Here is a 72,089-nt window from a genome sequence, read left to right as displayed (position 1 = left end):
GTGTTATTTTTTGATCTCCCTCTAGATGATGAGGGACAAGGATGTTGGTGCCTGTTCCATTATTTTGACTTGTTGATTAATTATTTGGGATTTGTATCTGTTGGATAAAGGGGAATCCATTTGTTTGGTTTGGTTCCATGTGTAGCTCTTGGTATGTCGTTTTCTCAATGAGCCATCTCCCTATGCGATGTTAAATGGAATTGTAAATCAAAATTTTTTTCTACCAGATTGAAGCAGAATATATTCAATCACAACAGAAAATGTTTGGTTGCTGTATTCATTCCCTTGTTATGAATACAACTGGCTAAACCCAAAATCCATAGCCTACTTACTGTGTTCAGTGGTGAGCTTAAACATTTCCATTTTGTTAAACTACTTCATCTTATCCTTAACAGCACTTACCTTTAATACAATTCAGACACTGTTACGTACCAATTCACTTATTTTATCTGACCTATGTTTGTGATAGTGTCCTTAGAGATTTATTGGCTTAACGCTAAATAGGATCCTAGAGCTAGGGCTTCATTCTATGATTAAGAATTGATGCTCCTTGGGTGTCTCCATGGCCTGCTTTTATCCTTTTTATGGATTTTTCCATGCCCTTGTACTGATGTATTGTGTTGGATCTTGGTCATTAGTTTGGGATTTGAACTCCAGCTATTTCGAATGGTTGTTAGTTAGCTATTGTGATGGTTGTAGCTTTTGAATATCTTTGATTTGAATTTGCAATTCTGTTTGCTTCAAGGAAGCTTCAAAACCCAAAGAAGCATTTATATAAATGACAACTGTTGAAGAATCCATACACATGCATTGTCATTTTCTTTACATCATCACTTATTTTCATGCATTTATATAAGTAGTTTTTCATCTGTTCAACTCTTTGGTATGTGGTGAATGGATGTGACTCCAGCTAGAGAAGTTTAAAATGATGCATTCTGCTGCAATCTCTTTGTAACATGTACAGCAAGACCCATTGCCCTTATAGCAAGAAGGTCAACCAGTTGCTGTCAGAGCTAAAAGCAACTTACAAGCTCATTGAACTTAATTTGGAAAGTGAGTATTCTATTTCCTGCAACTCTATTTTTATTTTTATACTTCCAGGCAGTTGAAGCTACAAAGAATGTCGATATGGGCAACAAGGAGCTGGCCCAAGCCCTTCAATGCAACAGCCATGTCGATTGAGTTTGGAAAAGGCTGGACCAGCTCATCCTTGTTGCAGCTGTACTTCTGGATTTAGGCTTGCTTGGACATGATCTAGTAGAACTAGGATTGAACCTGAAGTTTTTGTTCTGATTGCAGCTTTTGACTTACTTAATAATAATAAGTGGGTATTGTCAAATGGGTGCAGAAATTAGTATTATTTTACAATTATCTGTAGTTTAACAGAGCAAAACAGAGTAAATCCAAGAGGAAAGCAATAAAAGTGTTTAACAGAGCAACATGTTGAAAGCATTGAATTTATTGACCTAAAATGAAATGGGTTTGTCTTCTATTATTTACTTGATCTTTACTACAGTGATGGATGCAACATGTTGAAAGCATTGAATTTATTGAATAAAGCTTTGCATGAGGGTCTGTGTGTAATTTTAATCCTTAAATGCATATGAATTCTATATTTTCATCACAGATATCAGGTCATGATTGCCTCCCAATTTGGTTTTGATTGTAACAACTAAATAAATCTCTTCCTGATCAGTGGTAGTGGTAATCATCACCAGGTCATGGCTGTAGGTAGCACCATGCTTAGATGTGATTTCACCAGATGTTTTTTCTGTTGTTTTCCTTGAAAAGAATATGAACTGTAGTAAATTTAATTGACTGGACTGCTTCATATATTCTGAATGACCATGAGGCCTTCAAACCAACCCCATCTCTCCACCTTTTCACCCTCCTTTTTTCCCCCCTTCACTCTGGAGACTTGTTAAGTAAGAGGCTAAAGAAACTGAAATGTCAAAGAATAAAAAATGTGATGCCCAACCGCAATGTGAGCTTGGTTGTTGTTATTCAGACTTAATGGGAGTAGTACCACTGTAGTAATTAGTAAATGCTGGAGCTTCTATGGTGGTCCATCTTTTAGAATAGTAAAATGAAAACTAGTTATGATGATTATGTCAAAGGTTATAACTTCTATTTGCCTTGTTGGTGTATAGTTTATAGTTGATTAGCCAGATGGTTTTTAAGCATTGAATTTATTTTCATCAGGGAATCTGAATCCGATAAGGATTTTAGCTTCAATGAGGTATTTGTCTTTTCTTAATCAGCTATTTTTTCAAGATGAAATCTACCCAATCCCACTCTTAGTATTCTATCTTGTGTTTTGCATTAATTCAATTTGAAAATTTGCAGATTGTCTCATACCTGTTGGTATCTGCAGGATCTAAACCTCTTCAAATTACGATTAACTTGAACAATTAAGGATTTCTCTATAACTCATTCACTGATTCATCTTTTGCTTCACTGAGTATGGCTTTGCTGGCCTTCTTGGCAATGGCATTATCAGCGATATTGGGTCTGCATGCAAGCTTTCTTCTTAGACATGTATTCGAACTGTTTCTTGTAATTACGTTCATCACTACTGTATGGGTCTCTCTCTCTCTCTCTCTCACGCACACACACAACTGTTGTTCTTTAAATCTTTTGTATTGGTTCCTATACATGTAATGGTGTTGTGTAATGTATTGATGTATACATACCATCACGGGGTTTAAGGTAGGGAGACCATTGTCTTCCTATATATTCATATTATGTGCACAGGCTCTTCTAGTCTCATTGAAATCGTGGCAGCTGATTGAGTAGTTAGATTTTAAATACGTTAATATAAGAGAAAATTTCAATTGCTTCCCTATACTTAGCCTCTATTTAATAAATTTTTCCTATTCAAACTTTCATATCTCATACTTAGCCTTTTAGCAGCATTTACACACAATCAAAAAATTGTTAGTGCAACTTGGAAAGTTGATGGATTATGTTATTATTAAGTAAATAAGATTGATGCATTGGATTGAATTAGTTGCTTAAGTTTGTGGATTAAAATCCAACAAAAAAACCATTTTAATGCCAGAGGATCAAATACCTTACTAGTGACATCACTTTCACCAAAACTTACTAACAACCATGGGTTCAAAAACCTTTTAGGATGAACTTGTTAATAATGTATTGATTTAGAAGTTGGAACATATAACTAGGTTCTAATAATTTAATGTTTAATTATTGATATTTAATCTTGACAAAAATGTGTCTATGTTATAAATAATATTGATTGTGGATATCCATCACCCCCCAATAGACAATACTTCTAATTGAAGATCACAATCACCTCAGCATACAATCTTGGTGATTCACATTCCCATCTTAATTCAAGATTACAGTGATCTCAACACACAATGTTGGCAGTCAATATTTCCATTCTATGCACCTTCTATCTTAGGTGGCAATCTATCTTTCCATATCAAGAATATCTTATTGTGTGTAAGAATCATATATTGTATTCCATATCAGAGTAGATGTTCATTCTACTATAAATATGTAATGCACTCAATTGAATGGACTAGTTCTGATTGAACTCGTCTTGTCTTTCTTCTTTGTATTCAATATCTTATTTATTTTATAACAGTCTCAATAATTTCATGGTTGATGTATTGAATTTTGTAAATTAGTGTTAATGCTCTTTGGTTAATCAAATAAAATAAAAAAGCAGATTCAGTTTCAGAATCAGGGTAATCAAACAGGTTTTTAGATAGATTCATTTTCAAAATCAAGATAACCAAATGCTGATTCTGACAGATTCACTTTCAGAATCAGGATAACCAAGCACGATTTTTTTAAGAATATGATTTTACAGAACCTAATTCCACAGACTCATGATTCCTTAGAAATGTGATTCTGATTCCATAGAATTCCCCGCAACTTGTAAAGTCTTTTCCCTCACAATCTTTCTCCGTTACTATCTGTCATTTTCATTTTTCTTTGGGTCAAATCTGTCATTTTCATTGACTTATTATATCCCTCATTCCTTGTTGGAATTTGGAGCAAACACCTCTACGTATGTGTCACTTCACTCTTATATTCCACAAAAGCAGTCACGCTTACTCAAACTACTTGGGTTTTATCGCCTTCTTGGTCACACGACTCACACCTTCCCTGATCGACCGACCATTATATATATATATAAATGTGGTTGTAAAGCGTCTACCTCCCTCCCTATGACCAAATTGTCGGAAAGTGTCTAACATTCACAGCTGTCGGTTGGATATAAATTCAATTCGTACATAATGATTCTGACTGCTAAATATTTTGACTCCTTATTTCAATCATGGAACGCAATTTCGCCGAATATCGCCGAATTTCGGCAGTTAATGTGAACAGCGAAATGATAGCTCCGGCAAAAACGAGATTTGCGGGATATCGCCGAAAAATCGGCGATATCCCGCTTTTTCCGCAGTTTATCGCCGAAATCGGCGATATTTCGTTGCTGATGAGGCCGGCGGCGGTCTCCGGTGTGTGTCCCATGCTTGCAGAGTTGGTGTAAGCAATTTTTGAGTGTTCCTAGAGAGAGAAAGAGAAAAAGAGAAAATGAAAGAAAGAAAGCTTGGTGTTGAGATTTGCTCAAGTTCTTGAGAAGAAATAGTTGCAGAAAGAGGAAAAAATAGTTGCAAAGATAGTTGCAGAGAGAAGAGAAAATAGTTGCAGGAGAACTTGTTTGGGACGAAGAGTGGGAGAGAGAGAGTATTTTGTTTGCACTTTAACTTTGAATATCAATTTATTATTATTTTCAAATGACTGATTAATGACTGATTGATGTATTGCAACTTTTGCAAGGATATTTAATACTTTTTTATTAGCTTTTGAACTTTCACATTTATGGTGCATAGGGACTCGTACTCGATGTTTGACATATTTGCTTTTTAAATACTTTTATTAGGGAAGTGGAGCTGTACACTGCTGTAAAGGTTTTTTCATATATTTTTATTATTTTTTATTAAACGAAATTGCATTTAGAGGTAGCGAAATCTCGCCGAAATATCGGCGAGATTTCGCCATATTGCCCAGTTCGCTGGGTAGCGAACCCAGCGAACTGGGCGAACATTCGTTCCCTGATTTCAATAATTATATTATATTGAGAGATTGTTTAAATGCCTTGATTTTCAGGCAACCACCGACTGATTAGACTCCAATGATAACAATCTTCTTATGGAGTCTTATCCCAACAATTAGTGTGGAAAATCATTTTCATGCCTTGATCTCAGACTATAAGTGGTAGTTCATCAATCACAGTACAAAATGTTTATCACCCCGAAATCATTTGAATTTTTGAGAATTTACTTAGAGGGTGATTCCTGTCTTCTGGTTAGGATGTTGTGTCTAGATGTAACAGTGGTGATTCGATTTCTACTATTCTTGTGTATTCGATAATTAACAAGAATTTGATGCCAAAGGCTTCCACATAAGCAGAGTTTGGGGAGGGCAATCTTCTTATGCAATGTTATCCCAACAATTATTGTTGAGAGATTGTTTTGATGCCTTTTTTTTTGTCAACAAGTAGTAATTGCACCAAGATGGGTAATTTGTTTTGATTGTGACTTCTAAATCCTCCTCTGAATCTTCGAGAATTTACCTGAGGGTGATTTTTGACTTCTCATTAGGATTTTGTATCCGGACTGAGGGGTCATTTCAATAGCATTTCTATCTCTACTAATGTTCTTGTTGATTCAATAATTAACAAGAATTTGGTGTCGAAGGCTTTCACACAAGCAGAGGGGAGGACAACTTCTAACGTAGTCTTATCACAACAATTGTTGTTGAGAAATTGTCTCGATATCTTGATCTCAAGCTACAACTGGTGGTTCACTGATCATTGTGCCAAGATTGTACAAAATGATTGACTCTTTAATCCTTAGAGTTTTTGAGTATTTACTTGACGGTGATCTCTATCTTTATGTTAGTATGTTGTGTCTAGACGTAGGGATGTGGCATTTCTATCTCTACAGGTGATTTTTATTTATATTGGGATGGGGGTTTTACATAACATACCATCATCCAGAATCGAACCCTTGACAACCCTACGATGGTGATTTCCAACCTATTTCTTCAAGCTTAATCAATATAAAATCTGAGTCATAAATTCTTTCCCTATGTTATAATAAAAGTTTTCAAAAGGTCCCTTACGTTAAATCTGACTGGATGGCATGTATGGTTTGGTTGGATATTCTTTTTATGGAATTGATTGATGGGAGGGTGTTCCATGTATGAATATAGCATAGTTCCTCTTTTTTTCTTCTAAGTCTTTGATCTTTAACCGTTAAAGTAGTTGGTATTTCAACTACAAAAAAAAAAAAAAAAAGGAAAAAGAAAGTAGTTGGGTATGAATTTGATGCTCCCTCTAGGCATTACATATTGTAATGTTGATCAAATTGTCTTTACATTCAAAACTCCAACCTCATCAATCCTGTTGGGTTATGTCCAAAACATGTAGGGGCCATTTATTTTTCATATATTAGAATGATTTATTAATTATTTTCATAATTATGTGATTATGTAGTTAATTATGAATCAACTGCCTGACTAATTAGGTTTTGACTCTCATCTAATTTTCCTATGTCCTTAATGAACCACTCAGGTCCACTTATTGAAACTTAGTTTTTATGGCTTTGTTAGGTACATTTCTTTATGAACTCAAAATCATTATTACATTTCTCTTACTTAAATAACCCTACCCCATGCAAACTATATTATATATTTAAGTCATTAAAAAAGAAGTCTAAAATTATAATTTTATCATTCATAAATAACAATAATTACTTAATAATTATTATGAAGAAATTGGTCTTCATTAATTTGCATCCTTTCAATTTCGTTGTTTTTGAAATCAAAATGGAGATGGAAAGGTACACACCACCCAATGTAGGAGGCTACTATTATAAATATAACAATAGTATGACAATTAATAACATAACAATTATTATTAAGTGACATTTAAAATGATGTAGACAGAAGTTGTGGAGTCCGGATCAGCGACCCGTACGGGGAGCACAAAGTGCTCTCCCACGCTTCCTGACCACACACATCAGTGGGGCCCACGGTGAAAAACACTTTTTGAAAAAAATAAAAATTTTTTTTTTTTCACCAGTGTGACCCACTGATGTTTGTGGTCACAAAGCCATGAGTGCTCCCCCGATGGGGAGAAGATCCGGATTCGAAGTTGTGGGAATTGAAGAATGTTTGAATTGAGTTTTTAATGTTTGCCAAAAAAAAAAATTGAGTTTAAAAAAATGAGTAGTAGGCCAAAAAGGTTTTTTTTTTTTTTTTTTTTTTTCCCAACTTTTAATTGAGTTTTTTATTTTATTTATTTATTTATTTATTTATTTTTAAAATTTTTTTATTAATCTCAACCGGACATATTCTATATATCGCATTTTAGTGGTGCATTACCATGCATAACAGAAAGATATATAGAGCCTTGCAATGCAGGGCTGGTAGAGTGGTAAGATCCATACTTCTCAGTTGAGACATCATGTGTTCGACCCTTGTAGACGATAAGCATCCCCCTGAGGATGTAATCAAGGTGCGCGCAAGCTGACCCGGATGAACCTCAGATACCCAAAAAAAAAAAAAAAAAATATGCATATGGATCCATACAAATTTATCATACTATATGCAAGCTGGCCGAGGATTTTTATGCATTTTCATACTATATGGATCCATACAAAATTATCATAACTTTTGAATTCTTTGAATCCTTGGGATTTTTGCTTTTGACTTTTCATTAGGGTGCAGAGATTATTCTTCACATTCTTGTGCATGGATGTAGGGAACTACTTTATTGCTTTTCCCTATTTATCATCTTGATTTTAATGAATTCAAATTTGTAATTTTGTTATGATTGGAAGAACAGCAAAGATTCAAGTAGGGGAGTCCACTTTGTGCCACAATAAAATAATAATGAGTATGATTTTTTATATGAAAAGTCGCCATAAAGTATCCAACTGTTTGGGGATTCATCTTCAATTTGAAGGAAAATCAAGCATCCAATAGAGGATTGCACTATCTTCAGTCTTTCATTATATATATTTAAGAGCGGGATTGTAATATCCCAATAATTCTAACCCGAAAATTGAATTGTAAGTACGAGTATCCAAGCCTCTAGTCGGAAGAAGTTGTGGGCCCTTTGAATTTAACCCATGTTTCAGCCGCAGAACTCAGGGATGGTGATCAAGAATCTGTCTTATTGGGAACTGAAAGAAAATTCAGCTTGAACTCGATGGATTAGACAGGTGGATATCCAGTGTGAGATAGTCAAGTTTGGATGTAGTCTATAAGCAAGGTAAGTGCCTTCTACATGTTGGTTAAGGTTGTAGCAGAGTTAGAGATCAACTAGAGAGCAAAACGCCCAAGTATTGAAAAGTACTAGGGGGCGGTTGCTTAAGTGGTCGATTGGCCAAGCAACCGCCACTCTTGGCTGTTGATTATAAATTTTGGCAGAAAATACTTGATTTGCCCTCCAATACCCTATTTAAGGTCCCTAAAACTTAATTTCGCATTATGTCAATGCTCTAGACTACTAGAGATGGTTACAACATCAGAAAGCACATGGAGAAGAAGAAGACCTCGATTCGCAGAGATTTGGTTGACCATTGGACTTTTGAGAAGGTTAGTTAGAATACTCTCTTATTCTATTAGTTTCTTTACTTTTGAGAGTAGTTTTTCTTTCAAGTCTCTACTGAAAATTGATTGGAGATGAAGAATTATTATTTCTATCATTTCCAATCAAATTGTCGAGAGAATAGATCTTATATCTATCTTAATGGCGGTTACTCCTTGAAGGAAATTTCTATTTCTAGATCAGTGTTAAGTTTTATTTTTGTTTTCTCGTTTGATTGAAGAGGTTTTTGTAGTGCTTTAAGAACGTGGTTGAAGATGGACGATCAACAATTTGAATTATGGACTTGGAAACTGCTAGAAAGGTTGGCGGTCGCTTGAGTCGGTTGATTGATTTGACCAATTGCCTTAAGCGACCAGTTGGGGTTCATAGTCTTTTTTGAGGTTGTTTATGCTCAGTTTGAATCCTAAACTCTAATGTAACTTAATGAACATAATCTAGGGCTTTTCTAGGATTTACTGGAGTATTTGCTTGTAGGGACTTAGCACGTTTATCCGTATTTTTTGCTTAGTCAGATAAGGATACAATTATATATATAGTTGGTTTGTTTGATATACTAATTTGTTTATTGTTTTAAGCATGTCAACGACTCTATAGCTTGTTGTAATTATTGTCATGCTTGTCTACTTATTAATTATGAATTATAAATGATGTTCATTGTACTTTTATTCTTTTCATGTTGTGGACTGTTGTTGTTTGGTGCGACTCTAATTTAGGGAATACCTGGCTTGATATTCTTGGCTTGGGATATTAAGGGTTGTAGTATAAAACACTATCACTGATGCCCCCAACACTTTTCATAGTTGCTTTTCTTTATGACTATGATGTCTAGATGCATGGTTAGGCTATCTTTACATGCTACAACTCTTTTGGCAGGGGTATTGAAGTCGAATGACCCGTGATGGCAATGGTTGAGTCTTGTGGGTGTCCAAAAGACAGCTTGGGTGTCGTGAGGAAACATATGCCCACTGAGTAAGCAGTCATGTTCAATTATCAATCAAGAAAGAGAAGCAATGGAAGATATTCCTTACTTATCTGCAATTGGTAGTCTTATGTATGTTATGGTCGCACTAGAACTAGATATTGCACAGACAGTTAGAGTTATGAGCAGGTTTCTTGATAATTCAGGGAGAGATCATTGGGAAGCTATGAAATGGATCTTTAGATATTTGAGAAGAAGTTCCAAATTGCATTTATGTTTTGGAGGTTCAGATCCAACCTTGGAAGGGTATACTGATTCTGACATGGAGGGTGACCTTGATTGTAGAAAGTCTCCTTCTGGGTATTTGTTTCCCTTTGCAGGAGGAATTGTCTCTTGGCAGTCCAAACTACATAAATGTGCAACTAAGGCTGAATACGTCGCCGCTACAATAGCAAAGAAAGAAATGTTGTGGTTTGAAAAAATTTCCTCTAAGAATTGGGTTTGAAGCAAGACAAGTATGTGGTCTATTGTGACGGTCAGCATGCCATACACTTGAGCAGAGAACTCTACATATCACTCTCGCACAAAGCACATTGATGTAAGATATCATTGGTTGCGTCATGTGGTGAAAGATGAGTTGTTGAAGGTTGTGAAAATTCACACAGATATGAATGTCTCTAATATGTTAACAAAGATTTTTACTCGAGAAAAGTTTGAGTTGGACGTGCAAGGAGCTTGTATACATGGATTTCAAGTGAGGAGTCAAATTGTGGTTTCCTCCCCCGTAGGCATGGTGTGGGAGATTTGTTGAGTTCCGTGGCCCATCATCCATGTGGGGCTCGAGATCCTTTTTAAAAAAGGTAAACAACAAAAAGAGGGCTTCACCTTTAAGTTTTTTGTGATTTTGAAAACAGGTTGAACTCCTGTTGCATAATGGGAGAGAGAAAAAAAGAAGAGAAAGAGAGAGAAAAAGCAGAAATGTGAAGAGGAGAAGAAAATGAGGTTTTCTTGATATCCATTAGTGAATCCGATGGCAAAACATTGTTGGAATGAGGTGAAATTTGAAGGGAATGGTCGTGACACCTAGCTCTCTTCATATCCAATGATCATAATTTCATTTTACTATAGTTCACGGGAAGCTTCTCTGGTGACTTTTCTTAGTTCTCTTAGATTTCTATTTTTTTGATAATGTGGTTGTGACTTTGTGCTCCTCTAATATTATTTAGAAATGGAATATTAATTGTATACCCACTATTTTTATCATTTGGTGATAGTGGAAGTTTGAGTGGATTCCGATGACAGTCCTGTGGTTTTTTTCCTTGCGGGTTTTCCATAGTAAAAAAAAAAAAAATTATTACATGTCTATTGTGGTTTAGTTGTTGAATACTTGATACATTAGTGATGTATTTGTTGTTTTAATTTACACTAGTATATTGTTTGGCCCCTCAACATTACCAACCAAAGAGACCATAAAATGAAAGTTGCAAGACATTCAGATTCCTTACATTTTTTCTTGTCAATTGTATAGAAACTTTTCCATTGTTGAATCCAATGAGCTAAGGTTAAGTGAGAATTTCTATGCATCACCGCTGCAATAGGACTTCCAAACCATGTTGCTTGAGCAAAGAGACAATGTAATAAAATGTGATCAATGGATTACACTTGGTCACGTTCCGGCCGCATCAACCCTTTGATTGTTTAACATATGGTAAGTTGTCTTCAGAGTCAAGAGACTTTTTCTATCTTTCATCACCCTACACAAGAACATCCTCTGAAGGTACCATAGGAAGCTGGATTTTTAATACTGCTGCTGCCACCACTGGTTCAAAAATTCTTTCTACCAGCTCCCTTTTCCAAACTCTTCCAACCAATTCAATGAGCTCCTCCACTTTTCAGATCATGGCCCTCACTATTATAGGTTCAACTACCTTATATTTTGTTAGGTAAGGAATCCACTTTGATGCCCAAATGTCAAATCTATCTCCTTTGCCAATGAACCATCTTAGTCCTTGCTCAACATCCTTTCTCCCTTCAAGTATACTCCGCCACCCCCAAGAAGGATTGCTTCTCCACTCTAGCCTCCATGAAGGAAGTGTTACGGAAGCAAATGGCTTTTAAAATCCTCCCATAAAGGATTGAGGTTCTCCACTCTAACCTCCATGCAACTCTGGACAACATTGCTTGATTGTGAAGATGATGATCTCGCAATTCTAGACCACCATGTTCCTTTAAGTGAGTAACCTTCCTCCATGGAGACCCAAGACAACAATGCTTGAAGTGGGCTGCCTGTGGGATGAGATATTTATCTTTCATGGGATGTGCGAAATCTTCTCTTTTGGAGAGTGTATGCTCTTTATGCTCAAACACATAAGTGAAATGATCATCCTATCCCATGAAAGGCGATAATGAACCAGCCTCTTGGTACTTCCATTTACCCTCAAGCATATGACGCTTTTCGAACCCTATCAAAGTAAAAGGTCATAATGTATTCCGAAAAAGTTGTTTCCTAACTGTATCACAAATCAGTTGACGATGATGCTCATAAAAAACAATTCCCCAAAACATAATATTTCTATCATTGGGTAGCTTCATTTTGGATCAAAATTTGACAAGAGCCCGGAACACCATGGTGGCAGCTTTCTAAGTAGAGGCATTAAGACCAAGAAAGCCTTGGCGGACTCCACACCTTCCCTCCCCCGAGCCACTCCTTTCTGTCCCCTTGGCCTCTGAGAGCTCAGTGCTTATGACTGGTTCAATGATGCCAAAAAACAAGATACCTATGGTCTATTTGTTTAGAATTTGAATCCCATCTGATTTGATTATCATGTAACATTTATTTTGGATTGTTCAAAATAAACCTATGGAGATAAATTCCATAAAGAACATAGCAAAGATTTTATAACATCCGAATCAGTAGTACTAATTACCAGTAAAGTTGCCAGTAAAATCAGTGGAAAATGTGGTGGTTCCATTTTCAAATTCCAGGCTCCATTTTCACTGAAATTTTGATCAGCTGGTGGTGCTGCAACATTGCATTTAAGCCCTTTCTTGTCATCTTTGCACTCGCTGGAAAACAACCCAGGTGGGTAGCGTCCATAAAGATTGATGTAGCTGAACATTGTGGGTGCACAATCGTTGGTGAGATCATTCAATTCGGCTTCATAAGGGCATGCAAATTCCTTGAAGGCTTCACAACAGAGTCTGGGTGAGTATTCAGGTCCTTTGCATTGGCTTGTAAGTACTGTGTAGTTCATGTACTCAAAGTTTACGGGGCAATCTGTGGATAGAAAATGAGTAAATTAATCTTAGAAGTTGAAACAACTAATTTAATCAATGTTCATGTATTCCTATCAAACGTAATAGAGAAAAGAGTTGTCTGTCCAAATCTGTCTCCACTTTGGATGGTTTTTGTAACATTCTTGGAGAACAGTTTTGGCATTCTTTACTCTCTCATAACAGAAAATCGGGTGCTGGGTGTACATTAAATGGTTCATTCTTTTATTTATAAGAATGAACAAGTGAGAAAAGTGGGTTAAAGAACAGATTTTACAGGATGAGTAAACATTCTATCTTTTTTTTTTTTTTTTTTTTTTTAGAAGAAAGACATTCTATCAAGGGACAGAAACTTGATAAAATGGTCTGGATGACGAAAGTCTCTCAAGACCATCTCCATCCCTTCCTCTACTTACAAATACCTTTGCCTAACTCTTCCACTTAATTTCCTTTCTTGAAAACAAGAATTTTCATATTTAGGGTTAAATTGGGAATATTTATAGAATGGATTTATCAAATGTTCATTTCCAAACAAAGAATGGTCTCTCAGCATAGGACTATATAACAACGGTTTTACATAATAATTGGTCTATCAAAATTGATTTTTTTTTTTTATTTTTTTGGGTTGGATCTGAGATTCATCCGGGCCAGCTTACATGCACACCCGACGACATCCTCAAAGGAGCTTTATATAATTAATAATGGTAACCGGTTTCAAGCCGCCTTTCCGCCCACACCACCACCCCCCGCCCGCCCTATCCATCGCGGAAAAGGTGCAACTCGGACGCCGCGCGCGCCGGGCTCTAGTCTAAGCGTGGGAGTCGAGCAACCCGGGGTCTATTTGCCGGGTTGCCCACCTAAACCAGAGGCGGTTTTTGGTGCTATAACAAAATAAAAAAGGCAGGGTTTGGCCCCTAGCTCCAGGAGATTTGAACTCCTATGTGAAAGTGTTAATCTTCTGTCAACTAAGCCTCCCCTTGGAGTTAAAAATTATCAAATCATACTTGAAATCTATTTGTCATCCTTTTTTCTTTCTTTTGAAGGGTAAGAGAGTCATTTTGGAGGAACGGAAAAAACCATAGACACATAGGAAATTAGCATTAGCACGATGCTTAAATTTTAGCAACATTATCTTTCTAATTTGAAACAAATTAAATTACTCTTTTAAATAACTAATTCAAACTCAATGTTTCACAATCAAAAGATTCTTACTGGAACCATATAAAGAACTGGAAATCAAACAAAAAATGGGATAAAAATTGAAAAGAGAGAGAGAAAGATACGCTTTTTTGCTTGAAGAAGATTCCGGTGGGTTAATTTGTACGATTCAAGGCCAGTAATCTCTGCAAAAATCAAAAAAGAACAATGTTAATTTGTCAAGAGAGAGAAAGTGAAACCTACAGGTGAGATCCTTAATCACCTGAAATAAAGCTTCTTGAAGAGAAGAAGGATAGAAACACAAACAAGAAGCACTTTTTGAATGACATGGCTGTAGGAATTAATCAAGAACTTGCAATCCCTTTCCCTCCCAAGAAAAGTTTTCGATAAGAGTTTGCAGAAGAAAGGGGAAAGAAGTAAGGATCTTGGGTGATGAGGTCATGAGCTTAGTGGAAATGGCAAGAATATGAAGACATCTTTGTGGGTAATCAAGCACATTCCCTTTTGGTGGTTAACAAAAATTATTTTACTTTTGAAAAGCATGTAGTGTCCCTACCAAACACTGGGCATTTTATTCACTTTGAATGGCTCTAACATGCTTCTTCATTTTATTTTAATAGCCCATACAAGTTGAATGTGCTCAACATCAAAAGATGTTGGTGCCAAGTTTAGGTGTTGTCATTGAGTGATAGACTTCTGGTATGATACGAAGACTAGTAGTGACCTATTCATTGTATAATTCTCACTCATTGTAGAACTCCATCCCTTATAAAATTTCTTGTCATGTACAACAACATCTCCATATAAAGATAATGAAAATTCTCCCCAATAGGATGTTGATTAAGAAATTTCACCGTGGACGCAAATGTTCACTCTAAAGATCGAACCACATAAAATCTCGTCTCTATTTGATTTCGCTTCTTTGATTGTTTCATTAATTTAAACATAGCATCAGATCATATACAACCTAGGAATCGCATGAATTAATTTGATGGTGGTGAAGATTGGGCGGTGTTTATTTTCACCTCTACAACTTTACACCAGAGTTCGGATTTAGATGCCAACATGTGAGTGGATCTCAGTTCATTCAAATTCAGATTCATTCAACTGTTTTTTAATTGATTCATGTCATTTTTTGAGAAGTGGAGTAATAAATTATTCTCTATATTGAAGCTGCAACTTTTGAATTGTTGGCACTAATTGTAGCTTCAACATGTTTTTGCTAGATTCAAGATAAGTTATCATTACTCTGATCTTTCCTTTGATCATGAGTTATGAAACTAAACTATCCTATGAATCTAGCAATAAACTCACTTCAATTTTATTAAATGAAAGGAATTTTTTAGCATATGGTCATGGGCGATTATTGTTGCCCTTGGTGGGCAATCAAAGGCTGATCATGTTATTGGTCAAACGGTAGCCCCTGATCCTATTGATTCGAAGTATGTAGAATGGATCGCCAACGACAATCAAGTAATGTCTAGGCTTTTTAATTCAATGGAACCTCAACTTACAAAATTTTTGCCTATTCATAAACAACCAAAGCCTTTGGGATGCCTTGAAAGACATGTATGGTCATGTTGATAGCTTATCTAGAATTTATGAATTACAATAGCAACTCGCAGCAGGCCCAACTCAATCCTTTTCTGATCACCTTGAAAATCTTAAAAAATGGTGAGATGAACTACGTCAGTATCGTCCACCTGCTCAAACTGTTGATGTATATGTTAAAAGAGAGAAATATGATAGGGCATTATAATTACTTTCCAGTATTTGTCCTGAGTATGAAGATTTGATAAGATAGATTCTCATGAATCCTAAGCTTCCTTCCTTCACCAGTGTTTGTGCCATTATACAGAGGAGGAACCAGACGTCGTGTTATGTCATCAGCATCTAAAACATGGGAGAATCAACCTGAAAATTCAGCCCATAGTGCAACTAGCAATTTTGCTTCTCAATCAAATTCTGGGAATCGAATTGCTTCTAGTGGTGGCCGTGGGAAAGGCCGTGAGACTTGACCTGCTTACCATTGTGACCACTATAATCGGAATGGACATTCCAAAGAAAGATGCTGGCAATTGCATCCCCACTTACATCCTTTTAGAGATCAGACCACTACTAAGATTTTGGATACAAAAGTTGTTGCACAAGTAGGTTCTTTAGATTTTCAAGGTTATCTTCAACAACTTGCATCTCAGCTACAACAATTCATTCAATCAAATGATTCTACTCAACCTACATTTGAATTAAGCAACATAGTTGATAACATTGGTACTACTCTTGCACTTTCAACCTTATCTCAAAATTATTTTATAGTGGATTCAGGTGCAACTGACAATATGATTCCATCTTTTTATTATTCTCTTACTTGAGTACTGATTCCATCAAATGGTTCCTTTTCTTACTGAACTATTGTCTAAACTTTGAACATATGTTTTATTTGTGGATCAAGAACAAGTTGATTGATGCATTATTTCAGCAACAACAGACGATCCACCAAAACTTAAAGGTACTAGCAGACTGAAGAAGCAGAAAGCCATAGTGCTCCAAATCTTCCTACTGTGTCCCATGGAGGATCGGGGGGAAAGTGTAGAGCATCCCTATTTAAACTAAGCTTAGATATATCTACATTTTTCTAGTACCAAAGTATAGTCTTAGTCCAGCTATTTTTCCCCTAGAATCATCGACATATCAAAAGCACCAAACAACGAGATCTAGGACAACAAATCTAAATGTAATAGGTAATGTAAGCCACAAGTTCTTCAGAACATGACAGTAAAGATCAACCAAAAGTTGACTCCATCTATAATAAAGCACTTGAGTTGAAACATTGATCAAGTACCATAAATCTATGGAATTCAAAGAGGATTCTAACTTTGATGTGGGGAGAATCATGAATCATATAGGAAAAACATACAGAACAGTGTTCATAGACTAGAAAAATCTCTAACTCTGAGGAATAAGTTAAGAGTACCTACATGCCAAGAGGATAGCAAGGAAAATCACATGCTTAGGTTCAATCCGTATACTTAGAAATCCTGAATACTTCCTTAAAGTTTTCTTCCCTTTCCATGACTATCATATCTTGCAATCATTGTGTTCCATGTAACCAAGTCATGCTCTGGCATACAGTCAAAACATCATTGAGCATCAGCTATATCCCCACATTAGGCAATGAAAGTGATGCAACATTTGCCAAAACGAGAGTGGGGAAAAGGACAGAGTGGCATGCATAAAGGCAGTAAGATGGCTCTCCACTACTATTGAAATGATCAACAACAACCAGGCCTTTACCATATTATTCAATTCCTCCACAAAAAGTTTGACCACTTACATGTCAAATCCTTCTTATAAGGCGTTTACTAAAATCTATTTCCAATGATTTCAATGGACATATACTAATTCTATAAACATCAGAGAAAGAAAACTGAAAAAACAAGAATATATAAGCACTTCAGACAAAAATAGATTATAATCCCATTAGCCATTTTGCCTCAACAGCACCACTAGTGCAAGCCATGCTTGCGGTTCAATACATGAACAAATATCTCATCTTTTCCACCGTTTCGAGAGCCACTTAATGATAAAAGACTCTTTATATCTCGTACAAAAGCTCTGTGCCTTCATCAAGAAGATACAATACGGGTTACAAGTTATCAAAATAGAAACAGGAGTAAAAGAACATCTGTCATTTAACCTAGAAACATATAAAGCATAAATGATACAAGCATGATCGAGTTATTAGTTCATTAATCATGATATTGAATCAGACAAGAAACAAATTATGAACACATCAGATAATCTACCAAACAAATGTAATACATAGAATGGAATATATGACACTAGTTTAGTACATGACAAAACCAGTTCCAAAGTAAAAATAGGGAGCCCCAACTGATATTATGATTTAAAAACCACATTGCATAAAACCCAATTGATCAATCTTGGAGAATTTGTAAAATCAGGCACTGCACCTTTTGTCTTTCTCTCTTCAAGCTTCCATTTCTTTTCTGAGATTAATGGGTGCTAAGAGTAAAATAAAAAAATGCAGATAAGGAAATCCGTAGGCAGCACTCACTAGTGTTAGTTCTCAGATTAAAATAGAACCAAATCAGTGTGAGCGATCAATTAATAAGAACCCTTAAGTTGACGAAGGAACAAGAAGAATGTAAGTTGTTCATGGCAATGTGCCTTTGCAATATACCTCTCTGGGTCCTATTTGAAGAAACCACATATCTGTTCCTAATCATCAACATGACTGAAACAAATCATTAGAAAAATAGACACTAGTCATTACCACTCTCTAAGGTGCGACAATTCACTGACATCTCCAATATTATTCCCAACAGATACCTGTTTCGAAACTACTCACTGAAGCCACTGTAATTGCTACAGTCGTCAAAACAAAAGAGAAAAAGAATACTACATATGTTGCTCTTTCATATTTCAAACAGAACATAAACATAATATAACCATGAAGACATTTTGCCTTACAGTTGTGATATTTCAAACAAGATATACATCATCGTAAAACCAACACAAAGTTTCAATAAAAACACCTACTATTATTCTGATCTAATGACATGGAAACCATATTCGTTTAATTGGTCAATACAAGTCTATATCTTAAACGATATTTTAAATACCCTAAAACTGTTGGAAATATAATGATATAATGGGAAATCGTATAAGACAAATGAAGCATAATCATAAGAATGAAAACTTATCTTATTTCGAATACCATGAATGATCTCCTTGTTGAAAGCATCGTTGTATACATTTATCTAATGATGCACGAAAAGTGGTGGAGTTGAAAGGTGCCAATAATGGTCGGCACCTTCTTTAAGGTATTTAAACACCCCAAATAGTGCACACGGTCAAGAATGTGTTTTTATTCCCAAGACCAGTCAACCTCTCCATTGCAGACAGTGCACCCTGTAATTGATGGAGTAAGGGATCCGTAAAGCTACATTCACCTATCCATTTTCTATGACACAATTTAAAGAAAACTAATACTTCTCAAAAATGTTTGCGCACAAGAATAAAAAACCCTACTCAACTATATATAGGAGAGTAAGAGATACCACCAAATGTTGTCTCTAGTAGATATATCTTTTCCCTTAAGGCTTGTCTGTCAGCCATCAAAGTAGTCTTCCAAAAGAAATACCTATTGGCCATTTAGGCGTTTTTTAGGAAAAGACCCTACTTTTAGAAAAATACATTTTTTGAATTTTCAAATAGAACTATGAAAATTACGGAAGAAAATCGTCTGCAGTGCAAAGATCTTGCAGTGTAGTGCAGTGCATATTTTACAATATGCCATGTGGCACATTAAAATCGAATGGTGGAAAATGTTTGAATACTTTTTATTCTTTAATTCTCCCATCCGGGTTAAAATCCCACCTGCCCCATTTCTCTCATAAGTTTTCTTTCTGAAGATGAAGCAGACATGGGAGGTGAATAGAACAATCAGCAAATAAGAGAAAAGAAGAACACAATAATAACAACTAAGAGAAAAGAAAGACACAATAATATATGGGCAAGAGAGAAAACTCCACTATAAATAAAGAAATATCCAAGAGAGAAGATATTTGGGATGATTAAAGAAGAAGGAAGAGGCATTCTTTTATAGCCTCTTCCTGTCCGAATCTTCCAAATCAAGAACAATCAAGAACACAACCACTAATCTCGTGTTTTCCTTAATCCTCGCCTTACCTAAACATGGGATTTTTTAAGGGAGAGAAAAATCTTGCAGAGAAGAAGCATTTTTTTTTCCCGCTCTCTAGGAAGATAAACCATTTGAGATCGGATGGAGAAGATGAAGAGGGATTGAGTCAATTAGAACAAGCAAGAAAGGGATAAGTATACTAAATCATGAAATTAGAGTTGAGAGAGACGAATGCTCTAAGAAAAGGAGGAAACGCGTCGGTGAAAACCACTTTAAGTTTGAAAAACCATTACCTTCTTTTAAGCCCAAAGACAAAATTGCAAGTCTGAAATGGAATCCACAATTTTAATAAAAATAAATCCAGGGAAGCTCTATCCATCGACTTTTTCTGATGTTCACTTCAGACTCTCCATTTATTCATCTGAGACAAAATCACCAATCGTAGTGCCACCTAAATTGGAGAACCTAAACCCAGTGGGATGAAGCTCTTCCAACTGTGGAAATGAGAGGCATCGGTATCATCAGAAATGGGTCTGAGACTCCGGCATGGGTGAGAGTATAGCTGTAAAATGCAGAGATGGGTTGAGAAGAGAGAAGAGAAGAGAGGCGGGTGAGAACTCAACCCGAAAGTGGATGGGAGGATTAAAGAATACACAAAATATGAGAACCATTTTCAGCCATTTGATTTTAATATGCCACGTGGCATATTATAAAACATGCACTGCACTGCACTGCAAGATGGTTTGCACTGCAAGATCGTTGCACTGCAGACGATTTTCTTCCGAAAATTACAACACATCTTAACGCAAAAGTAATGAATTGACTGCTCTTTCTATTCTTTCAGGTTTGTTACCTTCTTTTAGTAAACAAAGGCATGTGCATTCCTCCCACAGTGAGCTCACTGTCTGGTATAAGAAAATCGTCCATAACAACAACAACCACCATAACCTTATCTCAACTAAATGGGGCCAGCTACATAGCTCCAAAGGTGGCTGAAAGGAAAAGAAAATGATATTGCAAAAACAAATGAGTACCAAGTTATAGAATGAGAAGACACGATTTGTAAACACAATACATTCTTTCCATGTATGATGCAACTACTTCCCCGTGCAAGGATTTTGGTTGCAAGGCTTTGTAAACTTATCTTCATGCAATTTTTGCTTGTCTCATGGTGCCATTTGCGGGAAGAACTTTATATCACAATTGTCAAATATAAAATGTTTAAGGTTCCCTACTTGGATAAAGATGAGAAGCAGGCAATCATGAACGGGAAGTTTGTTCTTGCTGTACATTTCAACATCTCCTCATTTCTGCAGGTCTTGATAATGTGAATCCTTGGCATGACAATTGGATACAAAATGAATTTGGAATGGATTCAGCTCGGCCACTAGATCCTTCATCATCTATATCTTCTAATAGTGTCTTTGTTGATCAAAAGAATATGCAATGCCAAGAGTCTCTACTTCATCAACATGTCCACCCAATGGATGTTGAGAGAATTTTAAGGATTAAACTTCAACCTTTCTAGGGGCATATCAGCAATTTGGTGTGTCTACAATTGCTTGCAGCGCTTGAAGACCATGTAACTTGAGCATAGCCTTCAACCTCATAAACGCCTTCCCACGAGGTGGTTCCTGCTTCTAGGGTCTAGCATGACATTTGGTTTCGTAAATCACTCTCAAAAAATACAGGATTTCATTTGGCCGGGTTGCTGGGTAGCGTTAGCTAAGGGCGATAGTCTTCTTAATTGCAGGGTTAATTTCGACTCCTCCTGTATTCGCTGTGGCGAGCTTGAGATAGTAGGCCACCCACTTTTGGGTTGTTCTTTTGCACGTGCCGTCTGGCATAGCTCAAGCTTGGGCTACTACCCACTGGGTGGTTCTTATCCCTCTGTATTTTGTTGTTTGCCCAGAAGTCCTTAGCGCCGGCCGATGTAATCCAACAAGCTTCTCACGCCTCTAGTGAGTTCCTTGGCACCTTAGCATCAGCGTCGCACGTTCCTTCAGGCCCCATATATGGTTACGACCAGCATTTTAACCTCTTCTGGACATCCACATACTTCGGATTTGCCACAGGCTGTAGTGCAAGACAAGATAATAATGTAGTGTGACGCAAGCCTATTACATGAACAGTGTCGTGGAGGCCTAGGTTTTTCTCAAGGTTCAACTTCAGTTTATACGTGGTGTTTTGGGATTCACATCGTCTGTAATTCCTTTCCCTACAATTCCCTGTAATTCTCTCATAGGATTGTGCCATGTGGCATTTAAGTAATCCAATGGTTACCAATTTAAACTAAATTTGTATTTTATTTAAACTCACCCATAAATTTGAATTTAATTTCAACTCTAGTTTGTTGGATAACCATTGGATTACTTAAATGCCACATGGCACAATCCTATGAGAGAATTACAGGGAATTGCAGGGAAAGGAATTACAGAAGATGTGAATCCGGTGTTTTGCTGCCTACAGTTTTGATCTCGACCGTCCGTTTTGGTTTTCAACACCTGCGAAATAGATGGTCAGATTTGATCTTGACCGTCAGCAGCAGGTGTTGTGCATTAAATGTGTAGCATTCAAGTTCACTCCCATGTTTTCGCCAACAGGTGGCCTTTTGTATGCAGTCTCTATTCCTATGTGTTTTAATGAAATTTTAACTGGTGAAGCAATAGTGATTAGTATCAGGTTGCAAGATGCTATTTCTCAAGGGTTATCTCTCATCAAGGTGAGTCCAATAACCAGATTGTGGTGTCCTACTTGCATGATTGACGAGGGATTGTTCCTTTGGATAATAAGGGTATTTTAGAGGATTTTATATTCTTGGAATCCCAATCTTCACATTCCTAGGGTTGCTAATGTTCTAATAGATACCTTGGCTCGAAAGGCCTAGTCACTACTAAGAGTGATTGTTTGGCTTGTTTCTAGTCCCTAGCTTCAAGGGTTGTCCCCATAATGCGTAATTTTACTAGGTGTTGTTGTGTCGCCATCTAGCGAAATCGCTAAAACTTCGACATTTCAGTGATATGTCGCAAAATCTAGGAATGCTTTTGTGGAAGTTTCACCCCTCCCCCCCCCCCCCCCCCAATTTCAGGGTGGAGGTATTGAAGTTATTTTGGGTTGGTTTTTTGTGTCCCCCCAGGTGGGGGCCAAAAACCAAATGGGAGGGGTGTTTTGGCCCAAAACCCACCCGAAAAAGGGGTTCTGGGTTGGGCCCCCCCTTGTGCCGGGGGGGGGGGAAGCACGAGAGCACGAAAAAAAAAAAAAAACATATATCATACTACTATAATAAAAGCATGTAATCTACCTTTTGCGTAAATCTTTTTTTGTTCTTTTCTGTCCTTAGAATTTTTCTAAATACCAATAATGTTGTACTATTTGTTATTTCTGTAGTTATTTTTGCAAGGCTAATTTGGACATTGTAGTCATGAATTATTATGAATTTATCCTTAATTTTAATCCCGATTTCTCTTGACCTCTTTCAATCTCTCTCAAAAACTCTGTTGCTTTATCCCTCTCCTTCTCAAACTCTCTCTAAATCACCACTATTTCTTAACACCCTCTCAATTTCAGTCTCTCGCTCTTTATATCACTTTCCCTCTCGAACTCGCCGAATACCTCTCGCTCATAATCCCTCGCGATCTCTCGAACTCGCTCGGCCTCAAGTGTTTTTTGCGATCTCTTTTCGACAGTGTTTGGTGTTTGATGACGATGAAAGGGTTGTTATCGATCTCAGAAAATCGGAATAATCGATTTCTTAGGGTTTCCAGTTGGTATCTACAAGAGGTAGGCGGAAACAGAACTCTCTCTGAATATCTCACGAAATCAATCGATCTCTCGAAATCTCTCGCACAAATTACTTGCGTCATTCCGACGAATTTTGTAACATTGCGAAACCCCGATTTTGTAACATTGCGGAGATGTTGGGTTTGCCCGTAAGTCTTCTACCTTACGATCTTATCGCCTCCATTGCCAATATTCTCTCTACATGTCGTCTAGAATAAGGCTTGGAGCTGCTGAATTGAATTGTTTGAGAATTTGGTGTTTCGTTGCATTATTTTTCTTGACTCTGTTTGCTTTCGGTTTGAATAAGTTATTTGTATCTATTTGCATTATTTTTCTTGATTCTGTTTGTTTGAATAAGTTATATGTATCTAGAAGTTGTTACAAATTTCACACGTCCATATGAATTCACACAACCGTTTATTCTAAGGCAATAACTAATTGCAGAAATTTGAGTGATCTCTAATAATAGAAGAACCGGAGAAAGCATTTAGAGATCACACCATTCAAGAAATCATCCAACACAACGCGAGATCCGTGCGATGCACGACAACATCGAGAGAGCCATCACAGAACATGTGTGCAGCAGGCATCGAGAGAGCCATCACAGAACATGTGTGCAGCAGCCTATACGTGTAAAACAGAACGATTTAGACGGTTGAAGTTGCATCTCAATCGATTGATGGGTCCGATCGACAAGTTGAAATCAAGGGATATGAAAGATACAATTTTTAAATCATGGCCCTACCCAGGAGATCGCTTTTATTGAACCTGATACCTAACTGCATATACTGATTGACATACGGATCAAGTATTTAACTACTACGAGGTGGTAGAGTACGTGAAGAATGGGGAAAGAGAGCTTATTTTCGGATCCTTGTGGAAGAGTTCAAGCATCGGGAGTAGAAGAGTACAAGCATCGGGATTAGAAACTCACCAATGAGTAAAGCGATGAGAAGGTCTTGCTTGCTTCACCTTCAAGCTCCCACCCAGACTCCTTTCTCTCCCTTCAAGATATTTAAACTTTATTTTTCTTTAAGTGACTGAAGTACCCCTCCCATTGTAGTTTCTACGCTAAAACTCCAATTGAGCGACATGCAGGAACATTTAGTGGTCATTGATTCTCGGCTATTTGCTTGCTGATTTTGCTTTTTCTCGTTAACACTCCCTTTATTCTAGCCGTTCAATCCTAACCTCAAATCCAGCCCGTGAAGTTGATGTGATCTCGAGTAATGCTTATCTGAATCTTACAAATTTGAAATATGATGAACCAAAAATCTAAGGCAAAGCTCTTACTTCGCTTCCAAAATTTTATTTTATAAACAGAAGATTCTAAACTTTTTTATCAGGAGCAGAATTGAGCTGCCAACGGTCCAGATGTAAAGTGGTTGTTGAGATTCAATCTCGATCACCCGTTTTGCTTTTGTTTTTTTTCTTTTCTTTTGGGTTTCAATTGTGTAGTTCAAAAAGAAAGAAAAATACCAGAACGGGTGGTCCAGATTCAACTACATGTCAATCCCAAATACATTTAAACCCAGACATGTTTTGCATCAGCCAATCTTTGGAGACTTCTATATAGATATTCTTGACCTTAGAGGAATCACATGATCAATTTTGTTTTATTTCTTTTGATTGATACTAAAATTTCTTTGGATAATAATTAATTACCTCTAGATTCGTAAATTGAACTCACACAAAGTCACAAACATATAGGAAAGAAATGGACCAAACTATCCTTTTCAAAGAAAATGGAGCATTCTAGAAAAAATCAATTGACTCTTCATATCCTTTTTGATTCCATTTAAAAGCAAAAACAGACTCAAAATCGAAAATTTCTTATAAAAAAACCCAGAAATCAAAAAAGCAAAGGCACATCAAGATTTGCATCTCTACGACTCACCCATGATAAATGCACCAAAAAGTGGGACAGCAAGGGGCGGGGTGAAGGGAGGGAAAAGGGAAATAGGCAGCAGGGAGACTTCATACAAATAAAATTATACCTAGGATTTAATGATTAGGGATCTAGGAATAGTGTGTATAGTTTTAGAGTTGTGGTCTTAGGATCTAGGGTTATGGTTCACGTTGAGATATTGAACTTGCGCAGATTCCGTGGCTTATTCGTGTCCTCATCGATCTTATCATATTATTGTTTCAGTTGCTGCAGTTCGTATGATTCCAGCAAAGCGTAACCTTAATTATACGGCACATGCACTATCATATATGCAGGTACTATTGATACAGTTCTGTTTTATGCAGCATTTTTGTTAATACTAGCTTGAAAATCTTGCATGAAGTGTATGGGGCTAGATTTTTGAATCCATTCATTCATTATTGTTGCCAACTATCTTTATTTAAGTTTATATTTTTTAAATCCATTCATTTATTTACTTATCTCTTTAGAGTACAATGGCAACAACAAAATGCGAAAATCAACATCAAAGATATAATGAGAAAAGAAAATCATAAAAGACCACACAAATGAAAACAAAAGAAGGAAAAATTTGATATCTTAGAGTCCTATCGTCGTTTTGTTATCATTGTTTTAAATACCAATAATTTGTACTATTTGCTATTTTTTACTAATTTTTACAAGGATAATTTAGACATTTTAGTCAAAATTGAAAATACCAATTTTTCATGCACTAGCAATATAGCCGGACTTAAATATTGTGTTCTTCCAATATAATACTTTAGTTGCTATCTCCTTGTATGACTATTGAGTCTAGCTAGGTTGTTGGAGTTCTTCCATAAAACCAGCTAATATAATAAAGACATATTAGTCTGTCACAAACAATGCGAACCAAAAGAAGGAGAAGGGATGGTTAAGTTAGATCTTGAAGGGTTAGATAATAAAGTATAAAATTGACGAATTCCATGGCTACGTGATTTGCACGTGTCTTACTGTAGTATATAAAAAAAAAAAAAAAAAAAAAAAAAAACAAAAAAAAAAAAAAAAGGGGGGGGGGGGGGGGGGGGGGGGGGGGGGGGGGGGGGGGGGCGACCACCAGTGGGGGGGGGGGGGGGGGGGGGATCCCTTGCTGATGCTCTATCATACTATATATCATGTTCTCCCGCAAAATATGTACATACCAAATTCAGGACATCCCCTACAGATGGTTGTTGAGATAATCATGAACTGCAACTCTATAATGATCGTCATCCACCACCTCAAGAATTCCTATCTGAGGGAAATGGAACAGGTTCATCTGGCTATGGTGGTGGTAGTGGATATGGTGGTACTACAACCCCTTTGAAGATGGACTTTGCAACTAAGTCTAACCCCAAGGTCGACCCATAATCACTATAACCATAGTACAAACCACCTGAAGGGATACTCATACCATAATGTCCATGAGCAGGAGGGACACCATAATGACCATAATCATAAGCCCCATAAATAGATGTGGAGCCTATAGACAAATCCAAGCCCATGGATCCCATCGTGCCTACCAAGCTGTCTGCATATGAAGGATCCAAAGGATTCATGAAAGAACCGTACGATTGGTTGTCATCAATATGACTGTGTCTGTGCTTGGCTTCCCCTTCCCTTTCCGGCTATAGGTCGCAATACGACCATGATGTGCCTCCCCACCATGATCTTGATCCTGTGTGGCATACATGAAGGGAGACTCCCCAGTGTATCTTTGGGGGGGGGGGGGGGCAGTTGTGTCTCTAGTAATAAAACTAGTAGATGCCCTCAAGTCCTCCTCACCACCACCACAACTATCGTTGTCATTGTCACTGCCATCATCCCCATCACCACTAGTCTCATCGTCATCATGTCTTTGAGTCGGATTGGGAGCGAGGGTGTCATCTCAATCTTGTAGACCAAGCGTCGAAGGCACATACTCATCTTCTTAATGCGTGCTAGGAGTCGTCATAAACACTAATGGCTGCCTCCTGTGCATGTGCTTGCCCATCCCGAGATGCCATAAATTCATCCACATCAATTCCTGCAGCTCAAGCAATCTCTAGGTCAGGCGTCCTGCCAGGCTAGTCCAACACTTGCTCACCCCTGTCTATTAACCACTAAGCAAAGGGATCCTGATCCTCTACATCCACCTCAAAGATATAGGAGAGGATGTCTTGCCCCCTACCCCCAGCTTGTTCCCTAGATGCTGCAACTTCAACCTTATGTTGTAATGGTAAAAGACTAGATCATCATTTAGGCATTGGCTCCCCAATCTATTCCTCCTCTTGGAGTGAATAATCAAGATGAATGTGCTTCAATTCCTCTCGAACCAAAATTAGAGAAAATCTGGGAGAGGATCCTAATCGCTAGTCTCCTAAGGTTCACTGCACCCTTACCATACAAAACCCACCACTCAACTGCATTATGAAAAAAACATTAAGTTAATACTTAAAATATAATCTAATTTGTAAAATTTAATAATAATAATAATAATAATAATAATAATAATAATAATAATAATAATAATAATAATAATAATAATAATAATAATAATAATAATAATAATAATAATAATAATAATAATAATAATAATAATAATAATAATAATAATAATAATAATAATGATCAGCATCATCTTGTCCCCCCATAGCAACATCCGAACTAAAGGACGAACTAAAGGACCCAAATTTGTTCGTAAACAGCTTTATCCACAATCATTTTGTAATGATGGTTAGCTAAATTATTTTAAAAATCAAATGCAAGTCGTAAGTCCAAAATCCCTACTTTCTCACCTTGTTGTTGCAAAATATATGATTGGACCATTTGGTCCAGCTCCAACTTTGCAATCACCTACATCTTGGCATCAAGCAGGTCCATGTCCAACCCCAAATGTTAGTTTTACTACTATTTGAAGTTGAGATGATAGACTGCACAATTCTCAAACTCATAATTAGATGAGATTGAATGAATTATCATTACCAACAAGATGACAACCCACGATAATTACTTACTAGCCTTATGCAATGGATGCATCATTTATCAAGGATGTTCAAGAAACCCTGGTAGCCTCAAGTTTGCTCTTTGTATAGTAGTCTTCATATGCTGAATGGCTGCATATAGGTGGGGCATAATGGGCACCCTCAAGCAGGAGTCCACCGTACGCAAGACCTATATGATGGGCTCCATGGTCTACAATACAATCCCTATATTTCTCCAGAAATCATCAGATGAAATGGTGCATTGTGCTTCTTGCCTGTTTGAGGTCCTTAATTATGATAAACACATTAAGTTTGTACTTGATATATAGTTTAATAAAAATTGTTCAATGGAATAATTGTATAAAATTTACTTATCTAACTTGGATCCAACCTAATCAAACCATCCTAGGATGCAAACGTCAATTTTAGGCTCGTCTTCTTCTCTTGTATGTTGCTGAGGGTGATGAAATTTGTTGCTAATCTCGTTAGACCTAGTTGCACCAACTCACCTTTATATGATCGCCTCATCATGTTGAGATGATAGATATGATTATAAATGAAATTTATCACCTGTCTAGCCTTATCCACTATGCCCTCAACAATGTTGATCTTACCAATGCCCTTTAACATGAGATCTATACAATGGCTACACAAGGTGTCAAAAAAAGATGATAATAAGATAAACTCATCATCGGCTCCCCTGCCTTCTTGAAGCTAGAGCCATTATCGGTGACGATTTGCACTACATTGTTCAGCCCCACCTCCTCCACCACCTCCTATAGGAGACTAAGGATATGTTTGTGATCTTTCACATGATTGGTAGCATATACATATCTCTAAAATATTGTCCTCCTATCACAATACACCATGAAGTTGGTGATGGACTTTTTTGTCATACTGGTTTGTCCATTAGACATAATGGTGAATCCATAAGTATCCTAGAAGGGTCTCATATCCTCGATGTATTTTTGCAACTCCTCTGTCTCCCGTGTAAGGAAGGTGGTCATCAGCTCTTTAGGGGTGGGGTCAGTATATCTAGCACTTGCCTCTGCAATAATATATATCATATCTTGTCGTAAGGTCGTTGAGTTGTGTTTGTTGGAATGGTCTTGATGATCATCCACTTAGCCACTACACTTTTAACCTTGCTTTTCATGTTCTTTCATTCACCTGAGATATTGGGCTGCTAGGCCCCCTCTTCTTGAAAACATCAGGATCCTGCTTTAGGATCAGGTATTGACAGTATGGATAGTTAGATGTTGTTGGAGGAGTGACCCTTTGACTCTGTTATCGGTTGAACATGCCATAAATACCACCCCTTCTCCTGCTCCAAATGCTCAAGCCCAAGGTTCAGATGCTCCTGTAGCTTTAGCTCTAGCCCTCTCCAGCTCCTAATGGTGAGATGCCCTACTCTCCGCCATCACACACCTCATCTCCCTCTCCTTCATCTCTTTGCCCACATCAACGAGGCCAACATCCTCCTCAGAATCAGAATCAACCTTGTATGCTGAAGGTCCCCGTACAATGTCATTAAGTGCTTTGTCTACTCTCTTCTTCTCAGCTTTCTTCTTCCCATTCCCTTTCTCTAATTCCATGACTGCCTTCACTACCTCTACATTGGCCTTTGTGCATGTGGTCACATCCTTCGAACTACAATGATGAATGCCTTGTACTTGTTGATGCCACCTAACCCTAATTGCTTACCATAGAAATTACATTATGTTTTGTTTTTGTTTTTGTCAATCACCACACAATACTGCAATGTCGGGTCAATCGTCCCTCCTACTATTCTTTGCGGTTGTTTCGCTGTCTATCCTTGCTATCCACCTCCCCTATAACTCCCACTAGTAGACATAATCACTGTTGCATATAGAATGATTGCATAAGTCACTGAACAACACCAAAATAATTTTCTCCAAACATAGGAACTATCATGTACCTAGTTATATTTTTTCCCTTGCCCATTTTTTTTAAACATAAAATAAATTTATAAAGTTTTTTCAGCAAGAAAGTAGGTCGCCCATACCAAAACCGAAGACCTCATGGACAACATTTCAAAAACACATGGAACTATTCCATAATTTTATATAATTTTCAAATTGTTTTCCCCATTTTTTCATAATTATTTATATTTTTATAAAGATTTTAATAAATTTCAAAAAATAAAATAATTCTTTGTGGGTGGAAAAATATTTTGTCTCTATGAGACCATAGATTGGCCACAATTAGTTTAGCATAAGTTAAATCCATACCATGCAAGGCATATATCATGTATATCAGTTGCATTTTTAGTGTAGGAAAATAAATTTTTAACACATGAAAATAAATAAATTACTTTGCAAAAAAAATTATGATACTATGAGTTCGTAGATCGACCTACGGTGTTTAACTATATTTCAGTCCTAGCAATCCAACAACATTCTATCATGCATTGGAGAACTGTGGTTACTTCTGAGATGAAAATCTCAAAGATTCGAGCAAAAACCCGCTTGATCAATAGGATGTGCGTGTTTACCGACAACAATCACACAAGAACAACCCACAGATGTCGGAGATTGATGCAAAAAAAGTGCAAGAATCAAAGTTAATGAAGAGAGAAGCTTTGGTTTTGAGAGTCGAAATTTTACCCAAATGAGCCGAAACTTCGATTGTCGGTAGGTCTTTATTGGTGATAAATCGCCGATAGATCGGCGAAAAATTGACTGAAAGGCAATATATCACCCGTGTTTCGATGATGTTTGATTTTGCCATTTAGTTTTGTATCGCCACTTATTAAAACACCGAAATATTGCTAAGTCTCCGTGATATTTTGGCAACATTTCTCACTCTAGTTATCCATGACAGGAGCTCTTATTGGTAGTTTCTCTGTTTATCCAGAAAATGATAAAATTGTAAACGGAATAGTTTGCAAACCTTGGGATATAAGTAACTTATTTTGAGAAAATCAAATTGGTAAACAAAAGGTTGTTTTGGTAATTTACAAATCAAAACTCCTTGTGATTTGTTATTTCTGGGAAAACCCAATTACGGAAGATTGTGATATTTTTTTCTTTCACTGAATCCATATTCACTTATTCAGTTCACTTGCTTTGCTGTATCGATGCCAATGTCACTACGAAACTCTTCAATAGTTTAGATTGAGTTTGCATCGCCTCTCGAAAGACTTCTGGCATGCTGTCAATCAAAACACTAGTTTGTCCAGGTAAGTTCACGAGGAAGAGTTCTCGGCACTTAAATCAGTTCGTTGCTTGATTTTCTGATTCTTTTCCTCTCTTTTGGTTTAATACTCATAAACCCATTTGGAAGCTCAATAAACTAATAGCTGTTCTGTATTGCAGAAAATATGGAGCTGCCGAGGTTCCTTTCGGTTGCTGCTGTCTCTCTGTTATGATGGAAAGCTTTCTAAGGTAACCTGTTGGTAATTTAGTTCTGAGAATTTACTTGAATTTCGAAATGAACTAAAATAACTGGGATTTTATTTCATTCTTACTTGCTATTGTATGGGCAACTGGTAACATTTGAACTTGAAGTGGTTTGAACAGGTTAGGTTGCATAATTAAGTTTTCCATGATGTTTTTTTTTTGTATAGGGGGAGATGGTTCACATGTTGAATTTGCACAATATTATATTTTTTTTTGTGTATCTGTTCTAAATCTAAAGAACACCAATCTGTGCCTTTATGAATTTAAATGAGCAGGAGGCATTCGACTAATTTTTCCTGAGTTTAGTAGAGGACTGAGCGGAAGAGAGGAATGTTAGACTGGGTGAGAGGCAGACAACCCCATTAGAAATGCATAATTTGTCCACTAAATCTGTAGGCATTTTGCTTCTTCCTATTGGAACTTTCAAATAACAAAAATGAATGGCTTTGAAAATGATGCAAAGTATCTGATGTAAGCTGAAACTAAATTAGGATAGCATAAATAATCTATATGATAAGGGTCACGGCTATAAAAGCACCAAGATAGCTGTTTTTATCATACTAATCTTCAGCTTATTGTTCGCAGGAAAGTGAACATTTCCATGGGAGCATGTGGTCACGTTCAGTTACACACTAAGTTGTCATCATTATCAGCCTCCCATGGATTCTTGTTCTATAACAGTTCTAGAAAATACAAGAAATTATTGTTTAACTCAACACTAAGCAATAGGGTGGATGGAGAAATTGGTTTATTGGTTTCTCAAAGATATTCAATTTCAAAAAGGAAGTCAACAAGTGAGCATTTAGACACATTGGGGGATGGAGAAGAATTTTCTTTTGAATTATATGAAAATTTGATTTGTGACTGCTGTGAAGTAGGTGAGATTGATAAGTCAATGCTTTTACTTTCTCAAATGGATGCTGTAGGATTTCACCCCAGTTTGAGGTGCTACACTTGTTTGATTGAAGCCCTTGGAAGTGTTGGTCGGACACTTGAAGCTGATGCTCTTTTCCAGGAAATGAGATGCTCTGGATTTGAGCTGACAATTAGAGCTTATAATGTTATTCTTAAGGGGTTCTTCAAGAAAGGGCTTTTGGGGCTTGCAGATAGGGTTATGGTTGAAATGGATCAATTGGGCATGAAAAAGGAATCCAGAAACGTATGAGATTCTTCTAGATTACTATGTCCATGCTGGACGATTGGAAGATACCCAGTTGATTATCAGTGAGATGAAGCAGAGACACTTAAAACTGAACTCTAATGTGTATAGCAAGGTAATTGGTCTTTACAGGGACAATGGGATGTGGAAGAAAGCAGTAAACATCATGAGAGAAATGAGGGAAATGGGGTTATCACTTGATAGACGGATCTATAATAGCATTATTGATTCGTTTGGGAAGTATGGTGAGCTGGACCAAGCTGTAGAAGTATTTATGAACATGCAAAGCGAAGGCATAAAACCAAATATCGTGACATGGAATTCTTTGATCCGGTGGCATTGTAAGGCTGGGGATGTCACTGGAGCTCTTGAGTTCTTTAGCAAGATGCAAGAACAAGGGCTGTATCCAGATCCCAAGATCTTTATTACCCTCATCAGTCACTTAGGGGAGCGGGGGAAATGGGATGTCATCAAGAACAATTTTGAGAGTATGAAAACCAGAGGGCTTAACAAAAGTGGAGTCATTTATGCAGTCTTAGTGGACATCTATGGGCAATATGGGAGATTTCGTAGTGTTGAAGATTGTCTGTTGGCTTTGAAATCAGAAGGTGTAAAGCTTACAGCTAGCCTATTTTGCGCGTTAGCAAATGCTTATGCTCAACAGGTGATATATATGTTTCTGACTAGCTGTGTTTGTTCAATATTATTTCCCTTCTCAGAAATTGCTTAACAGCCAAGATTGGAGAAGAGAGTTAGAAGAAATTAGAGCAAGAAGAAGATAAACTTGATCTAATGGATGGAGAACTAGGAGGCGGAAATGATCTCGAAAGCGAATCCTGTGTTCACAGCTGAACAACTCCCATACTCAATAAAAACAGAATGGGTTACTTCAAAACATGCTTAAATAATGGGGTGCATTGCATTTATAAGAACCTTCTGGAATTCCTTCACTGATCCTTAAAAAGACTCATAACCACCTCCTACAATTAATAGAATAATTAAGCTCAAGGCGGAACTCTATATTTGCTAATAAGTGTCGTAATATTACCCAAGCACTTAGAAGTCAAAGACACTTGTGATTACTATTCTCATGTCTAGACCAACGTACACCTTATGAGTTCATTATTTACATCCATTATAAGATTGACCTCATTAATAAATGACTCAGGACTGTAGAACCCATCCATGGCCTAATGTGAGATCTTTCTAAGCTCAATTGTGCTTTTTTAACTGCATCAGCCCTTATAGCAAAGGTCATGTGTTTCTATATGTTAATATTCAATGATAAGAGTGGTGTATCATTTGGTGTACATGGAGCAAAGATGCAAAGATATTTTCTGAACTCTGTGGGCTGCTTTTGTGCTCACCTCATCCAGGATTGATTTTTTGGTGGCCCTACCATGACTACCAAACATTCTTGATTCTTTAGTTCTATATGCAGGGGTTATGTGAACAAACTGTTAAGGTACTACAACTGATGGAAGAGGAAGGAATTGAACCAAACCTTATAATGCTGAATTTGCTGATCAACGCATTCAGTGTTGCAGGAAGATATTTAGAGGCCCTATCTATTTTTCAGCACATAAAGGAAAGTGTAAGGGTCTTTTTTGGTTGATTTTTTATTTTTGATTCTTGATTTTTATTTTATTATTTCTTTTTTGTGATCTGTGTTCAGAACTACCATAGCCTTTTGTTTGCTAGATGCTTCTTTCTGGTTTTATTAATGATGTGACGGTTATTGTGTCGGAAGGGCATCAGTCCAGATGTGGTTACCTACAGCACGCTCATGAAGGCATTTATTAGAGCCAGGAAGTACAAAGAGGTCAGATATATCCACAGATACCACTGCAGAATGAATGCTTTGTGATTTTATGTTCCATCTCTAAAGAAACCTTTTTAAGTTACTTGCCTTTTGCAATAATTTAGATTATTTCAGCAGATACAGTCAATCATTCTCAATCATAACAAGGGTAGTTTATTTATTTGTTTTCTAACAGACCTCAAAGTAAGCACTTTGGCCTTCACATGCAAAGTGGACAGTCACTAGTTTAGGTCATTCTCTTTTTAATGAAAAGGCAGTTGAAACAGATATGCACATACGATTAGTATTTACTATTTGCATAAAGATGTGCTTTGAGTCTACAGGAGGATAGAGCTTTGAGCCACTGATTTAACTGTAGGTATATTTATTTGGTACTATAACCTTTGATAGGCACTTTGGATTCCTACGCGACAGTAGGGCTAATCTTTGGTTAGCATGTATCATGAAAAGAATGTGGTTGATGTAGATGTGGACACTTTTTGTTGGGGGAGAAATATGGACACTTCAATCTAGTGTTCCCAAAAGGGATGTCTGTTGAGTTTTGGAGGAACAATCATTGACTATTGATCTAATGGTAGAGATGGAGCGTAGATAGAAGACTAGAGAAGCTGAAATATCGGTGGTATTTCACCCAAATCAACCGTTGGGTAAAATATCGCATTTGATCCATTTTATTGGCGAAAAATCGCCAAAATATTGCCTATTTAATCCTGTTTTTGTTGAACTTTTGGCTCATTTTGTCAAAAGTTCGACTCAAGCATCTAGAGCTTCTCTCTCCGAGATTTTGTGATTCTTTCTATTTTTCCGTCGATCTTCAACATTTGGGGAGGGGGTTTCCTCTCTTGATTCTCGCTGGCAATCACGTGCATCATGTTGATCAAGCGGCATTTCGCTTAATTCTTGGAGATCGTTATCTCAGAGGTAACCGCTGTTTTCCAAACTTATTTTTCATATAATGAATGCTATAATGCTTTCGATGTGTATGAATTTAAAGTATGTTAAACACTGGGCCGATCTACGAACTTATAGTGTCGGAATCTTTTTTGCGAAATATATATATATATATATATTTTAATTTTCAGGCATAAAAAATTTGTATTTTCCTACACTAAAAATGCAATAGATTACATGATATATGTCTTGTATAGTGATAGAGTAAGCATATGTGGAATTCTATGGGCCGATCTACAGTTTCATGAAGTCAAAATATTTTTCCACCCAATAAGTAATTATTTAATTTTCAAAAATTAGTAAAATATTTATAAAAATGCAAAATAGTTATGAAAAAGTAGAAAAAGGTTTTAAAAATTAAAAAAAAAATTATGGAATAGCTATGTATGTGTTTTTCAAGTGTTGCCCATGTGGTTTCATCACCATGTTTGATACAGGCAGCCCTTTTTTTTTGCTGAAAATTTTTTAAAAAATTATTTTATATTTAAAAAAAAATGGACAAGGGAAAAATTGCTAGCTAGGTACATGATTGGTTATTTGTCTAGAGAACATTAATTTGGTGTTGTTCAATGACTTATACAATCATTTTGGATGCAACAGTTATCATGTCTGCTAGTGGGAGTCAAAGGGGAGATGGTTCACAGGGTGGACAATAGGGCCAGGGATAGCCACAACCATAGGGAGAGCCATAGAGACCAGCAATAAGAGGTAGGGTTAACCCAGCATTGCAGTATTGTGTGGTTATTGATGGAAACAAGAACAAAACAAAATGTAATTTTTGTGGAAGAAGTTGAACTCAGGTAGCATCAGCAGGTTCAAGGCTCACATCATTGGGAATTCGAAGGATGTGGCCACATGCACGGAGGCCCATCTGGATGTAGTGATGGCAACCAGGGAGTAGAGAGGAAGGGAAGAAGAAAGAGGAGAAGAGGAGAGTGGACAGGGCACTAGATAATGCGGTGCGAGGACTGTCATCATACAGGATTGATTCGGATTTTGATCAGGAAGTTAACCTTGTTGATGTGGGTAAAGATTAGGAGGAGAGGGAGTTGAGGCATATGATGGCATAGAGCAGGGAATTACACTATCAAAAGCAGAAGAGGGCTAGAGTTAGAGCTACGGGAGTTGGTCCCTCTAGGGCTACAGGGGCTAAAGCATTTGCATCTGAGGTTGGAGCATCTGGGTTTTGGGGAAGGGGTGCTGGCATGTTTAGTAGATCATAGAGTCAGAGGGTCACTCCTCCTGCAGATCCAGCACCATATGATTATCCACACCATCGGGGCTTAATCCTAGAACAGGATCCTGCTATTTTTAGGAAGAAGGTGGCTAAGCAGCCCATAATAACAGGTGCATAGAAGAATATTGATTAAAAAGTTAAAAGTGCAGTGGCAAAGTGGACGCTCTACAGTTCCATTCTAGCAAACAGAGCTAAGGGTCCATATTATAAATATATGATAGATACTATTCAAAGTTAGGTCCTAGATATGAGGGCCTCACCCTTTAAGAGTTAATGACCACCCGCTTTAGAGAGGAGGAGGAGCTGCAACACTACATTGATAGTATAGACCATTCTGGGATACATATTGATGCATCATTATGTCTAATGGATGGATCGGCTTGACGAGAAAGTCCCATCATCAATGTCATGGTGTAGTAGGATATAAGGATAATATTCTTGAGATCTTTGGATGCTACTAGTAATGTGATGGACCATAGATATATTCTTGGTCTCCTACAGAATGTGTTGGATGAGGTTGGTATGAAGAATGTTGTGCAAATTGTCATAGACAATGCAAGTGTTGGTATGAGATTGGATGTGTTGGATGAGGATCATTAGATTGGAGGTGATGGGGATGATGATGACAATGGTCATGGTGGTGGAGGACTCTAAGAGCGTTTACTTGTTCCATTACTAGCAACATAGTTGTCCCCAGTGAGTTACCTCCGGGAGTCTCATTTCACACCCCACTTTGAATCAGGATCATGGTGGAAAGTTCCGTCGTGGTCGTCCTACGACCTACAACTGGAAGGGAGGAGACAGGGGAAGCAACACATGCATGGTTATGGTGACGACACCCAATCATATGGCTCGTATGGATTGTGCAATCCTTTTGATCTAATGGACAACCTGGTAGGAGCGATGGGATCCATGAGGTTGGAGGAGTTTGTAGGCTCCACATCTACTTATGGGGTTTATGATCTTTATGGTGTCCCGACTGCTCATGGACATTGATGGTATATACCTGTCTTCTAAGAGTTTGTACTACGGGCACGGTGATGGATCCATGAGCTTGGATGACTTTAGAGCTCCACATCTACATATGGGGCTTATGGTCCTTATGGTCCTCATGGTGTCCCAAGTATCCCTTCCGGTGGCGATCTCAGTGATTATGGGTCGAGCTCGGCCTCAAGAACATTCGAAGTTGTGGAGGAATTCTTCAGATACAGAATGCTACCACCATATGCACCAGCACCACCACACCCAACAGAGCCTCTTCTGTATCCCTATTCTCATTATCCTCTTCTCTTGCATTGATGGATGATGCGAGTTATAGAGGTGCAATTTGTGAGTACCTCGACAACCATTAACATAAAATGTCATGGGTTGAGTATGTAAACTGGCATGATGAGATGAGCATAGTGCCATACTTTGGCAAGAGAGAGGAGATGGATCCACCGAGGTACAATACTTGGAATTGTGATGATGGAGGTGGAGCCGCCATAGCACATCAGGCAGCAACATAGCTTAGGTTATTCTTCTTCCATATTCGACACCTGTATAACTATACTTGTTGTACATCATATATACTTGACAACTTGGTTAGTTAGTTGTATAATGAATTTTAGTTTTCTTTTTCTTGCAAATAAATGAAGATCTCTGAGTTCCCTTTCATATTTACGTTCGTTTAAAATCATGTTCCAAACTTCCAGTGCAGCCCGCATACAGCCGGGCATATGCTGATCAAGAACACCACTTTAGATGATGTTTTAGGCCAAAATAGCGCTCCTAGTGTCTTTATTGGCCTCAAATTAGGCTAGACACAAAAAATCAGGCCAAAATGGCCTCAAATACCCCCTCAAATCTTTTTTTTTTTTTTTTTTTTTTTTTGGGGGGGGGGGGAATCCCACCGAATCCTTCCCAAATGTCGCTGAAATTGTGGCAGCATTTTGGGGTTTTGGTCAAGTGTCGCTGAAATTGCGTACCTTGCCTAAAACAACCACCCATGATGCCAAAAGAAGCAAAAAGAGAGTACCATGAGTCTGAGTTAAAAGTCTAATTTTTTATTAATACAGTCTTAGATAATTATTGAATTGCGTCTGAATTAAGTGTCTTTATTGTCTCTTTAATATTAGTTTTTAACCATGCAAGTTGCAGATTTTGAATGAATGAAATTTTGGTTTTCTTTAGTAGATTGGTGGTAAACAAGTTGTGTGACTTCTGACCCAATTTCTCTCCCTTTCCTGATATTTCCTTCTATTCCCTTCTTCCTATCTTCAGGTTTCTTTCCTGTTTCTACTTTGTTTCACTCATTTATTAACAGCACAATACCCAGACATTGGATCTGGAAATGAGTGGTTCTAAGTGTTCTATGCATCTCCTCAAAAGAGGTTTCCAGCCTGCTGGCTTCTGGTTTCTGGTACCTTAGGTAGAAGACGAACTATACTTGCCCTTTAATTCTTTTTTTTACCTACTTTATTATATTGCTTACCTTTGATAGCCTCCTTTCTCTGTTTTAACTCTGTTGTTGTTTAGCATTACTTTATTCTTGTCTTTATCCTCTCTACATTGTAGAAGATAAAATCACTCCTTACCCATGGTTCATTGATTCTCTTTGTGCTTTACTTGTTCTTTCACTTTGCATTACACCCCTCCTATTTTCCTTGACTCAACTTTGGTTGCTAGTTTGTCTGTAGATAATAAATAAAAATTGCTAGCATATCCTCCTACTTCTTAGTTAACCCTGAATGTTCTGGTTATATGAAATTGTTCAATTGGACCTTAGGTTGAGTTATTTATTTTTCGGTTGGGTCCATTAGTGGTTTTATTTTGGGTTTTAGAACACTGGATCTGTATTAGGGTGTTTCAAACGTAAATCACTTTGCCGAACTTGCATACTTTCCTTCCTCACTCCCCCTAACAAACTAAATGGGGCTGGCTACTTGGATCCAAAAGAATATGATATTGTACTAGAAGTAACAGACATAAAAATAAGTGAAGTAAAAGGAAGTCCAAAAATAAAATTGATAATGGAAGAAAACTTCCTCAAGGAAATCACCATACTGAAAAATATTCCTTATATTTAGTCAAAGGCTAAAAGCCAAAAACTTGGCTGATCAGTAGAAGAAAATGTCTCATTGTAGTTATCTCCGTATACAACAACAACAACAACAACAACAACAACAAGAAGCGCTGTCCCAACTAAATGGGGTTGGCTACATGGATTATTGCCTTCCAATCAGCTCTGTTTAAGACCATACTAGATATAAGGCTAAGTTATGCATATCCTTTCTCAGCATTTTTCTTAAGGTTATCTTAGGTCTGCCCTAGCTCTTCTAATTCCTTCAGTCTGGTTTAAATCACCTCTCCGTGTAGGGGCATTTACAAGCCTTCATTTAGCGTGATTGTGCCACCTCAAATGACTTTCGCGCAGCTTATCACTTATCGGAGCTACTCCTAGACCTGCTCTAATATAATCGTTCCTTATCTTATCCTTCCTAATTTTTCTACTCATCCATCTTAGCTTACTCATTTCAGCCACACAAAGTTTATCTATATGATTCTTCTTGAGAGCTGAACATTTTGCACCATACATCATAGCTGGTCATATAATGGTCCTTGAGAATTTTTCTGAGCTTTAAACTCATAATTCACCAAATGTTAGATGAAAATAAAAACTAAAAATTCCAGAATTTAAAAATTTCCAGGCAACATATCAACTTAATTGATTAATGACAAACTTGAGAGGATAAAGGACTCTTATCCTAGGGTTAAACCCTAATATATCCACTTTTTAGCTGCAATCAAAAGAGTGAAAGACAGGGGAACAGCACTCTTTAAATGAGATGATATTTACTGGATCAGTAGATCAGAATCTTCATGCAAAGATTATTAGCAGTTCTTCCACCATTTTGTAAATATCCATTGTCATCATAAGAAACCATAACTTTTCATGTTCTATCAACTAGAGTTTTATACAAACAAAGCAGCATAGGTTTCTGTAACCACAGTAAAGGAAAGCCCAAGAGGAACACTCTAAACAAGAAGATGAAGTAAACTGTTTATTGTTCAAACATTGACACCATGTGACAGTTTCAAGCCTAAAACAGCCAACTGCGATAAAGGGAAACGAGAAGAGAAGAAGAAAAAATAGAGGCAGTAAGCAGGAGCGCTACTGGTTGGAGTGAATTGTTGTATATTTTCTGGTATTGGTGTTTATATATGTGATGGATAGATAATCCAGAATAACAAGGTTGTCCTTCTAACAAATATAACACACATATAACCTAATAAGCCAGAGTACTACAAGAATACCCTTTAGATGCAACACGTAGGTCTCTTAACAGTTGTATTTAGTTTATATGCTCAGTAGTAATATACTGTATAACAAGCTCTGCGCTTTCTCTTTCCTATGCCTTTCTTAAATGAACAGAGGAATCTATTATGGTTTTTCACGTCTCTTCTCTCCTAATTCATTCCAGATGGATCTTGGATCAGGTTTCAAGAATTTATAAGGAAATGGAATCTGCTGGTTGCACACCTGATAGAAAAGCAAGGGAGATGCTACAGACTGCTGCACTGGTTCTTGAACAGAAAAATGGTTAGTACTAAATGCAGTTCAAAAGAATGATGAGGCCACCAAAAAAAAAAAAACCCATCATAGGGATTCGAGCACCCAATGGTTTATATGGATGATTTGATCATGGAGTAACTATTTTTGTGTGTGCCTGGGTGGATGGATGGGGGGGGGGGGGTTGGTGGTGGTAGTGTAATGGCTTAAGTTCTATTAATCCCAAACATAAGGGATTTAAGACCAGTAAATGATTTGTGTTTGTTTCTAATTTAGTGAGTTGTAGTCTGTTAGCAAAGCTGCACAACGAACCTGTGGAAACAACAAATAATGCTCACACAAGACAAAATTTACATAGTTCATCCAAAGGCTACGTACACAGTTCATCCAAAGGCTATGTGCACAGCTGTGTAGAGATGGTTTCATCATGAAAAGAAGAACAAAGACTACCCTATCATTTTCTATCCGTCTCAACTTGTTGAGAGACTATCTATCTATCTACATATATATATATATATATATATATATATATATATATATATATATATATAGATAGATAGATAGATAGATACAAGTGAAAACCCTTCTTCAGGAAAAGACCAAAATGTCACTACACCCAAAAAAAAAAAAAAAGATGCCCAAAGCAATGACAGAGGTCCAAAATGTTTGGGTCCCTCAACCATTCATTCGAAGAGTTCAAAATTCTAAAGATGACCCATTGCCTACTAGGCAGTGGTCAACGTCAAAACACGACAATCCAGGAGCATGTAGGCCTCGAAACAGGCCCTGGAACATTTTACATGATGAAATTGTCTTCACCATGACAATTTTTAGTTTAGTACTGTTTCTAGAAGGGTTGGATAGGCATGCAACGGTGCAGCCATTTGTTTTTTCAGTTCCAGAAGATTTTCAATTTTTTAGTCAATAACTTAGGTTGTAAACATTCCTCCTTACTGTCTGCTTATTTAGTACAAATAGAGCAGGGGTCCCCCACCCCCACCCAGCCGATTACAGTTGAATGAATAGGAGATCTTAATTGTCATAGTTGATGCTTCCTCTCTTGGAGAACACTTAATCTGGTTTCAATTGATTTTCTTCAATTTCTAGTTGCAGGTGTGGTTACTGTCTGTTTCTTTTTCATCCTGCTTTCTAGGTCTGTGCTGATGCCCTGTTGCTTACCACTTTTCTTCCATTTATTTTATATCATGTTTTCCTTGCTCATCCTGATTTTCGATAAAACTTTTTACGTTTTGGTTTATTTTTTTATAATGTCTGTTAATTTCTGGTCTCAATACTGAAATAATTTCCATTTATTACAACATTCTTGATTCTTAGTTCTGTTGTTTTCTGGGTTAGTTTTTATAAAAATATCAAACTTCCATACGTAGTTTTGAAGTCCTCAACTACAGTTTGCCCTGTTCTTTAAGTCTTAACTTGATTGAACCATGTATTGTGAATGGGTCATCATTGTGCTGCAATCTGTGTAAGATTCAGAAAGCTAGAACTTGTTAGTGAATTGAAAAAATTAACGTTAACCCTATACAATTTTTTCTGAGAACAGGGCAAGGCAGTTGCGTGAAGACCTGAGGCTGGTTGGAAATCTATGTGCCAGAGGCCAACATGTCATCAGCAAATCACAAATGGTTCTTCAATAAACTAGTCTTCAGATAAATTCTGAAAAAGAAAATCAGTGATAATAGCTCTGGTATTGTTGGGGCAGTAATGTTGTTTTATCATGCCCTGGCCCACTCTTCACTTTTAAGGTTGAGTCTCTAGCTGTCTCTGATGATCGAGGTTGTATCTAATATTGAAGGGTCTTCTATAAATTTTGGAGGATGCTAAAGAGGTGTTTAAGGTGCTAAATAAGGATAAATAACCTAATTCAACTTACAAGGAGAGAAAATTTTCCAGCCCCGATGGTTGGATTCTTGAAATGAATAAAGATATTTTTAAAGGAAATTAATTAAATTGGTGTTGAGTTCTAGTTTAGTTAATTACTGAAAAATGAAGATATTGCTTCAAGATTGGACAAGTATCAAGAATTCAACTATGTATATGATTGGATTATTCTTTTTTCATGTGGGTAAAAGATTGGGACTCTCAAGTTTAATTCCCCTTGAAGTCCAATCTCTATATATATATATATTGTTGCTACAAAATCTTGCTCGAACAAGTGAGCACGAACAATTGAACCTGCAAAAATGTGCTTGATCATGTTGGTCATTCCTTACCTCAGCAATGGCTTATTAAGCTTTTTCTTCATCATTTTTGTGCCTTTTGGGATTAATTCAATAAGTTCTCCACTCTTTTTTTTCCCTAATCTCTTCAAGATATGAAACTTACTGCACTTTGCTTCTACATTTTTTTTCTTTTTCCTTTTGTTGCTGTGGTTCGTTGTGTTTTTACTTCATCACCCAATATTTCCTTTCCATATAGTCTAAGGGGGAATCATGGTACTAGTACTATTGAAAACCGTAGTTTCCAAACCTAGGAGAAATGTCAACAAGAGAGACCTTCAAGTTCTACCCTTGTTAGTGATTCTAATAGTGAGCACATGAGAGAGACCGAGTAGTGTACTAGTGATCGACCTGATGATCGCTCGGTGTCATTATCTGGTCGAGACCCATCTAGTAACGATGGAGAAGAGTCCGGTCCAAAGTCTCGACCTCTACCTTCGACACATCGTGATCATGGAAGAACTATTCTGAGTGCTCGGTCTAGGTTTAAAGCCTAAAGAAAAAGGTGGAAGGATAGTTTGACCTTTGAGGAATATAAGTTGGAACAAAATAAGGACCTTACGCCCAAACACATAGACTTTGACCCAACCACTTCAGGTCGGTCTGAATTCCAACCCTCTAATATGACCGAAGAGAGATTGGAGTTTATTCGTCAAAAGTATGAGATTCCTTCCGAATTTGTCCTTCGTGTCCCGATTAGTGAAGAGAGAGCAAACACACCCGATCAGGAGAGTTCTCTATTTACGAAGATGCTTTTAAAAGTGGGTTTCGACTCCCCGTACAACCTTTGTTCAAAGAAATTCTCATTCACTTCCAAATGTGCCTGGGCATGTTAGCGTCAAATAGCTGGCGTAACATGATATGCTTTTAGGGTTTTTTTAAAGGTAGAGAAGTTAGAGTTTGACCATCCTTTCCCCTTTTTCTCCATTTTTTTCATGGTGAAGAAGTAGGAACATGATGGATGATTTTACTTATCCAAATGTACCTCCTGTCAATGTGGTTGGGGTGGAAATTTCGTAAGGCACACTCTTGTCCAACATTAAGGGGTGGCGCATGCAGTTCTTTTTCGTCCGACCACCCTCTAAACCTTCTTTCTTGATCTTTTGGACTCAAGGACTAGCCAGAAGATCTAATGACATTCTAGATCTCTTTGAAGCCAAGAAGCGTGCCAAGGGGCGAATCCTCCAGCTACCCACCGAAGATAAGAACCGGTTCACCGGTAACAACCATTACCTAGAATACACCAATGTCTTGCAGCATTGGGGATTTCTTCCTGGTGAGTAACCTCCCAAAAGTTTCTTTTTCATGATTCCTTCTTTTGTTCGGTGTTTGATGTTTATTTGGTTTAATTTGTTGCAATATTGCTAAATCTTGTAGAGTGCGCCCGAGCAACTAATGAGGAGATGGAGGAGGCCAAAGCTCGGTGCCTGACGTAGTCTAAAGTTCTAGATCATCAAGAAGCAAACCGGCGCCTCCTCCTAGGTCGGTTCCAAAAAGTGGTAGTTTATCTAAGGTCCTGTCCAACCTCCCCCCCAGGCTAGAGAAGAAAAGAGGTTCCACTTCTATTGGGGCCTATTGGGGCCTCTTCGGGGGAAGCAGAAGTGGAGTCCCCTCTCCCACCATCAATTCCTGCTCGACCATCTTCCAATGCCTTGACGAACAATCTTTCCCCAAATTCCTCTATTCTTCATCCCTGTTGGTCCTTAACCTCAAATTCATACGTGATAAATAACCAGTAGAACGGAACTATGGTTGCTTGGGATTGGATGTCTAGAGTACTTGTGCCAGCTGATCAACAATTTTTGAATGGAATAGGCCCTCTTAGGATGTATGACGTCACGACTAAGTAAGTAGGTTTGCTTCTCTTTCTTTGAAGTATTATCCTTCCTCCCTAGTAACGGTTATTTGAATAATGTTGTTAGGTTGCTTTGTGGCTTGACTCAAGCCTTGGGCGGGAGTTTGGAGGCCGCCCGTAAAGATCACGTTGTTGTGTATCAGCTAGGCTTGAAGGTGAAGGATATGAACGTTCAATTGTCCAATCTTCCAAGCAACCACTGAACGTTTGGTCAGTAGGGAATCGGAGTTGCTGGGAAAGGTCACCATATTGGAAAGGGAAGCCAAATCTGCCAAAGATCAAGTGTCAGTCTTGAAGTTGGAACTAGAGGCACAAAAGATTGCTTTGGCGGACAAGACCAAAAAGCTTGAGGTCGCGCATAAAGAAAAACTTGGATTCCATGAAGGTGGTAGAGAAACTGCAGGAGCAAGTTGCCCAATCATGTCCGACCACTTTAGAAGACCTTATTGAAGAGCTTAGACATGAGGTCATTCATCGGTGGGTCCAGACAAAAAAGTACCGAGAGTTCGTTGTGAAGGTTGTTGCTCCTGGATTCAACAATGGTCATTGCTACACATTCGTGGGCATCATTGGTGAGTTCCATGGTCTTGACTTGAAGAAATTTGAAAAGTTCATAGACCCAGGCATTCTTGATGACTTGAAGATTCCCTAGCCAAAGTGGGCGGTAGGCAAATCAATTTTTCCTCCCGCTAAAGAGGTAGATGTTTGGGATTTTCTTGACTCTGATTGGGAGCCAGCCTTTGAGGAGGAATCGCAAGTCGGAACATCATCCAAGGAAGCAAAGAAAACAGATGACGACCATGGGAGTCCCGAGCAGTACCCAGATGATGAGCAGTCTCCTTCTAACCACTAGATAGGGGATCATAATTAATTCTAGGATTGAGCTTTTGTTTTGGCCTGTAATAATGTTGTTGTTTTTCTAATGCTTTTTGTTTAGTTTGTATTTAACTTTAAAGTTCCTTTAAAGTTTGCTTCAAAGTTCCTTTAAAGTTTGCTTCAAAGTTTTTCCACTTTTCAGCTTCTTTTATCAATGCAAGGACATTATCCCCCGAGCATGGTGACTTTAAAACACAAGTTTAGAAGTGTGCGTTCAAGTTATCATGCTTTTTGGTGGTTGATATATCACTCGAGATATCTATTCCAGGTTGTTAGCCTTGATCAAGGTACTGAACTGCTCAATAAAGCAAAAAGTAATTGGTTTACTGAATAAAGCAAACGTAATTGAATTGCTTAAATAAAGCGAAAAGTAATTGGTTTGCTTAACAAAGAAAAAGTAATTGAATTGCTTAATAAAGCGAAGGTGTTGGGACAAAATTTGGGGTATAACCCTTAAGGGATCAAAAAATTGAAAGATGCTACTGATAATATCTTCTAAGATTACTCGAATTCCATGATTGGAGAATCTCGTTGTGGTCTCAAGATCACGAAAATGGTATGCTCCAAGAGCAACCTACTGAATCATTATGTATGGAGATTCCCAATTTGGAGCTAGCTTCCCTTAGTTGGTCAAATCTGAAGCAGTTGTTTGGTGAAGAACTAAATCTCTAGGAAAATGTTGCCTCGTTTTTACCTTCGCATTATAATAAGTGGCAATTCGCCTATGATACTCCTCTAGGCGATATTGTGCTTTATCTCTTACTTCATCAATGAGATATTATGTTGGCTTTCCTTCCTTCAATGTTGGTCTCTTTGTCAAATTTTTCTTCTCTAAGGGATCCAACCTAGATTTCAACTGGTATGCGTGCTTCTACTCCATAAGCAAGTCTGAATGGTGATTTCCCAGTGGTCATTCTATGTGTTGTTCGGTACAACCAGAGAACACTGAGCAATTCATCAACCCACCTTCCTTCTAGTTGGTTGAGCCTCTTCTTCAATCCTTTGAGTATAGTCCAATTGGTGACTTCGACCTGGCTGTCGCTCTAAGGGTATGCTACTGAGGATAAAAGGTGCTTGATCCCTTGGTCTTTGTAGAATCTTTCAAAATCTGGGTTAGGCATTTGTGATCTTCATGCTTCAACTAGAGGGGGAGTTTTAGCATATTTATTTCCTCATATGTTTGGACACAATCTTCACCATCTATTTGTTTTGTTTACTTATATAACTTGTAGCAAATCTTTCCTTTTTCCTTTTTCCTTTTTCCTTTTTCATGAGATTGAGCAAATCTCAAACTCTTCTTAGGTCTTGTATATATACAATTTATAGTTTAATGAAAAGCTCATGGGTACTCTAAGAAGTCTCAAATTTAATAATAAATGTCTTTCATTCTCAACGTCCTTATCACAAAGCAAGTAGGATTTTCTTTCATAATTAAAAATAGTAACAAACAATAACATTGGAAGCCTTTTATTGAATGCCCACCTGAAAAACATCTTAAAATTTTGTGGAATTGTGTTCCTTTGGTCATTTATTTTGACACTCTCTATTGAGGTAAAGTTATTTCTCTTTCTACCAAGTATAGTAGTCTACCTAATATACTTAATATCGGACTTTTTTTTTTTTTTGGTTAATAGAACTGCATTCATATAAAAACTACCGAGAGAAACAACATGGTGGTGAGAAATCCACCAGCCAGGGAGAGGAAATGGGCCAAATAATCACACTCGACACTAACCGGGCCCTCCTAGCCAAAGTGTCTGTTGGAGCATTAGACACTCTTGAAATAAAAAGAAAATTACATGCATCAATATCTTGACATAGCCTTAAAATGTCTCTTAAAATAAGACAAACATCCCAGTGTAAGACCAAATTGATGCCAATTAAGAAGCAATAATCGGTTGATTATCAGAACATATCTGAAAATGCATCTATATCCACTTCGAATTGCATCTTGAAGAGCATCACAAAGGCACAATGCTTCACCGATTAAAGAAGACAAAATTTGTTTGGATCCGAAACAGCATGCAATTGACTTCCACTCTGAGAAAGAAAATCATAACCAATCCCATTTTGCTCTTCTAATGTTTTAAAACTAGCATTACATAATACTGTAAGAACTGTAGATATAGATTGGGAAGAAAAAAGAAGGGAAGACACCTGATTTAAATTGTTTTCCTCTTGTAGAGAATCCACCCTATGACCATCATTTCCTTTTTTAATTCTGCGATACTGTCAATAACTCATCTGCAACTTTTTGTGCTTGCCGAACAACCACAATCGGAGGAGTGTCTTTTTGTCAAAAAAATCAACAAGTTACAAACAAGCCATATATGCCATATTTATGAAACCAAATCTTGTACAGATTGCACAAAACTCTTCCTTACCCAATCACTGGAAATTCAACCATTCAAAAATAAAATTAGGTAAAGAAGGAGAGAAACCTGGCGTTGGTGTGTACCCAATTGAGCTGCCATACCAATCAGACTACTTGGTTGCGCTTGAATAGGACTTTTACTGAAGCTACAAGAAGGAATAAAAAAACCCAAGGTAGATCAGAAGAGAACTAAAATAATGTTTTCAAACTTCCTAATGACACCTTTTTAGCATATTTGCTAAACAATTTTGCTGCAAAGGATGACATACTTGGGTGGAAATTTACATTTATCATTGTAATTATCCCTTCTTATGTAAGACCTTAATTTTACGTCATTGGCATAGACTCTGGCAAATGAAGATTTTGAAAAAGTACAAGAAAATAGCTAACAGAAGAATTTGTTAGATTCCAATGGATATCCCACATTGATCATTTGAATTTTAAGCCGAAATTTTCAGGAGCAAGTAGGGATTAATGTCTTGACATTTCATGTTCCCCTACTAATTAGTGATTTAGGGCTGAGGGAGCAAACTTCAGTCCTTCATAATAATAAGAGTCTTAAGTGTATCAACATCAGCAACAAGTCAACAACAATAATCCCAACAGAACAGAAACACTGGATTTCTTGCCTGAAAATTGAAGATAGTGTTTATCAGTCAACTAAAGTTGCTCTAAACTGGGTGAGCGGAATTGGTGGAAGATAATCTGTCCTTCCTTGAAATTCATATCTGTTGATAAAGCCGCTACATGTACGGAAACACAGTTCAGACTTCAGAACCGTAGTTTTTACTGCATGAGAGCTTGAGATTTTTTCTTCTCCCTCAAAAGGAAAAGGGAAAGGAATTTTTTTTTTATCTTACAAGTCAGGTAAAGGCTGTAAGTTTGGAGATTTTACATGTAAAATGAGATTAAAAGATACAGAAGTCCTAAGAGAAAAAGCAATCCAGAACATTCATCTGCTGAAGATTCATCAGTTCAATCTAAACAGAGTTGCCTCCGATCATGGAAGAGGAGGAAAACCCAAAGAGTTAACTTGGGTTTGGATCAATCACCTTGAGAGGAGATGTGGGAGAGACACCATGGAAGAACAACAGTGAGAGGAAAAGAAGATGGATGGAAGAACAAAAGTGAGAGGGAAGAAGATTTGAAAAGGTGGGAACACGAGGGATAAAAATCGTCTCCAACCATATTTAGAATCGAGTCCAAAAACGGGTTTTTTTTTTTTTTTGTTTTGTTAAAGGGTTATAAGATGGATCACTTTCACCGAAAAGCCAAAAACCACAACGAACAAGCGGGAAAAGGACGGACAGCGGCAAACCCCGCCGGAAAACGACGACGGCCAAACCAACACCCGCCGGCGGGGCAGCACACCGCTTGGATGTGAGCACAAAAAGAACGACGGGGCCGGAAGCAGAGAACACACGACACGAGGAGAAACGCGGGCACAGAGAGAGAGCCAAGGAACAACCCGGAGAGGGGAGACGGCCAGGAGGGAGAAGAGGGGGAACCGGAGGGAGATGGAAGGACACAAAGGAAGGGAGGGAGAAGCAGCGAACAGGCCGAGACCGGAGGCCGGAAAGACCCAGGCGGACAGACACCGCCAGCACATCCAAATGGCCACCCAAGCGAAGAAGAAGGAGCCCGCCAACACCCCGCGAGCACACGCACGGGCGGCAAACGGGTTTTTTTTTTTTTTGTTTTGTTAAAGGGTTATAAGATGGATCACTTTCACTTAAAATCCCTTCTATTCTGAACGGTTTATTAAGGGTCTGTTTGTTACTTGAGTCTGGAGATTTCAAATCTATAAATTTCAAATTTATGAGTCATGTTTTATAAAATTAACTGTTTGGTTAGTTTGAATCTTCAGAATGAAATCTATAGATTCATCCTGAAAAAACATTTATGAAATCATGGTTCAAATGCTTAATGCTTTTGTAGTAGGGTGAATCTCTAGATTTCACTTCATACTCATAAATCTAGAGATTCATGTTTTTAGTCTAAAATGGTGAATCTCTAGATTTCATGAATCTAGGAATTCACAGAGCCGAACAGGTATAAATCTCTCATTTGTGAATCTAAATATTTGAAATCTCTTGATTCAATCCCGAGGGGTGGCTCAGTTGGCAAAGCCCAACGCTTCCGGACGTCGGGGGGAGGTCGAACTCCTCGCTGGGGGGGAGGGGAAACCCCGCCCATATTAATTATATAAAAAGCTCCTTGATGATGTAGTCGTGGTGCGCAAGCTGGCCCAGATGAACCTCATTTCCCGAAAAAAAAATCTCTTGAATTTCATGTAACCATAACAGGCCCTTTAGAATATGTGGTGCTGTGTTGTTGTGCACAACGGATGTTTTTTTTTCCGTGTTGGTAAAACTAAAAATTAACGAGAAAGAGTTTTGGAGTTAGCAATTCATTGTGAACTTTAGGTGTAAAATTAACTAAATTACAACATCAGCTTTGGAAAGAATAATTATGAAGTTTCTTTCCGTAAACGTAATAATGAAGTTCATTTCTATGGCGTTTAAGTATGACTTTTCCTTTCCAATAATGGTACATCCTATTCTTTAGAAATTACCTAGTCTTTAGTAATTCTATTGATATTATTTAGAAGTCATTGATATCAATAACACGGAGTTACTCCCTACCTATCCCTTCTACAAACTTGTTTGTGTCTAATGATTCATGGTTATCTCCTATCTCGACAAATGGTGAATTCTCCACCAAATTGGTAGGGCGAGCTTTGTTGAAATTCAAAATACCCTCCATGCAAGTTCACAACCTAGTGGAAATATTTTTTGAAATTACTCCTTCACCAAAAGTTTATGTCCTTCTTTTGGTGTCTCTTGAATGCTGAGTTATATAGTTAAGGCAACTTTATCTCAGTGGACGTTCACTCAACCCTATTGTGAATTATGTAGCTATTGTGCATAATAAATTTGGCACATTTTTATTATTGTGAATGAACTAAGAGGATCTGGGTGACGGCACACCTAGGATTGAGCAGGGACAACTTCGCTCAAAACTCCATAATCACCCTCTGCAAATCTTTTATTTTGATAAGACTTCTAAGTGATGGTTTATATTTGTTTTCATAATAACATGTATTTTGTAGGAGTAGGAAGGTATTCAATATTGAGTCCCCAAATACCAATAAAGTTCTATGTAGTGTGCTAAATTGGGCTGGGGGCCAATAGGGGAACAAAACCATCAAAAGGTAGCCACTAATGGTAAGATAAATCCATGCATATGTGAATTTACCTTGCCTATTATAAAAGCCATTCACACTCCCATTTTAATGTGTACATGGTTATTTAATGAAGAACTAAGTTGCATAGGCTAGAGTGTGGGATTATTTTTTGATGGACAAATTTAGTATATCAACATAAGAGGTCTAGGAAATAGGAAAAATGTAAAGACATTGCTTCATGGATTACGTGTTGGTATAGATCAAGCTCGACTTTCTAGGAACCAACTAATAGAGATACGGTGCAATAAGAAAGAAGTTTTTGATCTACTCCCGCAATTGGCTAGCAAGACGTGGCCCCTAAATTAGATCCCATTTGGTAGATATGATTCCAAATATTAAGGACACTAACCTCTATGTATAGTTTTAAAGATTCCTCACTCGCACAATGGTTCATTAACATAACACTTACAACCTCTATAGGATTATGAATGCAAAGAGAATGTGTAACTGCTCTCTTTAACTAATATAATCTTTTCACCTTTCAAAAAAATTAAAGGTAAGTCTTAAGGGCCTGTTTGGTTTCATGAATCTAGAGATTTGAATATGAGATTTATACCCGTTTAGTTGTGAAAATCTCTAAATTCATGAAATCTAGAGATTCATCTTTTTACACTAAAAACGTGAATCTGTAGATTTATGGGTATGAGGTGGAATCCAAAGATTTCATAGCTACTATACAAGCGCTAAACATTTGCGAATTCACAAAAATCATGTTGACCAAATAGTTTTTTAGGATGAATCCATAGATTTCATTCCACAACCAAACAGTTAATTTTATGAACTGTGACTACATAGATTTGAAATCTCTAGATATTTGAAATCTGCAGACTCATGTAACCAAACAGGCCAAAAGAATCCTTACCATATGAAAGAATTCTTTTACTACTATACAACTCAATAATGTTCAAATGACATCTCTAGTGAGGATCGAGGCACTAGCCTAATTTGACTCTCCATCGTTTCCATACACCATATACTTTGACCAAAAAAAAAATCACACAATAAAATATGAAGAAGTCATTTGAAATTGTATGACGACATTAAAGCCTTTAAATGCTTTAGTAGTATAGAGGAATGATTTTAATCCAAATTGAAAGATCTAAAAGAGATAGGATTGAAAGGTAATGCATGACTTATTTCTTGATTCTATTCTTAATGAATTTGATTGAAAGGTAATGATCCATCATTTTGCATTCGGTTAACTTCGTCTGGTTCGTACATTTAATGCGCAACACTGAGCTACATTTGGCCACCATCGAATGAGTGGTCGAGGTCAAAACCATTCATTTTGCATTATTTTTTTTTTGTTACAAGTAGATATGGTTAAATAAATAAAATAATAAAAAAAGGACACATACAAAACGAGTGGTCAAGATTTTGACATTGACCACTCATTCCATCCTCACTGTACACAACTCAGTGCTGCCCAATGAAGCTCTATCCCATGTAACTAGCCCGTTAAGTTATAATAGAGTCTAGCTACTACTTCAAATATCTATCATCATAATTTATTTTTATTTTTTTGGTATGAAGGGGCTTTATTAAGCCGCAGGATGGGGATATTAATATGCCTCAGCGAGAGTTGAACCCACGACCTCTTCTCTAAGAGGTGTTGGTTTCAACAACTAGAACAGCTCTGCGTTGGCGGCACTAGATTTTAACCCTACCACAAACAACGATAGACGACACTGACAAATCTCATAAGCCCACGGGCCCAAAAAGCGTTGCCCCATGTCCTAAATTCCTAAGCCCATCTTAGTAGCTCATCAAATTTCTCCTAGGGCTATCCCATTAGCCCAAGCCCATTCTTATTTTCCATACATTTTTCCACCTAATATTTTATCTAGTTCTATTTTAGAAACATATTTTAACCAAGCCCAATTCTATCCATTTATCGGTCATGAATTTTTATAATTTTGACCTATAGCAGCCTAGGCCAACAATCTTTCTAATGAAACATATGTTCATGAATCCATACTTTTCAGTAGAGAGGTCATGAGTTCGACCCTTGTAGACAACAAAGTCCCTCTGAGGATGTTTTTTTTTTGGTCAAGAACAAGTAAACTTCATTAAATAAAACTGTTCAAGCTAGGAAACTTGGACGATAACAAAGAGGAATTAATCATGAACATTGGCGGAACATGCCACCAAGATCTAGAAAGATCCAGACACCTAGCTCCTTTGGCTAGAAAACCAGCCAAGAGATTGGAGCTCCTAGGGACATAGCAAAACAAAACAGAATTGAAAACTGAGCAAAGCCTAATAGCCTCTAAGACAAGGCTATTACAATTCCAATCAAGGGAGGACTGAAAACCTCTTAAGGCTAAAACCACTGGCAAACAGTTTGAGTTAATCCTCATATTTAAAATACCCAAAGAGTGTCCTAAAATCAGGCCATCCCTGACAGCTTCCAGTTCCAGAACAGTTGCAGATAAACCATATCCCTCTTTACATTGAGCCGCCACAAACACTCCAGATGAGTCCCATAAAATGCAACCCCTACCGCCTTTGTTTGTCCTGCCATCCCACGAACGATCAACGAACATTTGAAAATGATCCATCTCCTCTTGCAAGGTATCCGATGCCAGGAAACTTATCGAGTTACTCCTCTCAATTGCTAGACTTGAAAAGTGATTATGAATGTCTGCGCAAAGTAAAGAGAAGTTAGCCATGGTAAGAAGCACAGAAACATCTTTACCCCGAAATAAGGCGGCATTTCTTGTGTTCCAAATGCACCACACCAAAGCACTCCAAATTTGATTCACCCAGTTCATATTGTCATGAACTTTAAATTTATAATGATTGAAATCAATCCAATCATGAAAGTGCTCTCCCGAAATTCATCTGTATCAATACGTAAAGGAGAAAGTTTCCAACAATCCTTTGAATGAGAGCAATGAAATAAAGCATGACATACAGTTTCAACACCCCTCCCACAAATCAAACATAGTGGGGCTAAAGAAACTCTTCTTGCAAAAAGAGAGCTTCCAATTGCCATGGCAGCATGAGAAGCTCGCCAAAGGAAATGTTTGATTTTTGGTAGGGTGGGGATTTTCCATATTTCCTTCCAAATTACAGATGAAGTAGAGGAAGAGGCTATGTTACCATGAGCATCAAACAAAACAAGACACTGATAGTAGGCCGATCTGACAATGAACTTCCCATTTTTTGTTTTGCCCCAAATCCATGAATCTTGGGTATCGAGAGAAAGAATAGGGATGGTAAGGATAGCATCCACCTCCACAGGGGTAAAAAGGGAGTTGAGCAATGGAACATTCCATTGGAAAATAGGCCATAGGATTAGGTCTTGAACCCAAGTGGGACTATGGGCCAAAGGTGGGCTGCTAATACCCCTAAAAGGTAATGTTGAGATCCATGGATCTCCGTAGATGTGTGTATTAGCCCCGTTCCCAACCTGTCGAACCAATCCATGGCGAAGGATGTCCCTGCCAACAAGAATACTCCTCCACCCCCAAGAACATGTGGTGGGGGCTCTACAATCCAAAAAAAAGTTGTCCTTGACATATTTGGCATACATTACCTGAGCCCATAAGGAGTTTGGATTAGTGAGCAATCGCCAACTTTGTTTTGCTAACAAAGCCTTATTAAAACAATGAATATCCCGAAACCCAAGCCCACCATCCCTTTTACCCTTGCATAGAGTTTCCCAATTAACCCAATGTATTCCTTTCCCATGATCATTTTTCCACCAAAATTCTCGGATTGTTTGATTCATTTTGTTGCACAGTTCAGTTGGAATGAGGAAGCAAGACATAGCATAAACCGGTAGGGCAAAAGTCACAGCTTTGATCAAGACCTCTTTGCCAGCTTGAGTCAAAAGTTTTCCTTTCCAGCCCGAAAGCCTAGAAACCAACCTCTCAAGGACAAAAGAGAATGTTTGCACTTTAGATTTTCCAATCGAGGAGGGAAGACCCAGGTAAGTTCCATGAGATTGGACCTCTTTGATGTCAAAAGTAGAGACAATATCTCCACGAAGACTCAAGGGTGTCCTAGTACTAAAGAGAACAGCAGACTTATCAGGGTTGATGTGTAACCCCGATGCTAGCTCATAGTCCTGTAGGAGGGTATTAATGACAGAAGCATTTTGGATTGAGGCAGGTGCCAAAAGCATGCAGTCATCTGCAAAGAAAAGATGGTTAATCTCTGGGCTAGTTCGGGTTAATTTGATGCCAGGCGGCCTAGGAATCCCTCTATTAGATGAAAGTCTTTGGGAGAGGGTTTCCTGACACAAAATGAAGATGTAAGGACTTAGTGGGCAGCCTTGTCAAATACCCCTACGAGGGGTGATTTTCCTAGAGAGGGCACCATTGATTTTGATTTGGTATTCCACTGTGGTAATACATTGCATTACCCATTGAACCCAACAGTCAGCAAAACCCAGTTGTCTCAAAGTATGCTCAATAAAAGACCACTCTAATTTGTCATAGGCCTTGCACAAGTCAAGCTTAAGAGCCATATACCCAGCAGTTGATTTGGATTTTTTCAGGAAATAAAGGTATTCATGAGCTAGATATATATTATCTAATATGGCTCGACAAGGGACAAAGGCACTTTGGGTTTGGCTAATTATAGACCTCAAGATGGGTTTTAATCGATTAGTCAGACACTTTGCTATGACTTTATAAGGAGTGGTACATAGACTAATGGGACGAAAATGGGAGACTTCTTGGGGGTGACCTCTTTTTGGAATGAGGGAAATGATTGTTTTATTAAAACTCTTAAGCATGAAGCCCCCATTGAAAAAATGCTGCACACCGTGGACAAAATCCGGTCCTACAACCTCCCAGTGCTTTTGGAAAAATCGAGCTGGGAGGCCATCAACACCTGGGGCTTTGGTACCCTTCATCTGGAATAAGGTTTTCTTGATCTCTTCAGGGGAAGAAAGGAGAGCATAATGCAACATTATCTGAAGCTGAAATGCATGAAGGAGTGGAAGAAAGGAACTCTTGGGGAGATTGGGGAGAAAAAGAGGAGAAGAGGGAAGAGAATTGGGAGCATATTTCATTTTGGATATGGGATTCCTCAGTCAACCAGTGGCCAAAACTGTCTTTTAATTTGGTTATTGCATTTTCTTGCCTCCTTTGAGTGGTAGAGGCATGGAAGAATTGAGTATTCCTGTCCCCTTCCTTTAACCAAAGAACTCTAGATCTCTGACACCAGAATTTTTCCTCTGCTAGGAGTTTACCTTCAATCTCTCTTTTCAATTCCAATTCCTCTTTAGCAGAAGATTCCGAAGGGATTCGTTGTTGACATTCCTCCAGAAGTTGTGAAAGTCTAGAGATCTCCAAAGAGGCATTCTGAAAAGTGGCCTTGCTCCAACATCTAAGGGATTTGGTACAATTTTTTTTATTTTTTGTTGGAGTTGATAGGTTTGGGATCCTAAACAAAGACTAGTCCATCCATGAGACGCTTGACTTAGGAGGTCAGGGTGGTCTTCCCATTTAGTTTCATAATGAAATCTCATGGCCCTTTTATTGTGTGGATGAAGAGTAACTTCCATAGGGGTATGATCAGACCCAACCATGGCACAACGGTGTCCCTGAACACTACCATATAAGTCAAGAAACTCAACATTTACAAAAGCCCTATCTAGACACTCCTTCACCAGGTCCCTCCCCTGCCTTTTGTTAGACCAAGAGAACTTTGGTCCAGTGCACTTTATTTCCATCAAATTGCAGTTTTCTATGGCCATTCTGAAAGCATCCATTTGAGATTGAGGTTTTCTGGGTCCCCCTAATTTATCCTCATGGCATAAGATTTCATTAAAATCACCAAGTACAAGCCAAGGGGAACTTACAGATGAGCCCAATTGTGATAATTCATACCAGATCCTGTTCCGATGTTCCAATTGTGGATGACCATAAACTAGTGTGAGTCTGAAATCTGCAGCAGAAGAAATAACATTAATATGCAAATCCACAATATTAGAAGATGAGGAAAGGATTGTGACTGAGAGACTACCATTCCAAAGAACCCCAATTCCACCTGATAAACCTACTGGATCAATAGAAAAATGATTATTAAGATGTAATTTCCTTGAAACTCTATATATTTCAGCATCTCCTTGCTTAGTCTCCATTAGCAAGACCATGCTAGGCCGAGCTTTCCTGCAAACCTTCTGCAGGTACTGTTGAGTCAGGGGTGGGCCAAGCCCCTGACAGTTCCAAAAAAGGAACTTCATGGAGACCGGGAGGCTGAAAAAGGGTAGCCTGCCTCACCCTGTTAGAAGTTGAAGAAAAATCTCCCGCCCACAAGATAGCTCTACGCTCCCCTTGTAGATGGTTTTCATCATTGGTCAACGGATCCCCAAGAGAAACCCCAATTTCCTCCTCTCTCAATCGAAGTTTCTTCAGCATTATAGTTACAACTTTAGGAGATGCAGATCTTTTTCTGCTGTTTTTTGAAGGAATTTCATATTGTGTTTGGGGCTGCTCCAAAATTTCCTCAATATGTAAGCCGGGTCCCATATTGGTTGTATTTCTAGATGTTGTTCTGAAAATCCATCAATTTTTAAACCAACCGGCAGCTCCATACTATGTTGTCCAGACAAGTTAACTGCATTAGAAGACATCATAATTCCATATTCACTAGGTTCCTCTCCATGAGTATAATTATGATCAAGAGTATGTGAAGGATTAGAAATATTGGATCGTGCTTCTTGTGCAATCAATTGTTGTCCAGACATCATAATTCCAGAAATCTCACTAGAATCCTCTCCATGAGTAGAAGTATGAGAAAAGTTAGAAATATTAGACCTTACTCCTTGAACAATCGATTGAGAATTAGATGATGGAAGAAGAAATGAAGATGAGGAATCTGCAGTATTTACCTTCAATAGAGCACCAGATTGAACTGGATCTACAGAATCAAAAGAAGGAACTAAAAGGGACGAGTGGACCTGTTTCTGTGTTGCCTTCAATGCTGTTAAGTGGCCTGGAGTTAATGGATCTGTTGCCAAGGAAATTTCACTTAATTCTAAAGATGGGCTTGCTTGTAAAGAATTAAGAGTTTGGGCTTGGGCTGCTTCATAATTTGAAAACAATGTTGATGGGCCAGCTTGCATTAATTGAGTAGAACAAACCATATTTGGATTTAAAAGTGATTGAGCCCATCCATGCTTAGATCTGGCCCAATTGTATATCTTGAATTACGGTCCCTTGCTGTGATCTATCTTGACCCATGTAAATTTGGATTATTCAAAATCTGACCCGGATTACTCCCCGCAGCATTTCGCGTAGTTAGGGTTCCAACATTTTCTGGTAAAAGACCAAACTGCCCTTGAATATTTAATGCTGTTGTTCCATTTGCGCCGCTGGAGATAGCTGACCCTCTTGCCGCCGAGAAGGTATAATGAAATGCTGGGTCAATAAGTTCTTGAATGAATCGGAGAAGGTCGGGCGGCAAATTCACAGAGGTGTTCCTGGCAGTAGGAGGAATTAATAAATCATGTTCTATTAGTGTGAATTTTGCCAAAAGCTTTCTCACTTCTCTATCCGGCGGTCTTGGAGTCGTGCGTGCTTCCGGTGCAAATCCAATCACCGAGCATGGAACCACAAATTTCACTGCAAACATTATCAGTAATCTCATTGAAAATTGGAATCCCTTCCCTGTCAAGCCTGATGCGAATAACACAATTCCGATTCTCATGTCCCAGCAAACCACAAAAATAACAAACTGAGGGTACTTTACTATATTGGAGATTGACCCAGAGAACGCCATGTCTTGGCCGGAAGATTCGAACGCCTGGTTTGAAAGGTACTCCAATTGCTTTCATGATTTTAAAGCCGAGAGGACGCCCTAAATCTTGCAATCTGTGATGAGGTTTAACATCCAAAAAGGTTCCTAAATTATTCCCAAGAAACACGGCGAGCTCAATTTTATACAGTGAAGGAGGTAAACTCAATGCCTCAACCCAGGCCTCATAAGAATGAAAAAGCACCCTATCAACTGGTATATCTTCTTTCCATTTCTTTAGAATGATTAGATGACCCTTTATCAGCCAAGGCCCCCTGTGAAGCGCTCTATCCATTTCTGCTTGGGTGATTAGTTGGATGAGAAATAGCTGGCGTCCCACCTGCTTAACTTCAAGTTCTCTTGATAAACCCCAAGCAGGAGCAAGAGACAGAGACATCGTAGATGCAGAAATTTTCTTTGATGTGATTATTTTTCCAATTAATAAAAGCTCTCGATCCACAGCGCTCGTGTTGATTAGGGAGCTGAAAACAGAGGGGTCATCCTCAGGCAGCAGAATATCCGCTGAGAAAGCATGCGTAGTGAGAGGAGAAGTTTGGGACGGTGATGGCTCCACTGATGGTGTCTCCATCGAAATCTGCAGAAAATAAAAAAACCAAAACAATATCCAAGCTAAAGAAAGGTTATAATAAACTAAACAATGGAGCCTGACAGATTCAATAAAGATAAAATCAAAGTAGATAAGAGGATGATGGTGAAAAGAGAACAATAAAACCACAAAATAGGCGAGTAGAATCAATCAAATGGAAAATACCCTATTTGCAGACATTGACTATAATGGTATAAACTATACGAAATCTGTAAAAACCAAGAATCGCTTTTCTAATCGAGATGCACGCAAGCTGGGTTCTTAATGAGATGTGTGGCCTCTTATGAAGTATGCTAAAAAGCCACAAAGCACGTGGAATACCCTAAAACCCCATATGACTTGCTAAAGTGAGATGTGAAACTTCAAAAGGGTCTCGTAGCATTTCAATCCTTTTTTTAGTAGTAAATATCACTTGCCTCCCCTATTAACTGGCAAAGTTATCAAACACCTCTCTTATGATAATTTTTTCTACCCCCCCGCGCCCCGAACCCCCCAACCCCCCGAAAATAACAAATCACCCGGCGCCACAGGAACACTACCACCCCAATATTGCCACCCGGAACATCTTAAACCCAACCAAAACAACAAAACCAAAAAAAACAAAAAGAGGTAGAAAAAACGACCAGGGTTTAAGTAAAAAGGCACCAAAAAAAGGACAGGGTAAAATTAAGGGAATTAGCTAGGGTGAGGTAAAATAAAAGCAGGGGGCGAAAATGGGGTTCATTAATTATCTATTTATTTTTACCGTTAAATACTTTTAAAATTCCCAAATTATCCTCGATTGAAAATATGTTTTAATTTAAATTCTAAATTACTCAATTCTTTAACAGCACTCATGTTAGAACCTCAAATACCCTCAATTATTTTAGTTACAACTCTAAATTACCCTCAATTAATTTTATTATTAAAATTCAAAATGCTCCTATTTTCTTTATTTATACGTTTCTTTATCATTAAGGCAAAAAAAAAAAAATAAAAAATAAAAAAAGAAGGAAATGAATCAATTTTTTTTTTTTTTTAATCGTCTTTCTTAGGTTTCATTTTTCTTTTTTCTTTTTTCTTTTTATTTCCTAATGAAAGAAATGCATATAAATTAAAAGACATAGGGGTATTTGTGAGTCTTGGAATAAAATTAATTAAAGGAAAGTTAATGTTTTAACTACTAAGGTAATTAAGGACATTTTGAGATTTTAGTAATAATATTACTTGAGGGTAATTTGAAATTTAAACTAAAATATCTTTTTAAGGGAGGCATTTGGTAACTTTATAGATAAGAGGGGATGTAAGTTATATTATCCAACTAAGGAGGATCCAAGTGTCATTTGGTCAATTAAGGGGAGGTAAGTGATATTTATCCTTTTTTTCACCCAAAAAAATACATCTTAAAATGTTACTCCGCTAGAAGGAGGGCTTGAACCTCCGACCTTGTGGTTAACAGCCACACGCTCTAACCAACTGAGCTATTCCAGCTGAATGAAATTCTAAGTGAGATATATTGGAAAAAAAAACAACTGTTCATCATCACTTTTAATTTTCTTATCTACCCTTTTTACCCCTACCATAACTTTGTAAATCCTAGCATGGTAAAAAATTCGAGGGAAACTCAAGTTTCGACCGGGTGAAAATGGGAAACTTAGGTGGAAACTTGGGAAATTTCGAGGAAACCGAGGACTTTTTCGCACAAATTTCGACAGGTTTTAGAGACTATTTTGGGGTGAGATTCTATATTTAAGTTAATTAGTGTATAAAGAACACATTGGCACATGCATTTTAGTAAAAAAATCAATGTAAATATGTCTTTTAAATTACATAACATTAATGTAAAGATGACCGAGAAGTACACAATAAAGTTAACTATACTTAAGCAAATAAGCATAACATTCAACATGAACATATTAACTTCTAAGCTCTAACTTCTAACTTTTAAGTTCAATTCGAAATATCAAATAAACTCTTAAACATCAGATACAATGTAACTAGTAATAAAAATAAAATGGGAAGTACAACTCACTAAGTCAGTGCCAATAGGAGTACCTCGGCGGATCCATCCCGTGACTTGAGTAGTACTGTGCTTGTGACATCCTCTCCTCTGACCAACGGACATAGACATCCCATGACATGTGATGCCTATGGTTGTCGAGGTAATCGACAACTGCAGCTCTATAGGTCTGGTCATCAACATGCATAAGATATCCGATCGAGGGAATGCACAATAAGGATAGGGAAGTCCTTCTTGATGAATCTCGGGGGGTATGGGTTGGGGTTGCACCCGAAGATCTGCTCCACAAACATCTGTGCCCCCGAATCAGCATCCGTATAAGTTGCACCCCTATGCACATATACCGTCCTCCCATCAGACGCTGGATAATACATCCTACCCTGTTCCACTTCCACTACTGTATGTCCTCCATAATCCTGAGGAAACCCCTGACCATAAGATGCACTACTATAAGCCCCAAAAGAAGATGCAGCACCGCTCTCGTACGAGTGGGGATCAGCTGTTGCCGGTATCCGGTATCCGACAGTGGAGCCTCTTGACTCATCTAGACTCATAGATCCTATGGAGCCTGCCAAGCTATTCACTTCAATGGGATTGTAAGACCCATACGATGAAGTGTCATCCTCATACCCATGTCCATGGTGCTTCCCTTTCCCTTTCCCCTTCCGACTGCAAGTGGGACTACGACCTGCACCGTGGTCGACATCCTGGGTAGCATGGGTGAATTGACTCTCCCCCGTGAACCTTAATGGCCCTCCATGTCCCTGACTCTCAACTGCTGGCTCTGGTGGTGGTGGTGGTGGTCTCTCATGTGGTTCAGCTGAATCCTGATCAGCTGGCCCGTCACCACCATCATCATCATCACCACCACCACCATCATTATCATCATCATCATCATCACTCCCACTGTCATTCCCACTAGGGCCACTACCAAGTCCATCATCATCATCATCGCCTGCATCATCCTGTGCCTGACTAGCGGGTGGCTGAGTAATATCATCATCATCATCTGACCATATAATATTATCCTCACTGACACTGGATGCACCAGGGTGTGGTACAAAGGGACGGTTAGGCTCGGTGTGCACTTTCCCCTCTGTGGCCAAGAACTCATTCACATCAGCTCCCATCTCTCGTGCAATTTGACTGTTGGGTCGACCTCCCGCCTCATCCAATAATGGCTCTCTGACCCACTCAAATAGGGGGTACTCCTCCTCATCATCATCTATGGCAAAGATGTCAGCCAACTCAATCTTGTCCCCATTACCTTGCTCTTGACCTAACCTAATGTGCTCCTCTCTCAACCTCATATTTTAATGAACATATACAAGATCCTCCAGCCGCTTCACCCCCAAACGGTTCCGCCTCTTAGAATGTATCAGATTGAATGTGCTCCAGTTACGCTCGCAGCCGGTGGCAGAAGATGTCTGGGAGAGCACTCTAACTGCAATCTTAATCAAGTACTCCGAGTCTAACCCGTATTGCAGCCACCACTCAGCTGCAAGAAACATAACCAACCTAATTAATAATAGTAAAAATAAATTGTGTCAAAAACTCAAATTGAGCATCTAAGACTTAGACTAACTGACTAAGTGACTAACCAGGAGTGGTGTTCTCCCTAGCCTGAATAGCGACTGAGCGACCGTAGCTACCAGTAGCATCTCTAAAAGCCTTTAACTATGATAAATAATTACAAAGTTAGTAATAAGAAACAAGTATTTAGCCTAATTCTTAAGTACTAGACTACTAGTCATCTCACAAGTCACAACTCACAGTCTTACCTCATTATTAATTAATGCTTGTTTTGTCGCATCCGGTTCCAACCTTTCCACTACTTCATGGACTGCCCGGATCAAATCTGTCCTCATCCCAAGTTCTTTACTGTAGTGGTACATGGGGTTCAAATAATAGGCTATCAAACAAGCCAACAAATGAGATGGTAAGAAACTATAAAACTACATAATAAGTATTACGTTATTAACAATTAAGTATTTAAGTAATAACTTGAAAATTTTAATAACTTTCAACTCACCAGCCAAATGCAATGGATGTTTCAACTGCCTTTCCCACCTTTCTTGGATGATGTTAAGGAATTTCTGGTTGCCCCTAGGATAGACTTTCTTAACCATCTCCTTCATCATCTCAACTGCAGCCCATATATGTGGTAAAGTTGGTTTCCTTTGTTGATCTACCAACTTCAAGACTGTCACCACAGAGTCTAGAAGCTTGATAACAACTCTTAGATTTGCCAGAAGCTATCACTTCGGATATGGTAGCCCGTCTTGCTCTCCCGCCGGTGATTCGATTGGAGCCAAGCAAACCAGTCTTCAGATGCAAACATAGCACGTAGTTGGGCTTTCTTCTTCTGAAAACTCTTCAAGGAAATCCAATTTGTAGCAAATCTTGTGACCCCAGGCCTCACCAAATCACCACCACATGTCCTCCTCAACATATCCAAAGCAAATCCATGGTTATATACGAATGTGGTCACATTTCGAGTCCGCTGAACCACATTCTTCACAAATTTGACTTCCCCCATGTCTTTTAGCATCAAATCAATACAATGTGCCGCACAAGGAGTCCAAAAGAGCCTATACCGGGATCCTCCATCAACTTCATCCCAGCCTTCTTGAAATTGGCGCCATTATCAGTCACAACTTGCACCACGTGCTCGACTCCAACCTCTTTCACCACATTCTTCAACAACCCATATATGTATTTTGCATCCTTCTTGTGACCGGATGCATCAACAGACTTGAGGAACACCGTCCTCCCATCACAATTCAACATAAAATTGATGATAGACTGTCTAGTGGGACCAGTCCAACCATCACACATCATTGTCACCCCATAGTGCATCCACATTGGCTTAAGGCCATCAATGTAGGCTTTCAACTCTTCCTTATGCCGTGGGAGATATACATTATATATCTCATATGGGGTTGGCCCAACCACCCCACGTCCAGCACCACTGATCTCATCCACCATCGCCGTATAATAAGGCCCCTGTGCAGCATTTGCCGGAACACTGTGATATAATGCCCACTTAGAAAAGGCCATCCCCACCTTGTCCTTCACATTACCCCACATATGCTTTAATTTCTTCTGTTTTGACTGTGGCCTCGCAAACAAGTCAGGATCAGTGCGTAGTATCTGCACATCAGGATCGGCCTCAATGGGTCTAGAAGCAGTAGATGTGGCACTAGGTCGTGATCGTGGGGCCCATGGTAATGGAACTGACTCTCTGGTACTCTGGCTCCTCCTCATACTGGAGCTGCCTCCACTTGCCCTCCCAACATCTGGATCTCCAGATGACCCTGCACCCACGGCTCTCTCGTGTCCTCCCGATCTCATCGAGTCTATAAGACTCCCTACTCATCCCGAGTACTCTCTCCATCTCTCGCCTCTCGGGGATGATGCATCAGCTGGATCTGGATCCACATTTGTCTCTCCCACCTCCACCTCCTCTATGCATGCTGCCTCGAACTGATCCCTCTTTGCTTTCTTTTGTGCCCTCTTCTCTTGCCCTCCTTTCACATACTTTGCCATTGCCACTTTAACTTCATAAGGGACATTGGGGCATCCAACCACATTGCGGTCCCCTCCCGCTAGATGGATCTTTAGTCTAGTGGCCCCACCACCGATCCAATCTTTTTCAAACAATATTTACACTCTGACTTTTTCCTATCATTTGTCAGAGGCTTACCATGCTGCCAAGCTATGTCAGACATTGTGTTTCTATCTGAATCTCCAACTCAAAACTCAAAAGCTTGTGCCTGAATCTGAATTCCTGATACAAACATACATAATATTTAATAATCACCGTTAAAAACTTAAAATAGAAACCCAACAGTCCAACACTTAAATTTTAATCAAAGCATTAATACTTTAACTGTTTAACATCTAAATACAAAAACTAAGAAAAATTCTTCAATTTAAGCTTGCACTATAATGGAACAAGTGAACAACAATAGAGAAGAGAGAACAAGATAATGGCATATTTCATTAACAAGTTATGTACCAAAATTTCTGGATCAAAATTCAGACATCCAACATTGAACATTCCAACTTGAACATATTCTCTGTAAGTCTCTATTAAGCATGCTAAACAGCTAAAGATTTAATTTTTTTAAAGCTGTAAATGGAATACATCTATTAAGTATGCTAAACAGCTAAAGATTTAATTTTTTTAAAGCTGTAAATGGAATACATCTATTAAGCATGCTAAACAACTAAAGATTTAATTTTTTTAAAGCTGTAAATGGAATACATGAGCCAACTTGCAGCAAGACTCGATGCTGAAAACACAAGAATTTCAAGGGGAAAGAAGAGAAGCAAGGGGAAAGAAGAGAAGCAAGGAAATGAAGCTAAAAACCCAAGGAAATGAAGCTAAAAGCAAGGAAACTACTGTTCACTAAACCATTCAAAGCTAGGTTACCTTCCAATAGAGCTTCAAACTTTGAAATAATCCACCAACAAGTGCCGATTTCACCAAAGGAGTGCTTGAATCTACTTGAAATCATGCAAAACCATGAAAAAAGGTCGAAAATTGGTCGAAACCTTGTGTCGAAACTCTCTGCCTCCGCCTGCGTTTTCGATCGAAACTCGGGTTACCCGAGTTTCGATCGAAGATGGCGACTTTTTATAACATTGAACCGGCTGGTTCAGCCGGTTCACTTAAACAAAAAACCAAGTTTCGAGTTTCGATCGAAATTTCGAGGGTTTTGATCGAAACCCTCGAATTTTCGCAAGTTTTCCCAGCCGGTTCAGACTGGCTCACCCATATTTCGATCCAGTAGGGAAATTTCGAGGGTTTCGACCGAAACCAATGATTTTTTTCGGTACCCACTGGTTTCGTTTCGGTTTTTCAAAAGTGCAAAATTTTGGTCGAAATTTCGCATGTTTCGACCGAATTTTTTCCATGAATCCTAGTTATATTTTCCAGTTACCCCAAGGTTATTCTTCTTCTTTGTGAGTGATTCTTCCTCCCAGCTGGAGTATTACTGGTTAATCAGAACTATAGCGAGCCACATTGAATCCAAATAGAACTTGCGCATTTTTTTGGGAAAATTACATGATTAGCCAACTTTTAGGTTTTTCTTTATAAAAGTAACCACTCAATGTTTCATTTAACAAAACTAGCTAAAACTAATTTTGAATTTACAAAACTAGCAAAAATAGTGATTTTTCATTCTTTTGACATTTTTAACTCCCTAAAAATAACCACTTTGAAAAGGGAAAATCACTATTTTGTTCAAAGGGAAAAGTCACTGATTTTTCATTCTCTTTGGACATTTTTACCCCCATATTAGATTAATTTTAGGGATAAAAATGTCCAAATGGATAAAAAATCATTATTTTGGTTAGTTTTGTAAACCTTAATTCAATTTTAGCTAATTTTGTTAAGTGATACATTGAGTGGTTACTTTTGTAAATAAAAACTTAAAACTAGCTAATCAAGTAATTTTCCCCATTCTTTTCTTGACATGCATGTATGGTTATGCTGCAAAATCCCCTCGAATAATTGTCTGGGAGAGAATTTGTGAAGTCAGTAGAAAGACAATGGAAGACTGGATTTGTTTGGCGATTTCAATTCTATATCATCTCAGCATGAAAAGGTAAGGATAAATTGTAGAGTGGAAGGGAAATCCAAGCATTTAGAATATGATTGTAGAGTGTGGTTTAATCGATATGGGCTGTTAGGCAACATGAGGCGAAGAGTAGGGGATAATATAAAATGCAGATTTAATCGAGCCTTTTCCATTCATAAGTGATGTGTCCTGAAATTCAAGTGTGTTCTCTAAAGTAGTCTTTTCCTTTGATCCTTACCCCAATGGGCCCAATCCTTACAAATACATACGACAAGTGATCTCGAGGTTCCAAAGCCTTCATATTTCAAGCTATGTGGTTAAGGCACACAGAATGCAATCAAATCATCTTACAAAGATGGAATATGTTGAGGTATCTGAGTCATACTCAAATATGATTGAGGTATATGAGTTATATCCAATGTATGTTCTAATATAGACCATTGGATTAGTTACGATCTAACGGTATAATGAGCCTTTATGAGAGAGTCTAACTAACCGTAGAGCTTAGTGTTGGTCTATAAATACTAGCTGGAAGCAACGGTTTGAGTATTCCAATCTAGATATTCAGGGTGTAATGCTTTAAGCAACCTTGTACTTAATCTCTAACCCTAACAGAATACAACTCCTCAAGGTAACTCTTCTCCTATTTTGTATAAATTGTCTTCATTTAAAAATAGACTTTTTTGTTGGAATAGATTTGCCTTCGGCACCTTTAGACCTCCATGGATACTTCAAACAAAGAAAGACCTACCATATCTAGAGCCCCAAAATAACTCTCAATTAATGGTTATTTTCAAGAACCCAAAAATAACTTTCAATTAATGGTTATTTTTCATTTACCCTGTTCACGACTCACTAGGAGGAAATGACAAATTTAAGCTTTTCTTTTACCCCTAAGACAAATAGTGTTTCACTTTTGCAGCTGTGTTAATGTCTACACAAGCTTTGACAAGAACGCAAAAATAACCTAGTATTATTTTTCAGAAATTGAAGTATATTGTTGTCCTCGCTTACAACCAAGGGCGGACCCACTAAAGGGCCTCCAGATTTTGAACTTTTTTTTTATAATTCAATTAGTTTTTCATATTTTATATTAATTTTCTTTATTTTTCTAGTTTTTTTTTCTCTTCTCACATGTAAAATATTACTATTTGGCTCCCCCAATTTTGAGAATAATTTTTAAAGGTAAAATAAGAAGTATAACTGTCATCCTTAGTTAAAAACTAACTCCTCAATCCCTATTTAATCTCTATCCCCTCTCTTCTCTTTCACATCTTTTGTTCCTATTTATTCTCTTCTCTTTCTATAAACATGGGTTAAAGGAAAATTTTGAAAAAAAAATCTTATTTGAATTTCAAAATGTCATTCTTAATTATGAAACTAACTCCTCAATCCCTATTTATTTTCTTATATCTCTCATCTCTCCTATCTCCTATTTTCTTCCTATTTATTTTCTTCCGTTTCTTTCTTTTTATTTATTCTTCTTCCCTTTCTATAAGCGTGAGCTAAGGAAAATTTTTAATAATAAAAAAAAAAGAGTTAAGGAAAATTTGGGAAAATTTTTTCTCCACAATTAGGTACTTTTTCTCTTTCTCAATTCATTTATTGTTATATTTTTTTCATTTTTTTTGTGTTATTCTTTATTTGATTTTATATTATTTGTTTTTTATTTCTTCTACAAATTTTTTTATTTATATTGTAAATAAAATCTTTCCGGTTAGTAAGGTAACTAACTACCATTGGTTTGAATCTCTTATCTAAAATAAATTTGATTTGCATCTGACTTTTTAGGGTTGGAAGTCATGTGTATTTCTTTTGTACTGATGCTTTAATTTACCTATATATTGTTGAAAAAAAAATATCATTATCAATAATTTACCTATTTTTGTTAAATATGTATGGGCCCCACAAATATATGTGGACATTCCTTAGGGCTCGTTTGGTAATATGAATCCAAAATCTAATTCATGAGGTGGGACCCCCAATGGGAAAATCGATTCATGAATCAGGTCCCACACAAAAATATGAGATTTATGGGTAAGGGTGAAATCCGAGAGATTTAAAAAGCTATACATTGTGCCATTCCCACAATCACGTCGATGAAATAGTTTCTTAGGATGAATCTATTTCATTTCCCCCAAACATCTAATTTATAAATCATAACTCCATGGGTTTGAATCCATAGATTTGAAACTCTCAATAAAAAAGAGCCCAATATAATAAAATAGTTCATAGGTGGGACCCCCAATATTCAACCGGGGCGCCCCCCCCCCCCCCCAAAAGGGGGGCCCCCCCCCCTTTCTCCCAATTAACCCTTCTTTGAAAGGGGAGCGGAAATATAATCTGGGATCTGTATGGAACCTTTGGAGTGGCTCAAACCAATATATGTAGGGGTCAGTCTGCATCTATCGAGTTGGAGGCAATACGTGATGGTTTAGTTTTGGTTCTTTCTACCCGAGTCTCCAGGCTTCTTGAGACTTTTGATTGCCAATTTCCTAGTTGTGCTCTTCATTGGCAATCACATTCGGTAGATTGGACATGTTGTAGCTTGTTTCGTTTTCTCAACAACAACAATAAGTCTTTTCCCAACTAAATGGGGTTGGAAACATGGATTCTTGCCCTCCGGTCACTTCTGTTTGAGGTCGTGTTGGATATAAGCCCTAAGCTATACATATCATTTCTCACAACTTCTCTTAAAGTTATCTTAGGTCTACCCCTAGCTCTCCTAGTTCGCTTTGTTCATAGGTACAATAATGTCTATGCTGACTATTTAATTCGTGGAGCTAGGATTTTTGCTGTGTGGTGGCTTTTCCACTCATTTTCATCGTAGATGACTCCTTTTTATCCTCCCCAATTGATAATACATGCACGATTATCATAAGTGATTCCTATTTATAAATCTCGAACTGCCAATTAATCGAGTAATATAATGATTACATCCAATATGGGTGAAATACATGAAATGATTTGAAATAGAAAATCAAAAATAGTAGCAAAAAAATAGTATTGAGATCATTTGTCCTATATGTAAAAATAAAATTCAGACAGAAGGGGAAAGAAAAAAAAAAGAAGAAAGAAAGGGGAGAAATTAAATTAAATTTTCTTCTCCCCCTTTTCTCTCTCTATTTCCTTTCTAATTGCTGGTGTTCTTTGTTTCCTTTCTTTTTTTTTCTTCTTTTTTTTTTTTAACAGAAGCAACCCGGATTAGGGTTGAAATTACTGAGATTCAAGTCGTCAAGCTTAGGACATCCTTTGATAATTGCTACTATAGCATCTTCATCGATGAGGAATTTATACCCGAGCCTATAATATGTGCACTGGTAGGAATCCAGAAGGTGAAAGACCTCCAGATTTGAGCAGCGAGAGAGAGCATATAGAGCAGCATCAGTAACCGGTGTTCCCTCCAGATGGACTTCAATCAAACCAGTGACTTGTTCCCCCATGGCTTCAAAAATCTGATCCCAATTCCCATTGCAGTAGAAAATCTCCAAGGTTTTTGAGATTCTTGGAACCAATAACTAAGGGTGCAAAGCACACTCCGTTGCGGATTGATTTGATGCAGATTTTCTGGAGAGAATTTGCAGAGAGGCCTGAACAGATAAAGATTGCTCTGGGATCTTCAGTTAACCCACCAAGACGCATGACAGAAAGTTCTTCGAGGAAGGAAGAGTGATCGAGCACAGCGTTCATTCCTCTGCAACCAAATTTGCAATCATCACAATTGAACTTCTTCAATCTCTTACAGTTGACACCGACGGCGGCCATGCCTACGTGGGTCAAGTGGTGGCAAGCATGGAGAGTGAGGTTTACGAGGTTATGGCACTGATGGGAGATGAGCGCAAGAGCTTTGTCGCTGATGAGGACGGATTGGCATGGTTGATAACATTCTAGGGTGAGTGCAGTGACTGCATTGAAGCGAGTAAAGAGAGAAGGGATGCAAGGGAAGAGATTGGTTTTAGCTTTCAGAGAGAGACAATGCCGGCTGTTGCCTTCTACACGGAGCCAACGGCCCCAGACGAGAGAGCAACTTGTAATAAATTATTTGTACCATTATTTTGGTG

At 37.9% G+C, this 72,089-nt stretch overlaps 3 protein-coding genes and 1 non-coding gene across 5 annotated transcripts; 1 reads left to right on the top strand and 3 right to left on the bottom strand.

Moving 5' to 3' along the window:
• Positions 1-12,392: 12,392 nt before the first annotated feature.
• On the bottom strand, positions 12,393-14,456 carry LOC149022126 (GPI-anchored protein LLG1-like). Its single transcript, XM_089147243.1, has 3 exons — positions 14,272-14,456; positions 14,135-14,194; positions 12,393-12,855 (listed from the first exon to the last, which is right to left on the bottom strand). Exons 1-3 carry the CDS (start codon positions 14,336-14,338, stop codon positions 12,437-12,439), a joined length of 546 nt encoding a protein of 181 aa, XP_089003369.1. The 5' UTR covers positions 14,339-14,456; the 3' UTR covers positions 12,393-12,436.
• Positions 14,457-31,201: 16,745 nt separating this feature from the next.
• Positions 31,202-43,580, top strand: LOC149022125 (Tetratricopeptide repeat (TPR)-like superfamily protein). 2 transcript variants are annotated; one of them, XM_089150294.1, is made up of 7 exons: positions 31,202-31,546; positions 31,683-31,751; positions 32,352-33,589; positions 34,367-34,519; positions 34,676-34,747; positions 41,415-41,517; positions 43,049-43,580. In XM_089150294.1, exons 3-7 carry the CDS (start codon positions 32,996-32,998, stop codon positions 43,072-43,074), a joined length of 948 nt encoding a protein of 315 aa, XP_089006420.1. In that variant the 5' UTR covers positions 31,202-31,546; positions 31,683-31,751; positions 32,352-32,995; the 3' UTR covers positions 43,075-43,580. The 2 variants fall into 2 exon arrangements, with proteins under 2 accessions (XP_089006420.1, XP_089006421.1); XM_089150295.1 differs by lacking the exons at positions 31,202-31,546; positions 31,683-31,751 and having other exon boundaries at positions 32,915-33,589; positions 34,355-34,519.
• Positions 43,581-61,834: 18,254 nt separating this feature from the next.
• On the bottom strand, positions 61,835-61,908 carry TRNAN-GUU (transfer RNA asparagine (anticodon GUU)). Its single transcript has one exon. It is a non-coding gene; the product is annotated as a tRNA-Asn (tRNA).
• A 1,671-nt stretch (positions 61,909-63,579) lies between these two features.
• On the bottom strand, positions 63,580-64,641 carry LOC149022123 (uncharacterized). Its single transcript, XM_089147242.1, has 4 exons — positions 64,470-64,641; positions 64,219-64,349; positions 64,039-64,114; positions 63,580-63,935 (listed from the first exon to the last, which is right to left on the bottom strand). Exons 1-4 carry the CDS (start codon positions 64,576-64,578, stop codon positions 63,751-63,753), a joined length of 501 nt encoding a protein of 166 aa, XP_089003368.1. The 5' UTR covers positions 64,579-64,641; the 3' UTR covers positions 63,580-63,750.
• Between the last annotated feature and the right edge of the window lie 7,448 nt (positions 64,642-72,089).

The sequence above is a fragment of the Hakea prostrata genome, chromosome 3 (assembly GCF_041222555.1).
Source record: "Hakea prostrata isolate BN-2017 chromosome 3, UWA_Hpros_2, whole genome shotgun sequence".
Classification (NCBI taxonomy): Eukaryota; Viridiplantae; Streptophyta; class Magnoliopsida; order Proteales; family Proteaceae; genus Hakea; species Hakea prostrata.
The sequence above is the reverse complement of the archived record's forward strand: the minus strand, read 5'-3'. Positions and strand labels throughout refer to the sequence as shown.

Excerpts from the sequence above, each read along its gene's own strand:
- LOC149022125 (XM_089150295.1), top strand. The coding sequence starts at position 32,996 with ATGAAGCAGAGACACTTAAAACTGAACTCTAATGTGTATAGCAAGGTA. Across the intron at positions 33,590-34,354 it reads CAAATGCTTATGCTCAACAG|TTCTATATGCAGGGGTTATG; the intron begins GTGATATATATG and ends TTGATTCTTTAG. Across the intron at positions 34,748-41,414 it reads GAGCCAGGAAGTACAAAGAG|GTTTCAAGAATTTATAAGGA; the intron begins GTCAGATATATC and ends ATCTTGGATCAG.
- LOC149022126 (XM_089147243.1), bottom strand. The coding sequence starts at position 14,338 with ATGTCATTCAAAAAGTGCTTCTTGTTTGTGTTTCTATCCTTCTTCTCT. Across the intron at positions 14,195-14,271 it reads TTCAAGAAGCTTTATTTCAG|AGATTACTGGCCTTGAATCG; the intron begins GTGATTAAGGAT and ends TGATTTTTGCAG. Across the intron at positions 12,856-14,134 it reads TCTTCTTCAAGCAAAAAAGC|ATTGCCCCGTAAACTTTGAG; the intron begins GTATCTTTCTCT and ends TTCTATCCACAG.
- LOC149022123 (XM_089147242.1), bottom strand. The coding sequence starts at position 64,578 with ATGATGAAGGAGATGGTTAAGAAAGTCTATCCTAGGGGCAACCAGAAA. Across the intron at positions 64,350-64,469 it reads ACATCCATTGCATTTGGCTG|CCTATTATTTGAACCCCATG; the intron begins GTGAGTTGAAAG and ends CTTGTTTGATAG. Across the intron at positions 64,115-64,218 it reads AAGCATTAATTAATAATGAG|TTAAAGGCTTTTAGAGATGC; the intron begins GTAAGACTGTGA and ends TATTTATCATAG.